Below are 72,089 nucleotides of genomic sequence, written 5' to 3'. Positions count from 1 at the left end.
CCAAGGCTGAGAGCTGCGCCTGCATCAGCATTGTCTGTTGTGGTTTGTGCTGTGCTGTCCCCTTTCCGCCGTCGCTGCAGCTGGCCTGAAATGATAGAGGTGCTGGCTATGAGACAGTCTAGGTACGCTTTCATCTCATCTTCCAGAACCTCCCTAGTTGACTGGGCATCACATCTAGCTCTGTCTCAGGGGGTAAGAGGGGTCCTCATCCTTCTCCCAGTGACTATTTTGTGCGGCGTAATATGATGGTCGGAGCCTGGTTGGTTCCGAAGCGCATACAATGCCAGTGGTAGGCAGTGCATCCATCCCTTTCTTAATGTGAGTTTCAACTTGGCTATCCTTTCCTTAAGCAAGCCGTTGATTCGTTCACATATCCCATTTCTCTCTGGGTGATACGCTGACGAAGACCTATGCTTTATACCCAGCAACAAGCTAATCTGTTCGAACACTGCGTTCACAAAATGAGGCCCATTGTCTGATCTCATAACCTCACACACCCCCATCTAGGAAGACCTCCCTCACCAAGAATTTGGCAGCACAGGCAGCATCGGGGTGTGTACAGGGACCTGCTTCTATCCATCTGGAGAAGGGACACACCACCACAAGTAAATACCTGTACCCATAACACACTTGGATCATATCGACATAATCAATATGTAGGTGCTGGAAAGGTCCATTTGGTCTGGGGATGACTCCTCTCACTACTTTCAATGTGTGCCCAGAAGTGAATTGCTGGCAGATAATACAGTTTACCATAAAGAATGCAACATGCTCTGCTAAATTCGGTGTAAACTAGTCTTCAGCAAGTGTTGCGGCAAGATTTTCCTTAGTCATATGCATTGGGTAATGGAGCTGTTCTAGAGCTATTTTTAGGAGGGCGACAGGCATTACTGGTTTACCAGTGCTGTCTTGCCTCCACAATCCGTCTGAGGGGTTTAAGGAACACCCTCGACGCTTCCATAGATTTTTCTCCTCCTGAGGTGCCTCCCCCTGGAGCTCCATTAATTGACACTGCCCCATATATTGCTGTAGGCTGCTGGTGTGGCTCGCGCTACCATCATACGGTCATGGGTACGTGCCACACCCACGTCCATGATTGTTTCAGTTTTGGATGCCACGCGCTTGGCTTCCGTGTCCGCTTCATGATTTCTACGTGACACGAAATCTGTCCCTTTGGTATCAGCGGCACATTTCACGACCGCTGTGCCCACTGGGAGCTATTGTGCTTTTATCAGCCTGTCCAATAAGTCTGCGTGTTGCACTGGCGTGCCGTCTGCTCAGGGGTAGCCCCTCCTTTTCCAGCACGCTAATCCTGCGTGCACTGTTGACGTCACATAGGCGGAGTTGCTGTAGACTGTTGCTTCCTGGTCAGTATGATTCTCAATGGCAAGTATCAGCGCCACTAGCTCTGCAGCCTGTGCCGAATAATTAGATGTTATTCGTGCACTGACAAGTACTCGGAACTCTCCACTCGCTATGTGTTTGATCACGGCCACGCCTGTATATCTTTGTCCATCTTCTTGGTCGATTCTAGAAGACCCGTCAATAAAGACGATCTCCCCACCTGCCAGAGCATTTTCCTTTACCCTGGGGATTTCATCATAAAATTCCTCATAGTTCGCACAGTCATGCACAGGTTCTCCCTCTGTGACTGGCTCAGCTACAAACATGGCAGGGTTCACAGTTTTGCATCGCACTATTTCGATCGATGGATTAGAGATAATCACCTCGTAGGCTGATGCTCTCTGAGAAGTCAGCGTGCCCTTTGGCTTTTCCAGTATGGCAAATAGCGAGTGCTCAACATATAATGTCATGGAGCACCCCATCACAATGGATGACGCCTTCTCAACGGCGAATACGGCAGCAGCTAGGTTTTGCTTGCATGGGAAGTGGCCCTTCACTACCGGGTCCAAACTCCCGCTGTAATATGCTAGGGGTTTATATCCCAATGAGGTTCGCTGCGCGAGCACTGCCGTTATAAAGTTGTCATCAGTATGAGAAAACAAATAGAATTCCTCAGCATAATCAGGAATCCTGAGAACTGGGGCCTTACAAATTGCCCCCTTGAGTTTGGTAAACCCCTTCTCCATATCTTCATTCCATTCAATTTCTTCCCTCGTCGCCTGGGCCTTTTTAAGGGCCTGCAACAAGAGCTTGGTATATGAGCTGTAGTCGAGGACCCATGCTCTGACATAGTTGCACAGGCCAAAGAAGCTTTGCATTTGTTTTATTGTGCGCGGCTTGGCTGTGTTCATGATAGCCTCGGCCCTTTCTGGGGTTACCTTTTTCCCCTCATGTGAGATCAGTTGCCTTATGTACAACACCTCCCGTTGGCAGTACCGCAACTTGTCCTTGTCCACTTTGTATCCCTCCTCAGCCAGTATAGTTAATAGCTGGACTGAGTCATGTCGGCATTGCTCTTCAGTGATGCTGCAGATTAGAATGTCATCTACATACTGCAAAACAACACTGTCCACCGCAATATTGCTTAGGTCCATTTGTACGACTCTGTTGAAAATAGATGGAGACTCGCAATAACCCTGTGGCAGCGTGGTACTTTTCAGGCGCATTTGTCTGAAAGTAAATGACGTCAGGTCTTGTGAGTCACGGTGCAATGCAATCGAGAAGAATGCATTTTTCAAATCGATCACCGTGAAGCATTTTCCCTCAGTGGGTATGTTGCACAAAACTGTGGATGGATTCGGGACTAAAGGGAACTCGGCTTCGACTATATCATTTAGGACTCGTAAATCCTGGATTAAACACCAGGACCCTCCCTTTGATTTCTTGACAGGATAAATCACTGTGTTGCAGGGTGATTCCAATGTCACTAGAATGCCCTGCTCCATCATGGCGGAGATTGTCTTTGCAATCCCTTCATCCGCTTCTCTGGACATGGGATATTGTCATGCCCGTGGCAGAATTGCTCCTGGTTTCAATATAATTTTTACTTCGCCGGCTCCCTTCAGGAGACCTATCTCATAGGGCCCTGTAGTCTATACTTTGGCCGGCACTAGGGCCATGTCGTTATCAAAGTACTCTGGGCATACTAACGCTAACATCATCCTCTGTTGTACCTCTCGCCTGATCATTTTGACCCAAAATATGAGACTCACTTGCACCCGTGTCTCTTCTAGGTCAGGGTGTTCTTCGAACAGATCATCATCGGTGACGTCAGTCACTCAATACCCTTCTTCGATGGCGACAATCGAACAACAAGGTCTACCCTCGTCGCCACATCCTTCGACCAATACTACCTTTCCTCGCACCGCGGCAGATCGTATCATTAAGGGAAACACCTGTCCCTCCTCTTCATGCATGGGTATTCTTGGCCTGAATAGAAACTCATCAGGGGTTCTCATAGTCTTGTCTGCGGGGCTTGGCAATCCTGCCATGAGCACTCGTACTCCATATGCGAAACCTTCTGGTTCCAACGGTACAGCTCTCATGGCTGCAGGTCTAGAGTATGCTCTGATCATTTCGCATACGTTTGAATAATGCATTCCTGGGGTGGAGCACACTATGCCATCCTCAGTGAACGAGATGGTCATATTCGACTTCGTCATCAAATCCCGACCCATGATATTCACCGGGGACTGACGCGAATACAATAAAGGTACATTCATGTCGCACTCTCGCACTGAGACTGGGAGTGCATCAGTAAAGGGAACTCTGCTATGAGCTCCAGTAAAACTCTGGGTGTCTATTGCCTCGCCGGACAAGGAGAACTTGCCTTCTCGTATGCACAAGCGTGTTGCACCCGTGTCAACTAAGAAGGAATATTCTTTCCCCCCCATGGTGACATTTACCCTAGGTTCCCTGTTAGGGTCTGGTGTCACTGATAGGATAGAACACATCAGAGATCCCTGTGAGCCGTCCTATTTCATGTATAGGTTCGGTCCACTGTATACCTGTGGGTTTCCCCCACTAGTGTTAGTGCTCTGAGCCACTTGCGACAGTGTCTGCTGGGGTTGTCCCTGTGGTACATTCCCCATGTTCAGTGGTTGGATCACTTGCTGTGCACCTTGCTGCAAGCCAGCTGCCTGCTGCTGCACGGTATAGTTTTGGGCATTGCCTTGTTGTAGGGTGGCAGGTTGATTCACCGTGCCTGCCCCAATCCCTTGATTGTTCTGCCACATGCCTTGGCTTCTGCATATGCGTGCCACATGTCCTGTCACTCCACACAGCCAACACACTGGCGGTGGTCGGGCCATCTGTCCATCTGGCATAGCTGGACTGCCCATTGGTGCGCTCTGGATACTACCTTGAACATTTTGAAAACCTCCTTGGTTACCTCTAAAGCCTCCCTGATTACCCTTCCATCCTCTTCCTCCAAATCCCTTTCCTCTCGGATAATATCCCCCGTTACCCTGATTGTTTTGCGGCAGGTTAGTGGCACATTGCGCACTCGAATCAGCTGGGCTTGTTAGCATGGCTCCCTCGAGCGCATACTTCGAGAGCTTCCTTTGCACTAGCTTCACCTCTTCTCCCTTTCTTTCAATTCTTTTCTTGCAACAGCCTACAATAATGGGCAATTGTCAACTGGATTTCGGCCCATGGTTTAGCTTCTATTCCTACCAATTTTTTTAGTTGTTTTTGCACCGGTTCTGGTAACCCTTGGCACAGTATATGATAGAATACAGGGATAGATTTCATCCAAGACTCATGCGTTTCAAGCACCCACGCGTCTTGAAAATACTGGATATAAAGCAACGGATCCTCCGACTCCTTCATTTTTCAAGTCATTATAGCTCCCATATCAGATGTGTCTGGATATAGCGTATGTAGCACTTTCCATACTGCTGCTCTACAGTTATTAAATGGTGCTCCGTCATGAGAGGTGTTAGTTATGGTTACCCTAGGGTAGCCTGCCCTTTTCCACACATCTTCTGCTCTTTCTCTGAGTATAGAAATTAGGAGACTCTTGAAAGTCCCCCATGGCTAGGGTGACTCCCCCCGTCATTTTTTCTAGCTCATGTATCCACTTCCCGGCTCCCGATGTCAACATTGGAAGCTTATTTTTGAGATTATCTCGGTCCATGTGTGGCCATGGAATATATTGCGGTCTTGCTCACCCTTTTTCTAGCAGTGGGAATCGGAATGCGCAATCCTCCTTTTCCTTTTCTTTACCTCCTCGGTCTCTTGCTGGGGTGGTGTTCCCGCCTTGCTTTCTACCTGGCAGTGCCCTTAACCTATCTGTATAGGCAGGTGCCGATGCCCCCCTCTGACCGTGGGGTGTTTCTTCATGTCGGCTGGACTGTCCAGCGGACTTCGGTGTCCTATTTATGGACCCGCTTGCGTCTTACCATTGTACCTCTCGGTTCCCTGGGAGCCGCTTTTTACATCATCTCCCTTCATCATACATCACTTCCTCCGCTTCCCCATCCGAGTCAGACTCTGAATACTCCCAGTTTGCACAGCTTCTCGCATCATCTTCATTCTGCCCAACTTCTGGTCTATCTAGGGAACGTCCCCTACTCTCACTACTTCGGGTGACATCCTCAGTACCGTATAACTGAGTGCTCTCTAAGCGCTCATCTTCCCTTCCTTCTTGGGAGATTCGTTCCTGTCCCATCTCATCATATATTTTATCAATCGCTTCCCCGATGCTTCCGGTGTCGAAGTCATCATCAATAATTGTCCCGCTTGTACCTGGTACTGCATCATTTGCTGGAAAGAACTCTTCTATGTCTTCCCAGTCTACAACAGGATTGGGTTTTTTCACTTCCCGCTGCAAACATTCTAAATCTCGCGCCCTTTGCCTGCGCTTACGCTCTGCTTCCTCATCCATTTCTCTTAGCTTCTTCGCCTCCTCTCTAGCCTCGTTTCTACGTTCTTTTGCCCTTCTACTTTCCTCATCTTCTCTCTTCTTCACTTTCCTTTTGTGCACCCTCCTTTCTTCCTCCAACTTTAGCATGTTCTGCCTGCACCTTTCATAGGCTGCATATTGCGTGCGACTAAGCGGTTTACCCTGCTCTTCGCAATATAGTTGGTCTCGCCTCAACCTATCCTTTTTTCTTGCCCTCTCGTCTCTCATAGCCATTTCTTTCTTCTTTTCCTTACTTTGCACTTCAACAGACCGTTCACTCGGCCTTGCGTCATCACTTCCTTTTCCATCTAATTTCAATAGTATCTGCCCTCCCATCCATTCGTCCTTTGCAAATGTTACCTCATTGGTTCCTTTCCACTTCTTTCCCTCTCTCTCTCTATCGAGAGGTGCACTCATTTGTGTCTGGCCCTTTCTTTCTTCATCTCGCTTCTCTTTGTCCCACGGGATCGTGGAGGCCGAGTCAATTTCCTGTTCCTTCTCTTTCATCTCGTCACTGCTACACGCAGGTGACTCATATGCAGGGTTGCTATAACCTGTGGCTGCCTTACGTTCTCGTAGTGGGTAAAGGCCTTCCGACTTACTTCCCTCAACAACTGGTTCGGGCGGGGCAAGTGGCGCGGTAGGCGTCTCACCCCCCTCCAAACATGCATTTAATATCCAGTCTGCGGGAGGTTCTTCTTCCTTTACTTGTTCAAACATTTTCCAAAGCTCGAGAACGGCAAGGCGTTTCTCGAGTTTCTTCCCGCTATATGTGGCATGTAGGAACGTGGTCATGTGCTGTAAGACAGCCTTAGACAATGACCCATTCTGGGGCCACGTCATAAACATTTTATTTGCGGTACCCACTCCTGGCTGTATTTCTTCAGCTTTGCTGCATGTTTTGGCAATTGCTTGCACAAGTGTGCAAGTGGGGTAACTTCTTCCATTCTTAATTTTGTCACCAACAATGATCACACAGTGTTTCAACTTTACACTATTATGAGCGAGCACCACATACGCAAGCTCCAATCCAACTTTTCCGCAAAGTTTTTACACCAACAGTTTTACTCGAAACACATCAATTCAGTGACAATTCCCTCTCATTTACAGAATCGCGAAAACCAAAATGCATTGCCATCATTTAATATCACAATAATTCCACATTCAGCATACACAGAACATGTAGGACAGACGCTTGACAGACTAGACGGACACCAGCTGGTCAACGTATACCTGCCTTCTAATTATCACCCCGTCATGGGATTTGAACTAACCCCTTTATGACGTCTTTAAACGTCATCGTAGCCTAAAGTCCCCCCTCTGTGGGCTCTGGGTTCAAGTTCCTTCTGACCACTCTTTAAAGTGCAGGAACAAGGTGAATTTACAGTTTTCTCTCGGGTGCCCCCCCCCCCGGTATTCCTTACAGTTTTTAATCTCGGGTGCCCCCCGGTATTCCTTACAGTTTTTAATCTTGGGTGCCCCCCAGGTATTCCTTACAGTTTTTAGTCTCGGGTGCCCCCTCAGTATTCCTTACCCCAGTTCCTTCAGGTGACCAGGTCTTTTACTCCCTACATATATAAAGTCTTTTCTGCTTCTAGCTGTATTATTTTTTCTCCGCCACCCACCGTTAGGCCTATAAGACCTTTTCCAGGTTAACGAGTTTCGTTGTTTCACTCACCAATCGACTCTTTTCCTCTCTGGAACTTCAGGATCACCGCCCCTTCCTCTTCCTACTTTTAAGGTTTTTCGTCTGATCCGCTGCCCGTGGGAATGAGAAGGGTTATGCTTGGAAAGGCGGGTTCCTTCAGACCCACTGCAGATTTTTTGGGAATGATTACACTATCATTGTCTACGGGGAGCTTCTCAGCCTACTCAGCCGGAATGGCGAAAGGACTGGTGATGTATCCGAAGGCCCAGAGTTACTTTGTGCCGTCGGTTTAAAGGTGTTTTATAACTATATGAATCGATTATCAATAATCGATGGCCGTAACCATCCTCACGCTTCCAAGTGTTGACGAGGAGAGGTAATTACTGACGGGCCCATTGGTCAGCACTCACCCTCGAAAACTAGTAATACAAGATAGCTGCACCATGCGAGGACAGAGTGCAGGATTCACATACTCCGGCAAAGGATCAATAATCAGGACTCAGTAAATTGGCAAAGGGAAGTCCGTTTAATGATACATACATCAGCTTCTGGAAATCAGCAGCATCACGAACACCTGCCTCACCCCGACTTCCTCCAACAGCCTCTTTTATGGGCAAAATCCATCATCATTGACATCTAATTCTACAAAAAATCATCATGCAATACAATTGGTTGGGAAAGGTAACTTAAGTATAGGTGCTATAACTGTATATGGAAATAATGCAAGTGGATTGGATAACTCTTATCGGGTGGGCGTCTACGCCCTTCCCTCTACACCACACGTGATTGACGTCACTACAAGTACGACGTCTCATTGGTTACAATGTCTATAGGACCCTAGATTACATGGTCCCTTGTGATGGGGCAAGTTACACCCCTAAACATAAATCTCCATTTTAATTAGCAGCTTGCAGAATAGACACCCAGGTGCCTAGTGCCCCAAGGTTCACCCTGCCTCCCTTCCATCAATCAGTGGTTTAGGGCTATGTGTCAATTAGTTGGCTGGGTATGGCCTTGGATCTGTAGTCTCTTATCAGGAAAGGTTATGGCACCCTCTGGTTCTGGATGACATCAGGCGGTGGTACATCTTCGCGCCTGTCTGGTCACGTGTTGGTCCACCGTGAATCTGTTTCAGTTTCCAACCTTTTGTGCATTTAATTCTGTATGCGCTTAGCCACCTGCATGGGCCTCTCTTATCTTGACCTTCACGGGCGGGCTGGCATGCTCTGAAGTTGGAGCCTCGTGAGCTCACGCTCACCTCCCCTTCTCTGGTTGACCTCGATTTCCCCAGCATGAGCCATCCTTTGTTAAGTTTCGATCCCGCACCTTCCTCAGCTTGGGCCTGGATATGAAACTTGGCCAGTCAGGCCTTGGCCGGCTGGGAGTACTTATGTTTATGCAAAATGGAGTTGCACATGTACATTGTGCTGTATTGAGGTAGATGTATACAGTCCGCGCTTGCCGCTCTAACTTCTACTAAGCATTGCAAGCAGAATCGATTACTTAGCATCTTGCGTTTCAAGCTTATTTACACACGTTCAATAAGGCGGTTGCTTCCATCTTGTCTCATGGCACCATTCTCATAAGTTTTTCACAGTGTCTCTCCCCTTTGTCCTTTGTCAGTACTGGCATGCATGCTTTCAGTACTCCTTCAGTTCGTTCTTGGAGCTGCTCTGGTCCTTGTTTCATCTCCACTGGCCTTCCATTATGGCTTTTGGAGTCGCTTCATGGACCGTGTGTAGGCATTCCTCCTCGTTCCGTATCAACGGCTGGTATGGTTGTCTGATTGGGTATCGTGCTGCCCAGGGTTGCCTGGTTATGGGCATTTCAACAGGTATTGATCTCCTAATGTAATGCTCATTGCAGCCCTTTGTTGGTTCAGCTGCTCCTCGTGCGTCACATACCTTGGCGAGTAATTTACTGGCACCTCGAAGCAAGGGGCAGGTGTGCAGACCACGTCTGGGGTCTCCTCTACAGACCAATCGGCCATCCTGACTCTGCCATAGGCACTCCTCCGAAGCGGCTTAGAGGCAATATTGGAAAGTCTTCAAAGACCACCACCCTAAAATCCTCTCCCATTGCATTAAAGTCTCCAAATTCCTCCCAAAAGAATAATCACAGGCAGGGCATCACTCATACAACGACTACTGGCACAGACTTGCAGGGTTCAATCTCTATGTACAGCCGCTACTTGTCACAAGCACACATGAGTCTTTCATGTTTCTACAGAACGGTGCTGCCTGTCACCTTTTAACAGACACAAGCAACTACACCTCAGGAAATAGGAAGGCAGGAGGCGGGCTGGTTATGCAAATAAAAACATGCACTGTGTCCAACCCTTCAGGAGGTTCAGGCAGTGTGCTAGAGCCTTCTTGGTCACAAGAGGTTGGGCACTAGTCCGGGGGAACCTGTTTAGGCTGAAAGGACTCTGTATGGGCCAGCCTGCTCTCCATGTACTCCTGCACAGGACTCACTCTAATTTACAGGGCTACAGATTTCTACCAGCAAAGCTTATATAAAATAGCCATTCGTGGACGTTCGGGGCCGTTTTGGCAGGCAGGTGGTTGGTTGGGCAGAGGGCGAGGAGGAAGAACTGTGTTCACTCCTCTGCCTGCCTTTTTACCTCTCGCTTCCCCCCACTCACTCCTCCATCTGCCTCCCACTATGTCACACTAACTTTCCTCCTGACCTCCATTTCAAATAGGTCACTTCATTCCAACTAGGCCCAGTGAAAAGGATAAGACTTTGTCACACTAACTTTCCTCCTGACCTCCATTTCAAATAGGTCACTTCATTCCAACTAGGCCCAGTGAAAAGGATAAAACGGTTTTTCATTTAAGCACAAGCATTCCAGGACGAACTGCAGATCTAGCTGGAGGACGGGAGTGTGTGGAGCAAGCTCCAATTCATCTCCCTGTTCCAGAAATCCTTGGCTAGCAGTTATAGGAAGCGTGGAATGCAATCATATGAAAAGTAAAAACCCATTATAGGAACGTCAGAGGTGAGATTCGAACCCACGCCTCCAGAGTTTACTACAATCTGAAGCAGCCGCCTCAGACCACTCGGCCATCCTGACTCTGCTATTCGCGGTCCTCTGAAGCAGTTTAGAGGTCATGTTGGAAAGTCTTGGACCACACATTTCCAAAAATGTCTCCACAATCATCCCAAAAGAGAACCACAGGGCATCACTCATAAAGAGTTTACTGGCACAGCCATGCAGGAATCCAAACACTGTGTATGACAGCTTCTTGTTGCAAGCACACATGAGTCTTTCATGTAGCTGCAGCATGGTGCTCCCTGCACTAACTTTTCTGTCAGGAAAATACTCTCGCCCACTGTCCTAGCCGACCACTCTCCCCACCCATTTTAAAAATGTCACTTCATTCCAACTAGGCCCAGAACAAAGGACAACACGTTGGGTTCTTCAGGCATTTTTTCCAAAGCCACAATGTCACTGTGTGCCCATTTGCACATCCACAAGGATGGTTTTTCATTTTTTCACTGGAGTTCACTTTCCCAAAAAAGAAGTGAGGAAATACAGGAAGCAATGGAAATCAACCATGAGGCATGCTCCAACTCCATCTCCATCTACCTGTTCCAGAAAGCCTTGGCCAGCAGTTATAGGACGCCTGGAATGTTACAATCAAATGAAAAGAAACATTCTTTTACAGGCATGTCAGAAGTGGAATTCAAACTCACGCCTCCCGAGGAGACTGCAACGTGAAGGTAGCACCTTAGACCACTTAGCCATCCTGACTCTGCCATTTGCACTCCTCTGAGGCGGCTTAGTGGCAATGTTGGAAAGTCTCCAAAGACCCACAACCTAAAATCCTCTACTATTGTCACAGTCTCCTCTGGAGGCGTGGGTTCGAATCCCACTTTTGACACACCTGTAATGGGTTTTTACTTTTCATATGATTACATTCCACGCTTCCTATAACTGCCCGCCAAAGATTACTCATGAACTTTTCTGCCATTCCGTTGGCTTGTGGCCAGAGTGGCGTAATCTTTCGGTGTTGAAAGCCTAGATGTTCTGCAAACATTGCAAAATCGTGGCCACTGAAAGGTGGCCCATTGTCTGATTTCACTGTTGATGGGATCCCGTAATCTGCAAATGTTTTGTCCAGTGCTGGTATCACTGCCTGAGCACTTGCTGAGCGGATGAGATGGACTTCCGGGAAGCGAGACATTTCATTGACGCCACTTCGTCCCATACTTGTAGGGGCATTTCCGAGGGTTTTAGTGGCACCGGAAATGTGTGTGGAGCGACTGCTTGACATGCAATGCACTTGCTCAATAGTGCTTCTACCTTCTCATCCATTTTGGGAAACCATACTTTGGTTCTGAGTTGTCGCTTTTGTTGATACCACCCCTCTGTGTCATGAGTGAGTGATGTCTAGGATCTGATCTTGCAGACTGGATGGTAAGACAAGCCTGTTCTCTTTCAGTAGTAATCCTTCTGGAGATGTGGATAACGTGTGTCGGATGAGCTTGAAAGTGTGTAACTGCTCTTCTTCTTTTGCTGATAGATTTTGTTTGTGGTGGAGTCTCCTGTGCCACAAGCCAGACTTAAGGCACTCTTCAACAGCTTGGAGCAGACCGTCGCTCTGTGTTGCTTCTAGTAGTTGTGTTGCAGCGATGGATTTTGGGAGCGCACTGTTTATAAGGTAGTTGATGTACTGGTTTGCCTTGACTGACTGACGTTCTTCCTGGGCAGGGAGTGGGTATCTGGACAGGAGGTCTGCTGGATTACTGTCTTTTCCCGGTCTGTGAATGATCTTGAATGAATATTCCTGTAGCCTTAAGCCCCATCTAGCTATTCGAGGTGGCATTTTGGCAGTGGGTTTTCTGTAAATGGTGGTGAGCGCCTGATGGTCAGTGACAATGGTGAATGGGTGTCTGTATAAGAACAGGTGACAGTGTTCGCATGCCCAAACAACTGCTAGACTTTCCTTTTCTGGTTGGGAATGGGCGCATTTGGTGGTCGATAGGCTGCGACTCGCATATGCCACTATGCGTCTTGGTGCATTGGGCAGTGACCCTGATTTTGATTGCACCAGGATTGCTCCTAGCCCTATGGGGCTGGCATCTACTGTTAGTTCAGTGTCGTATTTGGGGTCATAGTAGGCCATGCAGGAGGCGGATGAGATGCGTCTCTTGAATTCCTGGAAGGCAATTTCGCATTCGCTTGTCCACTGAAACTCTTGATTTTTTCTGTGAGCAGTCCAAGAGGGGTGCTTACCGATGCGAAATCTTGGATGTACAGCGTGCAGTAACTGGCCATTCCTAGGAAGGAGCGTACAGCCGATGTGGACGTAGGGGTGGGAGCTTCTACTAGTGCTTATACCTTTTCTGGGTCTGGTTGCAGGCCGTTGTTCGAAAATATGTGTCCAAAGAATTTTAGAGTGGTTTTGCTAATTTCGCATTTGTCCGGGTTGAGTGTAAGATGTGCATTTTCTAGCGCCATACATACCCTTCTGAGGGTGTCGCCGTGTGCTTCCTGAGTGGTGCAAAATATGAGGATGTCATCACTATAATTTAGGCAATTTGGAATATGTTTGATTACTTGATGGATCTCGTTTTGAAATATTTCGGCAGCGGGTGACACCCCGAAGCTAAGTCTTTTGTATCTGAATAAACCCAGATGCGTTGAGAAAGTGGTGATGTACCTTGATGATGGATGCAGTTGAACCTGATGGTAGCCTTTGGTCAGATCCAACTTGGAGAATACTTTGGCACCATGCAATAGGTGCATCATATCTGTCATTATGGGCGCGAGATGTCGCTCTCTTTCAATGGCCACATTTGGGGCCTGTATGTCTACGCAGATGCGTATGCTGGTTTTGTTGTCCTTTTTTGGCACTGGTACGATCGGTGATACTCATGGCGTCAGCCCAGATGCTGGCTTGATAATGTCTTGTAATAAGGATTGAATTTTGTCCTCTTCGTGTCTCTGGATGTTGAGAGGAATGAATCGGTAGTGTTGAGCCGTTGGTGGTATCTGTGGGTTAATATGTAGTTTAATTTGTCTGTCCTTTAGTTTGCCTAATCCCTGGAAGAGGGCTGGGATTTTTTTTTGTATCATGTCCTTCGAGTTGGTGGTGTAAGCGGACATGATTTGGTACATTATGTGAATGAGGCCCATTTGTATGGCTGTCTTGAACCTTAATATGCTTCCACCCGGGACTACTCCCTTGATGATGTACATTTTTACCTTTCGCCACTGGTCTTAATATTGGCACGTGGCAGTGAACATGCCTTGACAGTTGAGTGGTTTGTTGGAGCCGTATGGGTATATTAAAGTGTTGGCTTGTTTCCAATCTTTTTTCTTGGTGAGAGATCTGTAGACATCGTTGTTGATTACATTTACTACTGCTCCGGTATCAATTAGAAACTCTAGATTCTGTCCATTTACTTGAAGCAATAGCGGCATCAACGTAAGCTCTTTTGTGGTCCCCGCTGGATGGAGATGAGTGAGATAAACGTCTCCCTTGTGGTGATTCATCTAGATATCTAATTCTTTGACTCGGCTTTCTTCACTGAGAATCATGTCTGCTCTTGTGGCGGCCGGAGCTGTCACTCCTCTCTTCCCGTCGTCAGGAGGTGTGTGGTTGATCACCTGATGAGCTGTGAGAGCAACGCCTGCTGGGCGTAGGAAAATAATGTGCGAGGGCGCGGGCTTTCCTGCCTTGAATTACGGCCATCTTGTCTCCAGGATTCTTTGCCAGAGTCTGGTGATTGACAGAATTTGATGTTTCTGCAAACGGACTGAACATGGTTTTCACCGCCGCATTTGTCGCAGTAATGTCCTATTGCAGGACACAGCCCCACGGAAGGATTGAAGCCGCACCTGTAGCATTTCTTTTGCTCTGTCGTGTCAATCGGGATGCAAATGGGGCACACTGTGGCTGCCGTGGCCGTCTGCGTGATTGTGATGTTGCCAAGTGATTCCGTCTGCAATGCTAGTGCTGAGCCGGCTCTTGCTAGTTTGAGTATTTCTTCCTATGTTCTGCTTTTCTGGAGGAGTTTTTGGTGGAATTCTGGAGATCCACAGCCTGCAATGGCTTGCGATTTGAGTGCTTCATCGGTTGAGTATCGATCAAAGTCACAATATTTGACTCTTTTCCGATGTCTCATTATAACATTTCCATGCTTTCACACTTTTCTTGCGGGGTGGTATGGAAAATGTGTCTTTCGTAGTCAACATTTCTTAATGGTGCAAAGTAGGTATTAAATGAGTCAATTATGCCTTGAAATGAGTCTGTGTTAGCTTCAGGCATTTGGAGTTCTTTCAGCCACCTGGCCCACCTGGGTGCTAAGCTGCTGACATCTGACATCTCAAAATGAGGCACCGCTTGCAGTTGTAGAGACTCTGTGCTCCCTTCTTCCCTGGGGTTGGCATGACGTGGTGTGGAACTGGCTCGGGGGCTTTGGAGTCCGCTGTCTGAGTTGCTTTCTGACATAGTGATTGTCAATGAAAATGACTCGATTAGTTCAGGGACTGAGCAAGAATGCTGTCATCAGTGTTGTGGCACGCTTCTGATTGTGGTGCTTGAGAAAGTGACAAATACTGCTGTTTTTAATGTCATTGGAGAGGAAATAGAACGCTTGCCTTCACATGCGCCGTGTGATGCTCTGGATGTTCGTGTAAAATTTCCTCCGTGGCGTTGTCTTGTGATGAGAGGCCTGCTCCGTAGCAGCGCATAGCGTGCGATGCAAATGCTTGCGTCACTGTTTTCCTCCGTGGCGGCACCGTTGAAGTAGATGATGTCTCTGATGTTGGGAACAAGACTTGAGAAATGGAATCTTCCGTGAGTCAGCGTGGTTGCGTTGCGCTCGACTCTCAAGTGCTGCGGCCTTCACTGAATGCAGGGTCTCGGTGCCTTGCCAGCGGATGTGCGGAGAGCACGCTTCAAATGATCCTCGTCGCCATTGTTGAATTGCTAATTGTACCGCAGATACATTCCATGCAATTAGGCCAAGCATAAATAAGGCGAACCAATAAATCACGGAGAGCAATGATGATGCATCTGATACCTCTTTATTTCAGAACCTTACTAAAACATTGGCGGTAGCCCCGCCTCTATGATAACACGTGGGGCGCAGCCCACCAGAAAAAGAACAACAGAAAGGAGACTTGGCTCCTTGATGAGTGATTGATTAGTAACAACAGAAAGAGGACACAACATGGGCCTAGTTGGAATGAAGTAACCTATTTAAAATGGAGGTCAGGAGGAAAGTTTGTGAGACAGAGTGATGAGACAGATGGAGGAGTGAGTGGGGGGAAGCGAGAGGTAAAGAGGCAGGCAGAGGAGTGAACACAGTTCTCCCCCCTCTCCCTCTGCCCAACAAACCACCTGCCTGCCCAAATGGCCCGAACGGCCATTGTATATAGGCTTAGCTGGCGGAAATCTTTAGCCCTGTAAATTAGAGTGAGTCCTGTGCCAGCCCATACAGAGTCATTTCAGCCTAAACAGGCTCCACCAGACTAGTGGCTAACCTCTTGTGACCAAGAAGGCTCTAGCACACTGCCTGAACCTCCTGAGGGGTTGGACACAGTGCATGCTTTTCAACTGATTATAACATTCCATGCATCCTATAACTGCTGGCCAAGGCTTTCTGGAACTGGGAGATGGAGATGGCGATGGAGCTGGAGCACGCACTACAGGCCTCAAGGTTGATTACCAGTGCTTCCTATATTGCCTCGCTTCTTTTTTTGGAATGTAAACTCCAGTGAAAAAATAAAAAAACATCTTTGGACTAGGCCGGCCTTGTGGACGTGCAAATGGGCGTACCACACCATTTTGGCTTTGGAAAAAAGGCATAAAGAACCCAATGCATGGTCCTTTTAACTGGGCCTAGTTGGAATGAAGTGACATGTTTAAAATGGATGGGAAGGGTGGGCGGCTAAGGGGATGGGCAAGAGTATTTTCCTGGAAGACAGAAAAGTTAGTGCAGGAAGCACCATGCTGCAGCAACATGAAAGACTCATGTGTGCTTGTAACAAGAAGCACACAGTGTTTGGATCCCTGCATGGCTGTGCCAGTAAACACTTAATGAGTGATGCCATGTGGTTGACTTTTGGGATGATTGTGGAGACATTTTTTGAAATGTGTGGTCCAAGACTTACCAATATAGCTTCTAAGCTGCTTCAGAGGATTGCAAATGGCAGAGTCAGGACGGCCGAGTGGTCTAAGGCGCTGGGTTCAGGTCGCAGTCTCCTCTGGAGGCGTGGGTTCGAATCCCACTTCTGACATGCCTGTAATGGGTTTTTACTTTTCATGTGATTGCATTCCACGCTTCCTATAACTGCCGGCCATGGATTTCTGGAACAGGGAGATGGAGTTGGAGCTTGCTCCACACACTCCCGTCCTCCAGCTAGGTCTGCAGTTCGTCCTGGAATGCTTCACTGCCTCTTGGCAGGTGTACTACAGTGCATAAATGAAAAAACGTCTTAGGACTGTGCTAGCTTTGTGGACTTGCAAATGGGCGCAGGGTGGCATTTTGGCTTTGGAAAAAATGCATAAATAACCCAACGTCTTGGGGGGCTTGGCCGAGCAGCCATGGAATAAGACGTGACCCAGAGGGGCTCCTGCAGATCCTACATGATCCTCCCCTGCACGCATGTAAAAACAGATGCATTTTGGATAGAAAACGGCGCAACTGCTATGGGAACGTATGCAGGTCGTGAAGAAGGCACTGGCGTGGAGGAGTTTGCAGCGAACGCAGAGATATTAGCAAAAGAAAGGACTGAGTAACATCACAGAAGCACGAACAACATGGCGTCCGTGCCAGAACAAAGGAATTGCTCGGAGTGCCGGAGCCGAAGTTGAGGAGACTGGATCGCACAGAGCGTGTGGCTGGCTCATGACATTGCAGAATTGCGACAACAGGGAGTAAACACTCTCCAATCGAGTTGAGGTGGTTGCTGCTGTCGAGAATACCGATATACAAGCAAGACGCACCCCGAGGCAGGTGCGCACAGAGAACCAGAGCGAAGTCCCATGCTGGGAGGGGACTTTGGCCGGCTGCTGCTTGTGGCGGTCCGGAGGTGAGCCAGGTGGCTGTACTCTGTCCTGCTTGGAAGCGGGGGCGTGGACGGAGAGAGAAAAATGCAATTCAAGGCGGCACGGCGAGGGACGTACAGACAAAGGAATCCTCACAGAACGGTTAACGCTACTGGTGCTCGCAGTGAGAACGTAGCGTGGCAGCAAATAAATTAGGAAATTCGCCTGAGTAACAGGAACTGGGGTTGGACACCCTCGACCCATCTACAGTGTAACTTCTGGCGTGAACTGGGATAATCCCATGCTCCCAGTGTGACTGGTACTTTTTAAACCTGAGTTTTACGCAGCAGTAGACAAGGACTGCAGAGGAGTGCCTGAGGGTAGCTGAGAAGTGCATTATGGGGAACAAAAAGGACCATTTAAGAACCTCACACCCACCCCCTGACCAACATAGTGGACAGCCCCCAACGGTCTCTTGCACCGGGCAAACAGGCAAGTGTACATATATAAGATACTGGGCCCTGACCACTTCAGGCTGCATGGATATATTGTGATGGCAGCCAAGCAACCCAAGATAAAAGGGAAGCAATCTACATTGAAGGATTTCACAAAAACACCACAAACAACGAAGGGAGCCAGGAACAAGGAGAAGAGCTCGCAGATGGACACACCTCAGACTCGAAGCGTTCAGCAGATTCTAGAAGCTATTGCGGACTTGAAGGTGGCATGGGGAGCGAAACACGATGCAGCAATGACTACACTCAAAGAGTCACTTGAGTCCAAAATTGACGCAGTATAAGTAGATGTCAACTTATTAAGGCAAGATGTGAGGGCAATTGCGGAACGCACAGGAGAACTAGAAAAAGATGTGAAATTGAACACGGCTGTCTGCGCGGCGCACGCTTCGGAGATTCACGCGCTGAGGCAACAAGTGAGCAACCTGGAAAACAGGGCTGATGTGGCCGAAGGATGCGCACGAAGGAACAATATACGTATTGTAGGACTCTCGGGAGGAGAGGAAGGATCGAACCCCATGGACTATATTGAAACTATGTTGTTGCAAGAAATAGAAGGGGGGACACTCACCCAAGGATTTGCGGTGGAGAGAGCACATAGAGCCCTCGTGAGGAGACCCCCTCTGGGTGCCCCCCAAGGCCGATCATCGCCAAGATAAATTACAGCGGCAGAGAACGAATTCCGGAATACTTCCGTAAAGGAGGGACAATACAAAGAGCATCAGCGTCCATCAGGGCGTATCTGGACTATACACTCCAGGTACAAAGGCGATGACTAAACTTTGGGACAGTGAAGAGGAGATTGCACAACGCAAGCTGCAAGTACATGTTGATGTACCCAGCGAAGCTGAAGGTGTTTCACAGGAACAGAGCAATATTTTTAGAAACCCCTGAGGATGCGATGGAGTGGCTGGACACACAGAATTGCCCGGTGGGAGCAGCCGAGCAGAAAGAGGGCAGCACAGAGATGTGAAGCATGGTTCCCAGAAGCAGAGGTGCTGTATACACTGTGACTTTGGGACTTGATTATAGACCTGTGATGCAGGATAAGGGCGAGCAAGGCATGATGCAACAAAGAAGCAGGAGGTACAGGAACTCACACTTATACCCCATTAGTTAGATTAGTTTGGTGACCGATAGTTTGGTAACCCCCTGCTGGGATCCTAGCACCGGCGTAGCCAGGATAGGACCAAATGCGGAATTGCCTGAGATCCAGGGATGGAGCTAGGCAACAGTTGGGGTTGGGAAGGGCGGGGGGAGGGAGGGGAGTTGTGATGTTATGGGTTAGGGAATGAGTTTACACACATGTGCGTTGATGCTTGAGGTGGATGGAAGGGAGGGACAGTGGAGGGACAGTGGAAGGGACAGGATATGGCTGAAATATGGGGGACCTTAAGATAGTTACCTGGAATGTCAGGGGCCTCAACAGTTACCTGAAGAGGAACAAGATTATGATGTATTTAAGAAGGCATAAAATAGATATAGCTTTAATACAAGAAACACACCTCACGAAAGAAAAACACGAGGTGATACAGAGGAAATGGAAGGGGACCATTATAGGGGCAACGTACTCGGCTTATGCCAGAGGGGTGATCACTTGGGTAGCACCACATGTCCCTTTCCAATTGCTACAGACCACGGTGGAGGCGGACGGGAGGATGGTGGCAATAAAAGGATTGATAGAAAATAGAAAGATATGCATTATCAATACATATGGCCCGAATCAAGACACAGTGGCTTATTTCAAGACCCTATATAGCAAAATGTGTCCGTACCTGGGAGGAGCATTGATATGGGAGGCGATTTTAACTGCACGTTAGACCCACGGGCAGACAGGTCAGACAGGAAATCAGACAAACCCACCCCTTCTGCTAAAACCCTAAAGACCCTGTTGATAGACCTCTGGCTAGAGGATATGTGGAGGTTACATCACCCACACGACAGACAGTATTAGCATTACTCGGCCCCACAGGACTTATACACATGGTTAGACTATGTGTTTGCCTCACGCATAGCTCTCAACTCACCCGCCAAGCCTCCTGCACGCCCATTCATTCCAATGGGCGTCTCACCCGCCAGAAACAAAATCGGGTGATTTCACCCGCCTTTGCGAGACAAATGGTTGAGAGCTATGCTCACGGGAGATGACGGCGGAAATAGTGCGATCAGAGTACGAAGCGAGGGTCCTTTCAGACCACTCGCCATTGGTTTAACATGGCAATATCTACCTCCGAGGGCTAAGATCCGGACGTGGCGACTCAGAGCTGAAGCACTGAAAGACACAGTGTTTAGAGAGGACTTGAGAGAAGAAATAACACTGGGAGTGTTGAATCGGCTGGCACCCTGTGGGAAGCATTTAAGGTGGTGGTTAGAGGATCAGCAATAGCTAAATCCAAAGGGCTGCAGGGGGGCATACTAAGGGAATTGCAGAAAGCAGAGGCAAAACTAGAGGCGGTTCTGGGCAAAGGAGGGGACTCCAGAGAGGATGCTGAAACAATAAAATAATATCAGCAGGAATGTGCAGGGTACTGGGAGAGACTGTGCAACCTAAACTATAAGAAATACATAGAGAGACAAAACGCGGGAGGAGACAAGCTGGGGAGACTGCTAGCATGGTTGTATAAAAGCAAGACACCCAGATCAACGATCATAGCAGTAATGGGGGAGGATGGGCAAATTGTGGATACCCAAGAGGGCGTGAATCGAGAGTTCCTTGAATTCTATAGACGATTGTACAGGTATTGTATAGGAGGGGGCGAAAGTAGCAAGATAATAGAAACATTAAAGGATATTGGCCTGCCAAAAATAAGTGCTGAAGAACGTGAGGACCTAGATGCCCCAATTACATTGGAAGAATTAGAAACGGTGGTGGAGCAACTACCCACCTGCAGGACCCCGGGAGCGGATGGACTCCCCAGTGAGTTTTACAAGATGTATAGGAGAGAAGTGCTCCCCTCGCTGCTCGAGATGTTAAATGAAGCTTTCGAAACAGGGACGTTACCAGAATCCTTGAGAGAGGCAATCAGTGTCCCACTCCCCAAACCCAAGTCATGCATGGACTGTGGGTCGTATAGACCGTTGTTGATGCTGAATCAGGATAGTAAGATACCTACAGCGGTGCTGGCAAATAGAATGAGACAGGTCACAAGTAGATTAATACACCCTAATCAGACTGGATATGTCCCGTGGAGAAGCATATCAGACAACCTTAGACGACTGCACCGAGTTATAGAGCACACAGTGGGAGACACGAGTGAGATTGCAATTATATCACTAGATGCAGTCAAGGCTTTTGAGAATATGGGATGGGACCTGGGTATCTTCGGTTTTTAACTAACTATTAAAACCAACTAGCCAACCATTAACTAACCATTGCAATACCTCTGCAGGTATTTCTGATGAGCTAACAGCAAAAATTAATTTATGAGCGGCATTAAAGGGGTAATGCGGCCAGACCTCGGGCTGACAGGCACCCGCACGGTACAACCCAGCCCAAAAGCTTTCCTGCCAAATTCCTACACAGTGACGGCTCGATGACCGTGCAACCTTTTCAAATAAAATTGGCCTCGAGCCTCATGGGGGCTCGAGCGCCTGCCCCATGTTGGAAAAATACTTCTTTAATTCAATACATTAAATGTACCTTTTGGAACACTCAGGTTGCAGACTGCCTTTGACAGCGTCCTCGGACTGCCAACTCTCTCGGGCCTCCTGCAGCTTTCCTATCACTTGGATACTGTTTACTGCAGTTTTGACTACATATCATCTTGCTAACAAAAGGCCGCCTTGCTTTTCAATGAACATGCATTGTTTCACCTCCACGTTGGCTGCCTATCACATGATGATATATAGCTAGTAACCCCATTCTTGCATTCCGTTATCTCTCCATTATAATCAACGCAACCCAAAGGTGCCTCAGTGGTGTTCCCAGCTGTAGGTAAGGGGTACCCCCAAACATTGTTTTGAAATACAGCACCATGACCCCCAACATATCTTCAGCCAACCCGTTCCTACATAGGACTGATTTTGTCAGGTGCGGCATGAGAGCATGGGTCATTTTTATCTGTGTGGACTTGATGTCATCCTTATACATTACATGAATGTGGCAACTTGCTCAAAGGGGGTACTGCTCCATTATGGGGAAATAGTCTTCTGTTTGAAGTACGGCATTTAGAGATCAGGAAGGCAAAACGTTTTCATAAAGAACAAAGCTAAATAAAGAGTCAAACACACTTGAATCGAGCCAGGCTTGTGCTTTGATTGGGTCGGCCCTCCTTCTGCAGATGGCTCCCACAGTACGTGCCGAAATGGATTTGTGTAAAGCACTATCTGGTAGGGTCAAATCTAGTGTTTGGTTCCACACAATATGTGTTCAAGGTTTACAATGGTACTGTGGGACCGCTGTGGATAACATGGATTGAGTTGCGATGAGTTTGGAGAAAGCAATGTGTTACTTAACTCACAACCCCATTATCTGAACTGCTGGACCAGACTATCTGATTAAATTTACTGTCAGACAATAACAATCATTTCTGTGGCTTGCTATGAGATCTTCTTGTACCCAGTAGATGTTGGACCCTTCCACTCCTACTCGCCGTACTTCAGTGTTACACATGGTTGTAAGAGACTTTCCTGTAGCATTCCAGTGCACATTACAAGCAGATGTGTGCACCTTAGAGACGGGTCACCACAAGAGCCTGTTCTGCAGGAGAGCTTTTCTAATTGCAGACTTCAGCTCCTTGTTTCTGAAGCTGTAAATGATGGGGTTTAACATTGGAGCGATGATGGAGTAGAAAACAGCACCCACCTTCTGCTGCAAAGATTGCTTTGTAGATGGCTGGAAGTACACAAAGCTGCCAGTGAAATAGAACAAACCCACAGCCATGAGGTGTGGGACACAGGTGGAGAAAGTCTTCTGTTTTCCCTCTGTAGAAGACATTTTTATCACTGACCTAATCACATAGATATAAGACATAATAATAAGCAGGAAGCAACCTAGCATGTGCATACTGCCTATGACAAACACAACCACCTCATTAGCTTGAATATCTGTGCAGGAGAGCTTTAGCAGGGCTGGGATATCACAGAAGTAATGGTCAATGATATTCGATGAACAGAAATCTAAGCGAAATGTGTTTGTTGTGTGGATGGCTGAATACATCACCCCTACAATCCACGAAGTAGCTGCTAACTTGATGCAAACTGCCCTGTTCATGATGGTTGAGTACCGCAAAGGAATGCAGATGGCCACATAGCGGTCATACGCCATTGTGGCAAGAAGAGCAGACTCACTGGCGGCCATTGAAAGAAAAAAAAAGAGCTGAGCCACACAGCCTGAGAAGGAGATGGCTTTTCTTGTGGCAAGGAAGTTGGCCAACATTTTAGGGACGGTGGTGGAGATGTATAACATGTCTAGGAAAGATAGGTTCCCAATAAAGAAGTACATAGGTGTCTGGAGACGTGGGTCAATGCTTGTTAATGTGACGATGATCAGGTTAGCCAGCACTGCAATGAGGTAGATGCTCAGAAAGAGCATGAAGTAAAGGGCCTGCAGCTCTGGCACATCCGAAAACCCTCGCAGAATGAACTCGTGGACTGAGCTTCCATTAGCCTTGATGGTGCCCCATCTGTACTCTTTGGCTGTGTGAGCAAGAGAAAAGAGAGATGAAACATGCAGAATGTGCCGATGAATGAATGATTGGTCATTTATAATTTGCCTATATACAAGTGTTTCAAGGCACAACCATGCAGGGAGGAGAGACAAGTGAAGACAAAGACAAAATGATCTTACTAGGCATAGTACATTCAGATCGTGCAAGTGCGCGACCATGAAGGGAGGGGAGGCAAGGCAGCACAAAGACAGAACGATCTTACAAGGCATAGTACATTCGGATCGTGCAAGTTGCAGACAAGTGCAGGGGAAGGGTGTGGTGGGGACCAGTGCGCCCAGTCAGAGCTGGGGTAAGTGCCGAGAGGTTTCACTCTCATGGGTAATTGACCAAGTGCAGTAACGATGAGGCAAGTGCAAGCTGTGTGGAAAGGGAGACGAGAGCCGGATAGAGCAGAGAGAGAGAGAGGTTGGCAGGGTAGAGTGAGAGAGAAGGCAGAGGAGAAGAGGAATGTTGTTAGGGAGAATTCTCCAGAATGGCTAATTTCCCTTACCTACTGAGTGCCTCAGCAGCTTTGCTGGATTTCTAGGATTTATTTTTTTCACCTGGTATCAGTGTGAGCCTTTTTCCCACTCTTACATGTGTTCATAGACTGTGGAGCCTCACCTACTCCATAGGCATCATCTTTTTACTGTGTGTCACACCGCACCTTTAGTGCAGTGACACAGGGTTGTCTTTTAGACTTCCCAAATCAGACTCCATTTTCTGGAACTGACTACTGTCTCCCAGAACAAGTAAACTTGCCTTTGACTTTATTAGTCTCTTTAAAAATCCACAGACCCAGTGCAAACCATTTTACATGGAGTACTGGAAAGGGTTAATACTTATCCCTTTTTGTCTGTTTCTCTTGGAGCACTTTTTCGCTCCCTTTTCATCAAGACTTGGCTGGTGGCAGTGGTAACGACCCTATTTTTCCTACCGTGGTTATTTTAAATAACCTTGGTATTGTTTTAGGCTATCTTGGTAGCCTCGAACTTAAACCCGCTGGACCATATACGTTTTTATACGGTTCCGGCTGGGTTTATTCACCATTTCTTTTTAAAAACTTAGATGGTTGGGTTAGGGGTTACAGAGTAAACACTTATGAAAGTATGAGAAATCTTGTTATGTTGGAGTCAATTTATGATGCTGGCTCTCCTGAGCTAAGACAGCACTTGGCTGATTCAAAGGAGATAGATCCAAAGAAGTTAGCTAAGGCTGCTGACTTGTAGGTTGCCAACAGGGCTACTCACAAGGATTCTGGGGCAACTTAGAAAGCAGCCACAGAAGGATGACAAGGAGAATTCTAATACCTCCAATCCAAAAGAGGGCCACAAACAGCAACATAAGGGGAAACCACAAGGGAAACCAAATCAGGCTAGTGCACCATCTGGACCCAAACCAGACGGAGGTCAGAACAAACCCCCATTCATCAAGACATTTGGGAAATGTTATATTTGTGGGTCAACTGACCATGTGAAAAGGGATCCTAGATGTAAGGGTAAACCTTCAGGGGTCCACACTGTCTCCTTAGCCTTCTCCCCAGAGGAAGAAGTACCTATGGCAAGTGGAAACATTCGCCTACTGGCTGATGAACCCAGGAGAGTCTCAGATAGTGTTTCTTTAGTGTCCCTGGGCTTGTGGGAACAACACAATTTAGATGTCTATAATTCCATCCCAGATAATACTAAATAATGTTATAAAGATAGTGTTCTTGTGAATGGCCAGGAGACTCCTGCCATCAGAGACACTGGAGCCAGCATAACTGTGGTAGATTAATCATTTTTCAAGGTGGGGGATGTTGCTAAGGCATCCAAACGCCTCACCAAGTTAGCTGGAGGCCCTGTGCAAATGCTTCCCCAGTTACCAGCTCTCATCCAGTGTAATGATATGACTGTCAAAATACCTGTTAGTGCGCAGAGTGAAGTGCCTGGGAGAGTCATTTTGGGTAATGACCTGAAAACTCTTGGAGATGTGTCCAGCACCCACAGGACTCCCTCCCAGTAAGAGGAGACAGGAGACAGGAGCTCACTAGGCCTGCAAGGGAGAGGACCTTAAGAAGCCCCTTTGATAGAGGAAACTATCACTCCCACTCCACAGGAGTTGCTCACTGCTATTTCTGGAAAGAAAGAGGCAAAGGGGAAACCCAAGACCTCAAGGACAAAGTCAGACACCACCCCTGTGCTACCAACAAGGACATCCCCAAGATTGTCCAAGAACACACCTGTGATCCCTCCACCTGCTGAGGCAGAGAGAGAGGTACAACCTTGTGTGGTTGAGCCAATTTCTGAAGAGTCAGATCTGGAAGAAGACACTGTTTTGGTTGGAGATCTTGACCCTGTTGACCATAATGAGCTGCAGTCTTAACTGGCAGAAGGTGGACCCAACAGGCCAGACTTCAGCAGAGGACAAAGAGAGTGTCCTACTCTCGAAGGTCTTCGACAACAGGCTGCTAACCAACTTGATGGGCAAGAAGTTGGAAAGCATAGGTTAAGCTGGGAAGATGGTCTCTTCTACAGTGAACCAACAGAGTCTATCCCCGGGGACTGCAAAAGAATTGTAGTGCCCCTTGCCAACAGGCTCCAGTGCCTACAGTTGGCCCTTTGAGATACCTTTGGCTGGTTATTTGAGTTCCAAAAAGATTAAGGAAAGGCTCTCCTTATACTTCTACTGGCCTAAGATGGGTTCAGAAGTTGACAAATTCTGTAGGAGCTGTTACACTTGCCAAACCTCTCGCAAGAATGGAGCAAAGTATGTGGCACCCCTGGTGCCCCTCCCAGTGGTGGGAGTTCCTTTTGAGAGGGTGGGCATCGACATTGTTGGTCCCCTTGACCCTCCCACATCTTCAGGGAACAGATTTATCCTGGTTGTAGTAGACCATGCTACAAGATACCCAGAAGCCATACCTATGAGCACTGTTATGGCTCAGGCTGTGGCTAAGGCTCTACTTAGTATTTTTACCAGAGTAGGGTTTCCTAAGGAAGTGATATCCGACAGGGGATCCAATTTTATATCCCACTATATGCAAGCCATGTCGAAAAACTGTGGTGTCACTTACAAGTTCTCTACAGCCTACCATCCACAAACAAATGGACCGGTAGAGAGGTTTAATCGTACTATGAAGAGCATGATAGGTGCTTTAGAGGAACCCCTTAAAAGAAAAAAGGGGGACCTTCTACTGCCATGCCTTCTCTTTGCTTATAGAGAGGTCCCTCAGGAGGGAGTTGGTTACAGAGCCTTTGAGCTTCTTTATGGCCATCAAGTCAGAGGTCCATTGGCCCTGCTTAAGGAGTGGTTGGAGAGTGCCCCTTCCCCCAAGCCAGTCAGAGTGACTGATTATGTGATAGGTATCCAGAGAAGAATGTCACACATGATGGCAGAAGCTAGTGATAACTTAAAAGCAGGTCAGGCTCTGGTCAAACATTGGCATGACCAGAAGGCCAGCATGGTTGAGTTTCATCAAGACCAGCTTGTATTAGTTATGGTGCCAACAAGGCAGAGGGCCTTGCATGACAAATGAATAGGACCCTTCAAGGTTGTGGGCAAACTTGGAGAGGTGAACCATTTGGTGGACTTAGGCAGACCTAAGAAGGCCCCCAGAGTCTTTCACACCAACCGTTTGAAGGCACATGTCTTGAGACCAGAAGTGGGAGCTTTGCTTCTAGCTTCAGCTCAAGAGGAAGAGGAGCGTGAACCTCTACCTGACCTCCTCAGAGGCCAACCTTTGGATGAGTAAATAGAAGAAGTCAATCTCTCTTCTCAACTGACATCTGAACAACAGGAGGAGTGCAAAGTTCTGTTAAATCAGTTTGCCTCCCTGTTTTCACTTTCACCAGGCTTGACCCCTTGGGGCCAGCATAATATCCTCACTGGTGACTGTTTACCTGTAAAAAGCAGAGGTTACAGAATGTCAGAACATGTGAGATCCCACATCAAAGGAGAGGTCAACAAGATGCTTGATCTCAGGGTTACAGACCCCTCTAAAAGACCATGGTCTAGTTCAGCTGTTCTAGTGCCAAAGGCAGGAACTTTGGTACTACTCTAAATGCAGTCACTTAGACTGATGCCCATCCTTTACCAATGACAGATGAGCTGGTGGATAGACTTGGTTCAGCCAAGTACCTCAGTACATTTGATCTGACGTCAGGCTATTGGCAAATAGCCCTGACAGACCATGCCAAGGAGAAAACTGCATTCTCAACCCCAGCAGGCCTCTACCAGTTTAAGGTACTGGTAAAAACAATGCAACTGCTACATTCCAAAGTATGGTCAATCAAGTTCTGAATGGGATGGTGAAGTTCTGCATGGCATACTTGGTTGACATTGCAGTGTTCAGCCCTACATGGAAAGAACATATTGATCACTTAGGATATGTTTTGCAGGCTCTTGAGCAGGCCCATCCGACCATAAAGGCAAGAAAATGCCAAATTGTTCAGAGCAAAGTGGTCTATCTTGGTTTTGAGGTAGGAGGGGGTGAAATAAGGCCATTGCCTAGCAAAGTACAAGCTGTACAAAACTGGGCCACCCCTACTACTCAAACCCCAAGTAAGAGCTTTCCTAGGTCTCACTGGGTACTACAGGAATTTCATAGAGAACTATGGGACCATAGCTTCTCCCTTGAATCTGATCTCCTCTCCAAAATTACCTTAAAAGGTTTGATGGAATGAGGAGTGCACTCAAGCCTTTGAAAACCTGAAGAAAGCCCTTTGTCAAGCTCCAGTCCTAAGAGCTCCTGATAATCACCAACCCTTCATTGTGCAGACAGATGCCTCCAATACAGGTATAGCTGCAGTCCTTAGTCAACTGGATGAGAAAGGTAGGGAGTACCCCATTTGCTTCATCAGTAGGAAACTGAAGGAACCAGAAGCAAGGTGGGCAACCATAGAGGGTGAATGTTTTGCCATTGTGTGGTCTCTGAAGAAGTTTAGACAATACTTGTAGGGATCTACTTTTGTGATTCAGACAGACCACCAACCCTTGAGATGGTTAAAGCAAATGGAAGGGGAAAACCCAAAACCTCTGAGCTGGTCAATCTGCCTGCAAGGGTTTGATCTCACCATTGAGCACAGAGCAGAATGTCACCACCAAAATGCGGATGGTCTCTCTAGGATATTTTTAACCGATTAGAGGTAGAGATTCATCCAGGAATGGATTAAATACTCCTGTCACTTAGTCTGGTGGGGTGGGGGCTGGCGAGTGTTAGGGAGAATTCTCCAGAATTGTTACTTTCCCTTACCTACTGAGTCCCGCAGCAGCTTTGCAGGATTTCTAGGACATTTTTTTTCACCTGTGTGTGTTTTAACATTCTTGTGTTCATAGACTGTGGAGCTTCACCTACTCCATAGGCATCATCTTTTTACTCTGTGTTACACAGCACCTTCAGTGCAGTGACACAAGGTTGTCTTTTAGACTTCCCAACTCAGACTCCATTTTCTGGGACTGACTACTGTCTCCCAGAACATGTAAAGTTGCCATTGACTTTATTAGTCTCTTTAAAAATCCACAGACCCAGTGCAAACCATCTTACATGGAGTACTGGAAAGGGTTAATACTTATCCCTTTTTGTCTGTTTCTCTTGGAGCACTGTTTCGCTCCATTTTCATCAAGACTTAGCTGGTGGCAGTGGTAACTACCCTATTTTTCCTACCGTGGTTATCTTAAATAACCTTCGTATTGTGTTAGGCTATCTTGGTAGCCTCGAACTTAAACCCGCTGGACCATATTTGTTTTTATACGGTTCTGGCTGGGTTTATTCACCATTTCTTTTTAAAAACTTAGATGGTTGGGTTAAGGGTTACAGAGTAAACACTTATGAAGGTATGAAAAATCTTGTTATGTTGGAGTCAATTTATGATGCTGGCTCTCCTGAGCTCAGACAGCACTTGGCTGATTCTAAGGAGATATATCCAAAGACGTTAGCTAAGGCTGCTGACTTGTAGGTTGCCAACAGGGTTACTCACAAGGATTCTGGGGCAATTTAGAAAGCAGCCACAGAAGGATAACAAGGAGAATTCTAATACCTCCAATCCAAAAGAGGGCCACAAACAGCAACATAAGGGTAAACCACAAGGGAAACCAAATCAGGCTAGTGCACCTTCTGGACCCAAACCAGATGGAGGTCAGAACCCACCCCCATTCATCAAGTCATTTGGGAAATGTTATGTTTGTGGGTCAACTGACCATGTGAAAGGGGATCCTAGATGTAAGGGTAAACCTTCAGGGGTCAACACTGTCTCCTTAGCCTTCTCCCCAGAGGAAGATGTACCTATGGCAAGTGGAAACCTTCACCTACTGGCTGATGAACCCAGGAGAGTCTCAGTAGTGTTTCTTTAGTGTCCCTGGGCTTGTGGGAACAACAGAATTTAGATGTCTTTAATTCCATCCCAGATAATACTAAAGAGTATTATAAAGATAGTGTTCTTGTGAATGGCCAGGAAACACCTGCCATCAGAGACACTGCAGCCAGCATAACTGTGGTAGATTAATCATTTTTCAAGGTGGAGGATGTTGCTAAGGCACCCAAACGCCTCTCCAAGTTAGCTGGAGGACCTGTGCAAATGCTTCCCCTGTTACCAGCTCTCATCCAGTGTAATGATATGACTGTCAAAATACCTGTTAGTGTGCAGAGTGAAGTGCCTGGGAGATCCTGTTGGGTAATGACCTGAAAACTCTTGGAGATGTGTCCAGCACCCCCAGGACTCCCTCCCAGTAAGAGGAGACAGGAGACAGGAGCTCACTAGGCATGCATGGGAGAGGACTTTAAGAGGCCCCTTTAATAGAGGAAACTATCACTCCCACTCCACAGGAGTTGCTCACTGCTATTTCTGGAAAGAAAGGGGCAAAGGGGAAACCCAAGACCTCAAGGACAAAGTCAGACAGCACCCCTATGCTACCAACAAGGACATCCCCAAGATTGTCCAAGATCACACCCGTGATCCCTCCACCTGCTGAGGCAGAGAGAGAGGTACAACCTTGTGTGGTTGAGCCAATTTCTGAAGAGTCAGATCTGGAAGAAGACACTGTTTTGGTTGGAGATCTTGACCCTGTTGACCATCCTGAGCTGCAGTCTTTACTGGCAGAAGGTGGACCCAACAAGCCAGACTTCAGCAGAGGACAAAGAGAGTGTGGTACTCTCGAAGGTCTTCGACAACAGGCTGCTAACCAACTTGATGGGCAAGAAGTTGGAAAGCAAAGGTTAAGCTGGGAAGATGGCCTCTTCTACAGTGAACCAACAGAGTCTATCCCCGGGGACTGCAAAAGAATTGTAGTGCCCCTTGCCAACAGGCTCCAGTTCCTACAGTTGGCCCATGAGATACCTTTGGCTGGTTATTTGAGTTTCAAAAAGACCAAGGAAAGGCTCTCCTTATACATCTACTGGCCTAAAATGGGTTCAGAAGTTGACAAATTCTGTAAGAGCTGTCACACTTGCCAAACCTCTCGCAAGAATGGAGCCAAGAATGTGGCACCCCTGGTGCCTCTCCCAGTGGTGGGAGTTCCTTTTAAGAGGGTGGGCATCGACATTGTTGGTCCCCTTGACCCTCCCACATCTTCAGGGAACAGGATTATCCTGGTTGTAGTAGACCATGCTACAAGATACCCAGAAGCCATACCTATGAGCACTGTTATGGCTCAGGCTGTGGCTAAGGCTCTACTTAGTATTTTTACCAGAGTGGCGTTTCCTAAGGAAGTGATATCCGACAGGGGATCCAGTTTTATGTCCCACTATATGCAAGCCATGTGGAAAAACTGTGGTGTCACTTACAAGTTCTCTACAGCCTACCATCCACAAACAAATGGGCCGGTAGAGAGGTTTAATCGTACTATGAAGAGCATGATAGGTGCTTTAGAGGAACCCCTTAAAAGAAAAAAGGGGGACCTTCTACTGCCATGCCTTCTCTTTGCTTATAGAGAGGTCCCTCAGGAGGGAGTTGGTTACAGTCCCTTTGAGCTTCTTTATGGCCATCGAGTCAGAGGTCCATTGGCCCTGATTAAGGAGTGGTTGGAGAGTGCTCCTTCCGCCAAGCCAGTCAGAGTGACTAACTATGTGATAGGTCTCCAGAGAAGAATGTCACACATGATGGCAGAAGCTAGTGATAACTTAAAAGCAGGTCAGGCTCTGGTCAAACATTGGCATGACCAGAAGGCCAGCATGGTTGAGTTTATTCAAGACCAGCTTGTATTAGTTATGGTGCCAACAAGGCAGAGGGCCTTGCAGGACAAATGGATAGGACCCTTCAAGGTTGTGGGCAAACTTGGAGAGGTGAACCATTTGGTGGACTTAGGCAGACCTAAGAAGGCTCCCAGAGTCTTTCACACCAACCGTTTGAAGGCACATGTCTTGAGACCAGAAGTGGGAGCTTTGCTTCTAGCTTCAGCTCAAGAGGAAGAGGAGCGTGAACCTCTACCTGACCTCCTCAGAGGCCAACCTTTGGATGAGAAAATAGAACCAGTCAATCTCTCTTCTCAACTGACATCTGAACAACAGGAGGAGTGCAAGGTTCTGTTAAATCAGTTTGCCTCCCTGTTTTCACTTTCACCAGGCTTGACCCCTTGGGGCCAGCATAATATCCTCACTGGTGACTGTTTACCTGTAAAAAGCAGAGGTTACAGAATGTCAGAACATGTGAGATCTCACATCAAAGGAGAGGTCAACAAGATGCTTGATCTCAGGGTTACAGACCCCTCTACAAGACCTTGGTCTAGTCCAGCTGTTCTAGTACCAAAGGCAGGAACTTTGGTACTACTGTAAATGCAGTCACTAAGACTGATGCCCATCTTTGCCAAGGACAGATGAGCTGGTGGATAGACTGGGTTCAGCCAAGTACCTCAGTACATTTGATCTAACGTCAGGCTATTGGCAAATAGCCCTGACAGACCATGCCAAGGAGAAAACTGCATTCTCAACCCCAGCAGGCCTCTACCAGTTTAAGGCTATGCCTTTTGGACTAAAGAATGCAACTGCCACATTCCAAAGTATGGTCAATCAAGTTCTGAATGGGATGGTGAAGTTCTGCATGGCATACTTGGTTGACATTGCAGTGTTCAGCCCTACATGGAAAGAACATATTGATAACTTAGGATATGTTTTGCAGGCTCTTGAGCAGGCCCATCCGACCATAAAGGCAAGCAAATGTCAAATTGGTCAGAGCAAAGTGGTCTATCTTGGTTATGAGGTAAGAGGGGGTGAAATAAGGCCATTGCCTAGCAAAGTACAAGCTGTACAAAACTGGGCCATCCCTACTACTCAAACCCCAAGTGAGAGTTTTCCTAGGTCTCACTGGGTACTACAGGAATTGCATAGAGAACTATGGGACCATAGCTTCTCCCTTGAATGTGATCTCCTCTCCAACATTACCTTAAAAGGTTTGATGGAATGAGGAGTGCACTCAAGCCTTTGAAAACCTGAAAAAAGCCCTTTGTCAAGCTCCAGTCCTAAGAGCTCCTGATAATCACCAACCCTTCATTGTGCAGACAGATGCCTTTAATACAGGTATAGCTGCAGTCCTTAGACAACTGGATGAGAAAGGTAGGGAGAACCCCATTTGCTTCATCAGTAGGAAACTGAAGGAACCAGAAGCAAGGTGGGCAACCATAGAGTGTGAATGCTTTGCCATTGTGTGGTCTCTGAAGAAGTTTAGACAATACTTGTAGGGATCTACTTTTGTGATTCAGACAGACCACCAACCCTTGAGATGGTTAAAGCAAATGAAAGGGGAAAACCCAAAACCTCTGAGCTGGTCAATCTGCCTGCAAGGGTTTGATCTCACCATTGAGCACAGAGCAGAATGTCACCACCAAAATGCTGATGGTCTCTCTAGGATATTTTTAACCGATTAGAGGTAGAGATTCATCCAGGAATGGATTAAATACTCCTGTCCCTTAGTCTGGTGGGGTGGGGGCTGGCGAGTTTTAGGGAGAATTCTCCAGAATGATACTTTCCCTTACCTACTGAGTCCCGCAGCAGCTTTGCAGGATTTCTAGGAATTATTTTTCACGTGATAAGAGGGTGAGCCTTTTTTCCCACTGTGTGTGTTTTAACATTCTTGTGTTCGTAGATTGTGGAGCCTCACCTACTCTATAGGCTTCATCTTTTTACTGTGTGTTACACAGCACCTTCAGTGCAGTGAAACAGGGTTGTCTTTTAGACTTCCCAACTCAGACTCCATTTTCTGGGACTGACTACTGTCTCCCAGAACATGTAAAGTTGCCATTGACTTTATTAGTCTCTTTAAAAATCCACAGACCCAGTGCAAACCATCTTATATGGAGTACTGGAAAGGGTTAATACTTATCCCTTTTTGTCTGTTTCTCCTGGAGCACTGTTTCGCTCCCTTTTCATCAAGACTTGGCTGGTGGCAGTGGTAACTACCCTATTTTTCCTACCGTGGTTATCTTAAATAACCTTCGTATTGTTTTAGGCTATCTTGGTAGCCTCGAACTTAAACCCACTGGACCATAGACGTTTTTATACGGTTCCGGCTGGGTTTATTCCCCATTTCTTTTTTAAAACTTAGATGGTTGGGTTAAGGGTTACAGAGTAAACACTTATGAAGGTATGAGAAATCTTGTTATGTTGGAGACAATTTATGATGCTGGCTCTCCTGAGCTCAGACAGCACTTGGCTGATTCTAAGGAGATAGATCCAAAGAAGTTAGCTAAGGCTGCTGACTTGTGGGTTGCCAACAGGGCTGCTCACAAGGATTCTGGGGCAACTTAGAAAGCATCCACAGAAGGATAACAAGGAGAATTCTAATACCTCCAATCCAAAAGAGGGCCACAAACAGCAACATAAGGGTAAACCATAAGGGAAACCAAATCAGGCTAGTGCACCATCTGGACCCAAACCAGATGGAGGTCAGAACAAACCCTCATTCATCAAGACATTTGGGAAATGTTATGTTTGTGGGTCAACTGACCATGTGAAAGGGGATCCTAGATGTAAGGGTAAACCTTCAGGGGTCCACACTGTCTCCTTAGCCTTCTTCCCAGAGGAAGAACAAACTATGGCAAGTGGAAACATTCACCTACTGGCTGATGAACCCAGGAGAGTCTCAGATAGTGTTTCTTTAGTGTCCCTGGGCTTGTGGGAACAACAGGATTTAGATGTCTATAATTCCATCCCAGATAATACTAAAGAGTATTATAAAGATAGTGTTCTTGTGAATGGCCAGGAGACTCCTGCCATCAGAGACACTGGAGCCAGCATAACTGTGGTAGATTAATCATTTTTCAAGATGGAGGATTTTGCTAAGGCACCCAAACGCCTCACCAAGTTAGCTGGAGACCCTGTGCAAATGCTTCCCCAGTTACCAGCTATCATCCAGTGTAATGATATGACTGTCAAAATGCCTGTTAGTGTGCAGAGTGAAGTGCCTGGGAGAGTCCTGTTGGGTAATGACCTGAAAACTCTTGGAGATGTGTCCAGCACCCCCAGGACTCCCTCCCAGTAAGAGGAGACAGGAGCTCACTAGGCCTGCATGGGGGAGGATCTTAAGAGGCCCCTTTGATAGAGGAAACTATCACTCCCACTCCACAGGAGTTGCTCACTGCTATTTCTGGAAAGAAAGGGGCAAAGGGGAAACCCAAGACCTCAAGGACAAAGTCAGACAGCACCCCTGTGCTACCAACAAGGACATCCCCAAGATTGTCCAAGATCACACCCGTGATCCCTCCACCTGCTGAGGCAGAGAGAGAGGTAGAACCTTGTGTGGTTGAGCCAATTTCTGAAGAGTCAGATCTGGAAGAAGACACTGTTTTGGTTGGAGATCTTGACCCTGTTGACCATCCTGAGCTGCAGTCTTTACTGGCAGAAGGTGGACCCAACAAGCCAGACTTCAGCAGAGGACAAAGAGAGTGTGGTACTCTCGAAGGTCTTCGACAACAGGCTGCTAACCAACTTGATGGGCAAGAAGTTGGAAAGCAAAGGTTAAGCTGGGAAGATGGCCTCTTCTACAGTGAACCAACAGAGTCTATCCCCGGGGACTGCAAAAGAATTGTAGTGCCCCTTGCCAACAGGCTCCAGTTCCTACAGTTGGCCCATGAGATACCTTTGGCTGGTTATTTGAGTTTCAAAAAGACCAAGGAAAGGCTCTCCTTATACATCTACTGGCCTAAAATGGGTTCAGAAGTTGACAAATTCTGTAAGAGCTGTCACACTTGCCAAACCTCTCGCAAGAATGGAGCCAAGAATGTGGCACCCCTGGTGCCTCTCCCAGTGGTGGGAGTTCCTTTTAAGAGGGTGGGCATCAACATTGTTGGTCCCCTTGACCCTCCCACATCTTCAGGGAACAGGTTTATCCTGGTTGTAGTAGACCATGCTACAAGATACCCAGAAGCCATACCTATGAGCACTGTTATGGCTCAGGCTGTGGCTAAGGCTCTACTTAGTATTTTTACCAGAGTAGGGTTTCCTAAGGAAGTGATATCCGACAGGGGATCCAATTTTATGTCCCACTATATGCAAGCCATGTGGAAAAACTGTGGTGTCACTTACAAGTTCTCTACAGCCTACCATCCACAGACAAATGGACCGGTAGAGAGGTTTAATCGTACTATGAAGAGCATGATAGGTGCTTTAGAGGAACCCCTTAAAAGAAAAAAGGGGGACCTTCTACTGCCATGCCTTCTCTTTGCTTATAGAGAGGTCCCTCAGGAGGGAGTTGGTTACAGTCCCTTTGAGCTTCTTTATGGCCATCGAGTCAGAGGTCCATTGGCCCTGATTAAGGAGTGGTTGGAGAGTGCTCCTTCCGCCAAGCCAGTCAGAGTGACTAACTATGTGATAGGTCTCCAGAGAAGAATGTCACACATGATGGCAGAAGCTAGTGATAACTTAAAAGCAGGTCAGGCTCTGGTCAAACATTGGTATGACCAGAAGGCCAGCATGGTTGAGTTTATTCAAGACCAGCTTGTATTAGTTATGGTGCCAACAAGGCAGAGGGCCTTGCAGGACAAATGGATAGGACCCTTCAAGGTTGTGGGCAAACTTGGAGAGGTGAACCATTTGGTGGACTTAGGCAGACCTAAGAAGGCTCCCAGAGTCTTTCACACCAACCGTTTGAAGGCACATGTCTTGAGACCAGAAGTGGGAGCTTTGCTTCTAGCTTCAGCTCAAGAGGAAGAGGAGCGTGAACCTCTACCTGACCTCCTCAGAGGCCAACCTTTGGATGAGAAAATAGAAGGAGTCAATCTCTCTTCTCAACTGACATCTGAACAACAGGAGGAGTGCAAAGTTCTGTTAAATCAGTTTGCCTCCCTGTTTTCACTTTCACCAGGCTTGACCCCTTGGGGCCAGCATAATATCCTCACTGGTGACTGTTTACCTGTAAAAAGCAGAGGTTACAGAATGTCAGAACATGTGAGATCTCACATCAAAGGAGAGGTCAACAAGATGCTTGATCTCAGGGTTACAGACCCCTCTACAAGACCTTGGTCTAGTCCAGCTGTTCTAGTACCAAAGGCAGGAACTTTGGTACTACTCTAAATGCAGTCACTAAGACTGATGCCCATCTTTGCCAAGGACAGATGAGCTGGTGGATAGACTTGGTTCAGCCAAGTACCTCAGTACATTTGATCTAACGTCAGGCTATTGGCAAATAGCCCTGACAGACCATGCCAAGGAGAAAACTGCATTCTCAACCCCAGCAAGCCTCTACCAGTTTAAGGCTATGCCTTTTGGACTAAAGAATGCAACTGCCACATTCCAAAGTATGGTCAATCAAGTTCTGAATGGGATGGTGAAGTTCTGCATGGCATACTTGGTTGACATTGCAGTGTTCAGCCCTACATGGAAAGAACATATTGATAACTTAGGATATGTTTTGCAGGCTCTTGAGCAGGCCCATCCGACCATAAAGGCAAGCAAATGTCAAATTGGTCAGAGCAAAGTGGTCTATCTTGGTTATGAGGTAAGAGGGGGTGAAATAAGGCCATTGCCTAGCAAAGTACAAGCTGTACAAAACTGGGCCATCCCTACTACTCAAACCCCAAGTGAGAGCTTTCCTAGGTCTCACTGGGTACTACAGGAATTGCATAGAGAACTATGGGACCATAGCTTCTCCCTTGAATGTGATCTCCTCTCCAACATTACCTTAAAAGGTTTGATGGAATGAGGAGTGCACTCAAGCCTTTGAAAACCTGAAAAAAGCCCTTTGTCAAGCTCCAGTCCTAAGAGCTCCTGATAATCACCAACCCTTCATTGTGCAGACAGATGCCTTTAATACAGGTATAGCTGCAGTCCTTAGACAACTGGATGAGAAAGGTAGGGAGCACCCCATTTGCTTCATCAGTAGGAAACTGAAGGAACCAGAAGCAAGGTGGGCAACCATAGAGTGTGAATGCTTTGCCATTGTGTGGTCTCTGAAGAAGTTTAGACAATACTTGTAGGGATCTACTTTTGCGATTCAGAAAGACCACCAACCCTTGAGATGGTTAAAGCAAATGAAAGGGGAAAGCCCAAAACCTCTGAGCTGGTCAATCTGCCTGCAAGGGTTTGATCTCACCATTGAGCACAGAGCAGAATATCACCACCAAAATGCTGATGGTCTCTCTAGGATATTTTTAACCGATTAGAGGTAGAGATTCATCCAGGAATGGATTAAATACTCCTGTCCCTTAGTCTGGTGGGGTGGGGGCTGGCGAGTTTTAGGGAGAATTCTCCAGAATGATACTTTCCCTTACCTACTGAGTCCCGCAGCAGCTTTGCAGGATTTCTAGGAATTATTTTTCACGTGATAAGAGGGTGAGCCTTTTTTCCCACTGTGTGTGTTTTAACATTCTTGTGTTCGTAGATTGTGGAGCCTCACCTACTCTATAGGCTTCATCTTTTTACTGTGTGTTACACAGCACCTTCAGTGCAGTGAAACAGGGTTGTCTTTTAGACTTCCCAACTCAGACTCCATTTTCTGGGACTGACTACTGTCTCCCAGAACATGTAAAGTTGCCATTGACTTTATTAGTCTCTTTAAAAATCCACAGACCCAGTGCAAACCATCTTATATGGAGTACTGGAAAGGGTTAATACTTATCCCTTTTTGTCTGTTTCTCCTGGAGCACTGTTTCGCTCCCTTTTCATCAAGACTTGGCTGGTGGCAGTGGTAACTACCCTATTTTTCCTACCGTGGTTATCTTAAATAACCTTCGTATTGTTTTAGGCTATCTTGGTAGCCTCGAACTTAAACCCGCTGGACCATAGACGTTTTTATACGGTTCCGGCTGGGTTTATTCCCCATTTCTTTTTTAAAACTTAGATGGTTGGGTTAAGGGTTACAGAGTAAACACTTATGAAGGTATGAGAAATCTTGTTATGTTGGAGACAATTTATGATGCTGGCTCTCCTGAGCTCAGACAGCACTTGGCTGATTCTAAGGAGATAGATCCAAAGAAGTTAGCTAAGGCTGCTGACTTGTGGGTTGCCAACAGGGCTGCTCACAAGGATTCTGGGGCAACTTAGAAAGCATCCACAGAAGGATAACAAGGAGAATTCTAATACCTCCAATCCAAAAGAGGGCCACAAACAGCAACATAAGGGTAAACCATAAGGGAAACCAAATCAGGCTAGTGCACCATCTGGACCCAAACCAGATGGAGGTCAGAACAAACCCTCATTCATCAAGACATTTGGGAAATGTTATGTTTGTGGGTCAACCGACCATGTGAAAGGGGATCCTAGATGTAAGGGTAAACCTTCAGGGGTCCACACTGTCTCCTTAGCCTTCTTCCCAGAGGAAGAACAAACTATGGCAAGTGGAAACATTCACCTACTGGCTGATGAACCCAGGAGAGTCTCAGATAGTGTTTCTTTAGTGTCCCTGGGCTTGTGGGAACAACAGGATTTAGATGTCTATAATTCCATCCCAGATAATACTAAAGAGTATTATAAAGATAGTGTTCTTGTGAATGGCCAGGAGACTCCTGCCATCAGAGACACTGGAGCCAGCATAACTGTGGTAGATTAATCATTTTTCAAGATGGAGGATTTTGCTAAGGCACCCAAACGCCTCACCAAGTTAGCTGGAGACCCTGTGCAAATGCTTCCCCAGTTACCAGCTATCATCCAGTGTAATGATATGACTGTCAAAATGCCTGTTAGTGTGCAGAGTGAAGTGCCTGGGAGAGTCCTGTTGGGTAATGACCTGAAAACTCTTGGAGATGTGTCCAGCACCCCCAGGACTCCCTCCCAGTAAGAGGAGACAGGAGCTCACTAGGCCTGCATGGGGGAGGATCTTAAGAGGCCCCTTTGATAGAGGAAATATCACTCCCACTCCACAGGAGTTGCTCACTGCTATTTCTGGAAAGAAAGGGGCAAAGGGGAAACCCAAGACCTCAAGGACAAAGTCAGACAGCACCCCTGTGCTACCAACAAGGACATCCCCAAGATTGTCCAAGATCACACCCGTGATCCCTCCACCTGCTGAGGCAGAGAGAGAGGTAGAACCTTGTGTGGTTGAGCCAATTTCTGAAGAGTCAGATCTGGAAGAAGACACTGTTTTGGTTGGAGATCTTGACCCTGTTGACCATCCTGAGCTGCAGTCTTTACTGGCAGAAGGTGGACCCAACAAGCCAGACTTCAGCAGAGGACAAAGAGAGTGTGGTACTCTCGAAGGTCTTCGACAACAGGCTGCTAACCAACTTGATGGGCAAGAAGTTGGAAAGCATAGGTTAAGCTGGGAAGATGGCCTCTTCTACAGTGAACCAACAGAGTCTATCCCCGGGGACTGCAAAAGAATTGTAGTGCCCCTTGCCAACAGGCTCCAGTTCCTACAGTTGGCCCATGAGATACCTTTGGCTGGTTATTTGAGTTTCAAAAAGACCAAGGAAAGGCTCTCCTTATACATCTACTGGCCTAAAATGGGTTCAGAAGTTGACAAATTCTGTAAGAGCTGTCACACTTGCCAAACCTCTCGCAAGAATGGAGCCAAGAATGTGGCACCCCTGGTGCCTCTCCCAGTGGTGGGAGTTCCTTTTAAGAGGGTGGGCATCGACATTGTTGGTCCCCTTGACCCTCCCACATCTTCAGGGAACAGGTTTATCCTGGTTGTAGTAGACCATGCTACAAGATACCCAGAAGCCATACCTATGAGCACTGTTATGGCTCAGGCTGTGGCTAAGGCTCTACTTAGTATTTTTACCAGAGTAGGGTTTCCTAAGGAAGTGATATCCGACAGGGGATCCAATTTTATGTCCCACTATATGCAAGCCATGTGGAAAAACTGTGGTGTCACTTACAAGTTCTCTACAGCCTACCATCCACAAACAAATGGACCGGTAGAGAGGTTTAATCGTACTATGAAGAGCATGATAGGTGCTTTAGAGGAACCCCTTAAAAGAAAAAAGGGGGACCTTCTACTGCCATGCCTTCTCTTTGCTTATAGAGAGGTCCCTCAGGAGGGAGTTGGTTACAGTCCCTTTGAGCTTCTTTATGGCCATCGAGTCAGAGGTCCATTGGCCCTGATTAAGGAGTGGTTGGAGAGTGCCCCTTCCCCCAAGCCAGTCAGAGTGACTAACTATGTGATAGGTCTCCAGAGAAGAATGTCACACATGATGGCAGAAGCTAATGATAACTTAAAAGCAGGTCAGGCTCTGGTCAAACATTGGCATGACCAAAAGGCCAGCATGGTTGAGTTTATTCAAGACCAGCTTGCATTAGTTATGGTGCCAACAAGGCAGAGGGCCTTGCAGGACAAATGGATAGGACCCTTCAAGGTTGTGGGCAAACTTGGAGAGGTGAACCATTTGGTGGACTTAGGCAGACCTAAGAAGGCTCCCAGAGTCTTTCACACCAACCGTTTGAAGGCACATGTCTTGAGACCAGAAGTGGGAGCTTTGCTTCTAGCTTCAGCTCAAGAGGAAGAGGAGCGTGAACCTCTACCTGACCTCCTCAGAGGCCAACCTTTGGATGAGAAAATAGAACCAGTCAATCTCTCTTCTCAACTGACATCTGAACAACAGGAGGAGTGCAAAGTTCTGTTAAATCAGTTTGCCTCCCTGTTTTCACTTTCACCAGGCTTGACCCCTTGGGGCCAGCATAATATCCTCACTGGTGACTGTTTACCTGTAAAAAGCAGAGGTTACAGAATGTCAGAACATGTGAGATCTCACATCAAAGGAGAGGTCAACAAGATGCTTGATCTCAGGGTTACAGACCCCTCTACAAGACCTTGGTCTAGTCCAGCTGTTCTAGTACCAAAGGCAGGAACTTTGGTACTACTCTAAATGCAGTCACTAAGACTGATGCCCATCTTTGCCAAGGACAGATGAGCTGGTGGATAGACTTGGTTCAGCCAAGTACCTCAGTACATTTGATCTAACGTCAGGCTATTGGCAAATAGCCCTGACAGACCATGCCAAGGAGAAAACTGCATTATCAACCCCAGCAGGCCTCTACCAGTTTAAGGCTATGCCTTTTGGACTAAAGAATGCAACTGCCACATTCCAAAGTATGGTCAATCAAGTTCTGAATGGGATGGTGAAGTTCTACATGGCATACTTGGTTGACATTGCAGTGTTCAGCCCTACATGGAAAGAACATATTGATCACTTAGGATATGTTTTGCAGGCTCTTGAGCAGGCCCATCCGACCATAAAGGCAGGCAAATGTCAAATTGGTCAGAGCAAAGTGGTCTATCTTGGCTATGAGGTAAGAGGGGGTGAAATAAGGCCATTGCCTAGCAAAGTACAAGCTGTACAAAACTGGGCCATCCCTACTACTCAAACCCCAAGTGAGAGCTTTCCTAGGTCTCACTGGGTACTACAGGAATTGCATAGAGAACTATGGGACCATAGCTTCTCCCTTGAATGTGATCTCCTCTCCAACATTACCTTAAAAGGTTTGATGGAATGAGGAGTGCACTCAAGCCTTTGAAAACCTGAAGAAAGCCCTTTGTCAAGCTCCAGTTCTAAGAGCTCCTGATAATCACCAACCCTTCATTGTGCAGACAGATGCCTCTAATACAGGTATAGCTGCAGTCCTTAGACAACTGGATGAGAAAGGTAGGGAGCACCCCATTTGCTTCATCAGTAGGAAACTGAAGGAACCAGAAGCAAGATGGGCAACCATAGAGTGTGAATGCTTTGCCATTGTGTGGTCTCTGAAGAAGTTTAGACAATACTTGTAGGGATCTACTTTTGTGATTCAGACAGACCACCAACCCTTGAGATGGTTAAAGCAAATGAAAGGGGAAAACCCAAAACCTCTGAGCTGGTCAATCTGCCTGCAAGGGTTTTATCTCACCATTGAGCACAGAGCAGAATGTCACCACCAAAATGCTGATGGTCTCTCTAGGATATTTTTAACCGATTAGAGGTAGAGATTCATCCAGGAATGGATTAAATACTCCTGTCCCTTAGTCTGGTGGGGTGGGGGCTGGCGAGTTTTAGGGAGAATTCTCCAGAATTGTTACTTTCCCTTACCTACTGAGTCCCGCAGCAGCTTTGCAGGATTTCTAGGACATTTTTTTTCACCTGTGTGTGTTTTAACATTCTTGTGTTCATAGACTGTGGAGCTTCACCTACTCCATAGGCATCATCTTTTTACTCTGTGTTACACAGCACCTTCAGTGCAGTGACACAAGGTTGTCTTTTAGACTTCCCAACTCAGACTCCATTTTCTGGGACTGACTACTGTCTCCCAGAACATGTAAAGTTGCCATTGACTTTATTAGTCTCTTTAAAAATCCACAGACCCAGTGCAAACCATCTTACATGGAGTACTTGAAAGGGTTAATACTTATCCCTTTTTGTCTGTTTCTCTTGGAGCACTGTTTCGCTCCATTTTCGTCAAGACTTAGCTGGTGGCAGTGGTAACTACCCTATTTTTCCTACCGTGGTTATCTTAAATAACCTTCGTATTGTTTTAGGCTATCTTGGTAGCCTCGAACTTAAACCCGCTGGACCATATTTGTTTTTATACGGTTCTGGCTGGGTTTATTCACCATTTCTTTTTAAAAACTTAGATGGTTGGGTTAAGGGTTACAGAGTAAACACTTATGAAGGTATGAAAAATCTTGTTATGTTGGAGTCAATTTATGATGCTGGCTCTCCTGAGCTCAGACAGCACTTGGCTGATTCTAAGGAGATAGATCCAAAGAAGTTAGCTAAGGCTGCTGACTCGTGGGTTGCCAACAGGGCTACTCACAAGGATTCTGGGGCAACTTAGAAAGCAGCCACAGAAGGATAACAAGGAGAATTCTAATATCTCCAATCCAAAAGAGGGCCACAAACAGCAACATAAGGGTAAACCACAAGGGAAACCAAATCAGGCTAGTGCACCATCTGGACCCAAACCAGATGGAGGTCAGAACAAACCCCCATTCATCAAGACATTTGGGAAATGGTATGTTTGTGGGACCAACTGACCATGTGAAAGGGGATCCTAGATGTAAGGGTAAACCTTCAGGGGTCCACACTGTCTCCTTAGCCTTCTCCCCAGGCAAGAGGAAACTTTCACCTACTGGCTGATGAATCCAGGAGAGTCTCAGATAGTGTTTCTTTAGTGTCCCTGGGCTTGTGGGAACAACAGAATTTAGATGTCTATAATTCCATCCCAGATAATACTAAAGAGTGTTATAAAGATAGTGTTCTTGTGAATGGCCAGGAGACTCCTGCCATCAGAGGCACTGCAGCCAGCATAACTGTGGTAGATTAATCATTTTTCAAGGTGGAGGATGTTGCTAAGGCACCCAAACGCCTCACCAAGTTAGCTGGAGGCCCTGTGCAAATGCTTCCCCAGTTACCAGCTCTCATCCAGTGTAATGATATGACCGTCAAAATACCTGTTAGTATGCAGAATGAAGTGCCTGGGAGAGTCCTGTTGGGTAATGACCTGAAAACTCTTGGAGATGTGTCCAGCACCCCCAGGACTCCCTCCCAGTAAGAGGAGACAGGTGACAGGAGCTCACTAGGCCTGCAAGGGAAAGGACCTTAAGAGGGCCCTTTAATAGAGGAAACTATCACTCCCACTCCACAGGAGTTGCTCACTGCTATTTCTGGAAAGAAAGAGGCAAAGGGGAAACCCAAGACCTCAAGGACAAAGTCAGACAGCACCCCTGTGCTACCAACAAGGACATCCCCAAGATTGTCCAAGATCACACCTGTGATCCCTCCACCTGCTGAGGCAGAGAGAGAGATACAACCTTGTGTGGTTGAGCCAATTTCTGAAGAGTCAGATCTGGAAGAAGACACTGTTTTGGTTGGAGATCTTGACCCTGTTGACCATCCTGAGCTGCAGTCTTTACTGGCAGAAGGTGGACCCAACAGGCCAGACTTCAGCAGAGGACAAAGAGAGTGTCCTACTCTCGAAGGTTTTCGACAACAGGCTGCTAACCAACTTGATGGGCAAGACGTTGGAAAGCATAGGTTAAGCTGGGAAGATGGCCTCTTCTACAGTGAACCAACAGAGTCTATCCCTGGGGACTGTAAAAGAATTGTTTTGCCCCTTGCCAACAGGCTCCAGTTCCTACAGTTGGCCCATGAGATACCTTTGGCTGGTTATTTGAGTTTCAAAAAGACCAAGGAAAGCCTCTCCTTATACTTCTACTGGCCTAAGATGGGTTCAGAAGTTGACAAATTCTGTAGGAGCTGTCACACTTGCCAAACCTCTCGCAAGAATGGAGCCAAGAATGTGGCACCCCTGGTGCCTCTCCCAGTGGTGGGAGTTCCTTTTGAGAGGGTGGGCATCGACATTGTTGGTCCCCTTGACCCTCCCACATCTTCAGGGAACAGGTGTATCCTGGTTGCAGTAGACCATGCTACAAGATACCCAGAAGCCATACCTATGAGCACTGTTATGGCTCAGGCTGTGGCTAAGGCTCTACTTAGTATTTTTACCAGAGTAGGGTTTCCTAAGGAAGTGATATCCAACAGGGGATCCAATTTTATGTCCCACTATATGCAAGCCATGTAGAAAAACTGTGGTGTCACTTACAAGTTCTCTACAGCCTACCATCCACAAACAAATGGACTGGTAGAGAGGTTTAATCGTACTATGAAGAGCATGATATGTGCTTTAGAGGAACCCCTTAAAAGAAAGTGGGACCTTCTACTGCCATGCCTTCTCTTTGCTTATAGAGAGGTCCCTCAGGAGGGAGTTGGTTACAGTCCCTTTGAGCTTCTTTATGGCCATCCAGTCAGAGGTCCATTGGCCCTGATTAAGGAGGGGTTAGGGAGTGCTCCTTCCCCCAAGCCAGTCAGAGTGACTGACTATGTGATAGGTCTCCAGAGAAGAATGTCACACATGATGGCAGAAGCTAATGATAACTTAAAAGCAGGTCAGGCTCTGATCAAACATTGGCATGACCAGAAGGCCAGCATGGTTGAGTTTACCCAAGACCAGCTTGTATTAGTTATGGTGCCAACAAGGCAGAGGGCCTTGCAGGACAAATGGATAGGACCCTTCAAGGTTAATAGCAAACTTGGAGAGGTGAACCATTTGGTGGACTTAGGCAGACCTAAGAAGGCTCCCAGAGTCTTTCACACCAACCGTTTGAAGGCACATGTCTTGAGACCAGAAGTGGGAGCTTTGCTTCTAGCTTCAGCTCAAGAGGAAGAGGAGTGTGAACCTCTACCTGACCTCCTCAGAGGCCAACCTTTGGATGAGTAAATAGAAGAAGGCAATCTCTCTTCTCAACTGACATCTGAACAACAGGAGGAGTGCAAAGTTCTGTTAAATCAGTTTGCCTCCCTGTTTTCACTTTCACCAGGCTTGACCACTTGGGGCCAGAATAATATCCTCACTGGTGACTGTTTACCTGTACAAAGCAGAGGTTACAGAATGTCAGAACATGTGAGATCCCACATCAAAGGAGAGGTCAACAAGATGCTTGATCTCGGGGTTATAGACCCTTCTACAAGTCCATGGTGTAGTCCAGCTGTTCTAGTACCAAAGGCAGGAACTTTGGTACTACTCTAAATGCAGTCACTAAGACTGATACCCATCCTTTGCCAAGGACATATGAGCGGGTGGGTAGACTTGGTTCAGCCAAGTACCTCAGTACATTTGATCTGACGTCAGGCTATTGGCAAATAGCCCTGACAGACCATTCCAAGGAGAAAACTGCATTCTCAACCCCAGCAGGCCTCTACCAGTTTAAGGTTATGCCTTTTGGACTAAAGAATGCACCTGCTACATTCCAAAGTATGGTCAATCAAGTTCAGAATGGGATGGTGAAGTTCTGCATGGCATACTTGGTTGACATTGCAGTGTTCAGCCCTACATGGAAAGAACATATTGATCACTTAGGATATGTTTTGCAGGCTCTTGAGCAGGCCCATCCGACCATAAAGGCAAGCAAATGTCAAATTGGTCAGAGCAAAGTGGTCTATCTTGGTCATGAGGTAGGAGGAGGTGAAATAAGGCCATTGCCTAGCAAGGTACAAGCTGTACAAAACTGGGCCACCCCTACTACTCAAACCCCAAGTGAGAGCTTTCCTAGGTCTCACTGAGTTCTACAGGAAATTCATAGAGAACTATGGGAGCATAGCTTCTCCCTTGAATGTGATCTCCTCCCCAAAATTACCTTAAACGGTTTGATGGAATGAGGAGTGCACTCAAGCCTTTGAAAACCTGAAGAAAGCCCTTTGTCAAGCTCCAGTCCTAAGAGCTCCTGATAATCACCAACCCTTCATTGTGCAGACAGATGCCTCCAATGCAGGTATAGCTGTAGTCCTTAGTCAACTGGATGAGAAAGGTAGGGAGCACCCCATTTGCTTCATTAGTAGGAAACTGAAGGAACCAGAAACAAGGTGGGCAACCATAGAGTGTGAATGCTTTGCCATTGTGTGGTCTCTGAAGAAGTTTATACAATACTTGTAGGGATTTACTTTTGTGATTCAGACAGACCACCAACCCTTGAGATGGTTAAAGCAAATGAAAGGGGAAAACCCAAAACCTCTGAGCTGGTCAATCTGCCTGCAAGGATTTGATCTCACCATTGAGCACAGAGCAGAATGTCACCACCAAAATGCTGATGGTCTCTCTAGGATATTTTTAACCGATTAGAGGTAGAGATTCATCCAGAAATGGATTAAATACTCCTGTCCCTTAGTCTGGTGGGGTGGGGGCTGGCGAGTGATAGGGAGAATTCTCCAGAATGGTTACTTTCCCTTACCTACTGAGTCCCGCAGCAGCTTTGCAGGATTTCTATGAATTTTTTTTTCAGCTGGTAAGAGGGTGAGCCTTTTTTGCCACTGTGTGTGTTTTAACATTCTTGTGTTCATAGACTGCGGAGCCTCACCTACTCCATAGGCATCATCTTTTTACTGTGTGTTACACAGCACCTTCAGTGCAGTGACACAGGGTTGTCTTTAAGACTTCCCAACTCAGACTCCATTTTCTGGGACTGACTACAGTCTCCCAGAACATGTAAAGTTGCCATTGACTTTATTAGTCTCTTTAAAAATCCACAGAGCCAGTGCAAACCATCTTACCTGGAGTACTGGAAAGGGTTAATACGTATCCCTTTTTGTCTGTTTCTCTTGGAGCACTGTTTCGCTCCCTTTTCATCAAGACTTGGCTGGTGGCAGTGGTAACTACCCTATTTTTCCTACCGCTGTTATCTTAAATAACCTTGGTATTGTTTTAGACTATCTTAGTAGCCTCGAACTTAAACCCGCTGCACCATATACGTTTTTATACTGTTCTGGATGGGTTTGTTCGCAATTTCTTTTTGAGAATGTCTTTCTCGTGTTTTAGTCTGCGCGCCAAACCAGGTTTGGTTCCTTTGTTCACCGTCTTTTCGCGGGCTTCTCCGCAGAAGCTCTCCTTAGGCGCCTGAAAGTCTGGGTAGGCAGGATGTGAGGGAGGGGTTTTAGGACCCCTGCCATGGGTTCCATTGGTAACCGAAGTCACACTCCTGTTTCATTGGCTAGGTGGCTGTCCCGACAGGATAGCCACCCTGCTGTGTGATTGACAGCCAGGCTGTGTGAATGGGGGAAAACTGCATAAAAAGCAGGTCTCTGGGATTGGAAAGGCAGAGTCGCCACTGGAACGAAAGAACCAATGAGGAGTAGACAGAAAAGGACCCCTACAACGACTGAACCGCCCGCTGAAGCCCTGCTGCAGGTTGGAATCTTCAGACTCCAGCAACAGAGAAGATCCTCCAGGAATCTTCTTCCCCTTAGCTGGTGGGACCAACTAGCTCGCCCAAACTGCAAGCCAGGACTCCCTCCTCTGGTCGAATTTGCTGTTCAGAGCTAAAGTGGGCCAGATAGCCTGGACGGTCAGACCCTGCTTGGGTTTTAAGGAGCGCACCTTTTATTTGTTGCTTTGCTCTGCTGCTGGTTTCTTCCCTGGGCAGTGCAGGACCCTCCAGTATTCCTACTTCATGTCAGTCCAACAGTCGCTTCAGGAACTGTGAGCCTGCAGGAACTGCCAGGAATGGCCGCCTCAGCTACAGCTTCTTCTCCATTTAAAGGTACTGTGCAAATCCGGTTGTTCGTTTCGTTCAGCCGCGGGAAGGTGTGAGAAACCTTTCGCCACTCCGAGGGCTTGTCCTTCTCTACTCTTTAAACTAACTTTTCTACCGAACAACTTCGTCCGGAACTCTTGGCAAAGACTTAACTGCGAACTACCCTGAACTGCGTGATCTTGAGCAAAAGACATTTGTCCTATTGACTTTGGCCCTAAGCCTTTTTGATTTGATTCCATCACTGTAGTTCCTCTTTCTATATTGCCCTGCTTACTTACCTGTTGGTGCTGATCAATTTATATCTAACTTTGTCTTTCCCTCCCTTTTTAAATTGTTGGAGTGCCATTTTGCTCACACTTCATTTTGAGCTTAACTTGTCCAGAAGCTATTGGGAGTGGTGTGGTGTATTAGAGTGTGATTTTTGAACTGCTTTACTTTAGTGAGATGTTATACAACTGATGTGTAAATAAATGTATATTCTTTTACTCAGAAACCTTGAGTCAGTGTTTGTTTGAATCATAGTAATTGCTGTCCTTTGTGTAACTATTGATACTGCTCAATTGCTCTTGAGATATGTCTGGCTGCTCAGCCATCGCTACCACTTTACTGTGTAGTACGGGCTTGTACCAAAGGTGAATTTGTACTATCACTTGTAGTCCTAATTGTGTGTGGTGTCCCCAAAGGGTACTGCATATAATTCTGCCTAACAAATGTCTTAAGGAGTTTCCTGAACTTAAGGAGATCCAGCTCAAGATGTACAGTGGCAGGGAGGCTGTTCCAGAGGGAGGCCCCTGCAGAGGATAGAGATCTCCCTCCAAATCTCTTCTTGGAAAACCGGCTAACTCGCAGAAGTTTGAAGGTAGTTGAGCGGAGGGCACGGGAAGGACAGTAGTTAGGTAGACATCATTGCAGATTGGTAGGTCCCCGGCCCCAGAAAGCCTTGTGGACAATGCAGATGTTCTTGAACTTGATCCTTGCAGCCACAGGGAGCCAGTGGAGGGATTTCAGTGCCAGAGAGATGCGGTCCCTGGGCTTGAGGCCAAGGAAAAGTCTTGCGGTTTTGTTCTGGATAAGTTGCAGAGGGTGCAGAGTAGAAGCAGGGAGGTTGAGAAAGAAGCTGCAGCAGTAGTCCAGCCCTGAGAGAATCAGGGCTCTGGAGACAGGGTGCCTCTGGGGAAAAGTGAGGAAAGGTAGAATACTTCTGAGGAGGTGCAGCTGATAGTTGGACTTTTTAGAGATGTCCGAAATGTGAGAGGAAAAGGAAAGAATGGTGTCGAAGATGACCCCAAGGTTTTTTGCCTCACAGTTGGGTGCGGGCGCAGGGCCAAGGGAGGCCGGCCAAAGTGAAAGTGGGAAAGTGGGAGCAGGGGTCCCAAATGCAAACAATCTCTGTCTTGTTGGCGTGGAGGCAAGTAATTTGCAGCACACCATGACTGAATTGCAGACAGACAGTTAGATATGAGTGAGGAAGAGGAGGAGACTGAAGGTAGTCTGAAAGAAAGTTGTGTGTCATCTGCATAACACTAAGAAGCTAGAGATGAAAGTGACAATCACCCATGCCAGGGCAGCCATGTAGACGTTGAATAACCAGGGGGATGGGTCAGATTCCTGGGGAACGCCACAGGTAGAAAGAGTGATAGTAGAGAGAAAGGACCCAAGTTCCACCTGGGATGGCAGCCAGAACCAATGTGAGGGGAAGGAGGAGAATGGAAGCGTACGCTGGAAACCAAGGCAGGGGTGTTGTTTGGGTGAGGTCAAGAGAGGAGACGTCAGAACCAATGTGAGGGGAAGGAGGAGAATAAAAGTGTACACTGGGAACCAAGACAGGTTGGTTGTTTGGTTGAAGTCAAGAGAGGAGAAGGCAGACTGTGAGACCAGGTGGAGGAAGGACGGGGCAGTGGAGCATGGAGGAGGATTACAGAGATCATGTGCAAGGTGAGGTATTGATTGGTGGGAGATAGTGGTACTTGGGTGTGAGAGTGTGTGTATGGTGAATGTGTGAGCGAGTCAGAATGTAGGGGAGTAAGTGGGAATACATGAAGAAGGTAACGGCGATAGTGAAAGAAGGGTGACTCTGGGAGAACAAGGGGTGAGAGGAGAATAGTAGAGAGGGGAGTTGACAGTAGTAGAGTGGGCAGCATAGTGTGATGAGAGTGGAGAGTAGTAGAGAGGGAAGTGGTGAGTAATAAAGAGGGGAATGGAGGATAGCAGAGAGTGAGGGAGATTAGCAGTAAATAGAGGAACATGGGAAAGACATAGGAAGAGAAATTAAGAGAAAGAGGAGAGTAGAAGGAAGTGACCGGATGAAAAGAACATCGGGGCAAGGAATATGAGAGCATGAGAGATAAAAAACGTTGTTTGACCTGGATGATTTGAAGACACCACTTACCAAGCTCCTTCTCACGGGATCCCAAGTTGGGCCCCACCTAGCAATTCCTGGAGGGAGTAAGAGAGATAAGGCCGTGCATTTCGGCCCTTGTCACTAGCCAGCCAGTTCCTAGATAGTAGAGATTAGCAATATCTAGTGACCGCCTTAGGAATTAGGCACTCCTGGATTAGGAGAGAGAGAGGGGTGGCCCTCAATGAGACCCTGCTCAAACATCTTAATAAAAACCCTTCAATGGTCATATTGCAAAGTTGAGAGATAGGGCGAGGGACAAGCATGCTTATCCCCTGTCTCTGTTGTTTTTTGCTATAGAGTTTATGGCCAATATGCAGAGGGAACTTCTGTGAATGTGAGGAATTGTTATATGGAGCATGGAACAAATAGTTTGCTATATGCAGATGATTTACATCTACTTTGAGGGGCCCAGGAAGCAGTGTTTTCATAATGCTTTATACTCTAGAACGGAGCATACTTTTCACAGGACTCAAGAAAAATTGGTCCAAGTCCTGTATCTTCCCCTTGGGAGTTTATAGAGGCAGGCATTGACATATCCCCTTGATCACCTCTGCCCCGGTCATGGCTTACATCCATGTATTTGTGGATTTGGTTTTACCATATGGTACAAGACTAGTAACACATAATGTGAATATAGTGCTGGCCAGATTAACATGGTCTATAGTGATCTGCATTAAGCTACACCTGTCATTGTTTGCACGGGTGGCACTAAGTAATATACTAATGCTCCAGAGATTGTTTTATGTCTTCTCTGGGGCTTCAGTGCATCTACTGGTTTCATCATTCAGGGAGATACACAGTTTATTGATACCGTCACTTTGGGTTGAGCAATGCAAAGGGGTGCACTGAAAACACTATGTAGAAAGTATGAGGATGGAGGTAGAGGAGTTTCTGGTTTTGAGAAGTACTATCTTGCTCCTCAATTATAATTCAGAGTGAGATGGTTTGATTCTCATTAAAATAATGAAAATAAACTACTTGGGTGCTTTACGTCACCACTCTTTTGGGGTCAAAGACCCCCAAAGGTGAATTGACATATCTTGCAGAAGTGAGGGGAAAAGGTTGGATGAGATCCCATAAGATAACGTAAAAACCTGCAACAATTCCCTCATGGAGAACTAAATCTTGTGAGAATGCTATTGGCAGTTAGGGGAAAAGGAGTTCGCCCAGATTTAGAGCTATGGAGAAAGCAGGCTGAAATACACTGGGTGATCTTTTTAGGGCAGACAGATGCCTCACATTTGCTGAGATGAGGGAACACAATGATTCACAGGTCTGGGAACTTTTTGCAGTTTGCCTGGTTAACTAAAAAGATTAGTGTTGAGTGGGGAGGGATATTCAGGGAACCTAAAATCCCTAATTTCTTTTCTGTAAAGGTGAAATCGGTAAAGGCAATATTCTCTCACCAATGTAGGGCACAATTAGCAAATAGAGACTTGTGGGGGGCAGATATCAGGAGGGAATTTACTCATTCAGAATGACAGAGGACAGCTTTACATGTTTATCTTCCTTCGTAGTTACATTATCCCAATATAAAACACAAAACTGATGGATCTTTCAAATCTAACTGCCCGAAATGTAGCAATAGAATGTAATTGCCAAGTGGGCCTTGGAACCAATCCCTACTGAAGTGTAGACATTGTTGAAAGACATTTTCGATCCTGACAGTCTGCACCTTTCTAGGTCCCTTCTCCACCAGTTGTACCTAAGGCAGGTTGTACAAGCCTCAAGAAAAGGATGTACATCTTAAGGTAGAGGGTGAGTGTTGCAGACCTGGCCTAGTGGGGAAAACATCTGCTACATCAGAAGAGGAACCAGTGATGCTGCCTTTAATAGCACATCAGAACATTAGCGTGGGATGGATGGCTCCTGGACATCCTGTTAGGACAAGCTATGGGATATATCTGGGCCTTTAGCAAAGATCATGGGCCTAGCCAAGAATGCTAGGAACATGAGGGGATCAGTTGATCTAACACTTCTGGCTGGAGGGGTTCATAGAGTAGTGAATAGTGTGTCTCTTGGGAAGCCACATAAAAGCCTTTGAAAGCCCTCAAAGTCTGAAGACAGGCCCCCAACCTCACAGTCCTCTCGTTGGAGACCGCTTGGTAAGATTATTAAGTACATTTGTGAGATGTAAATAAAAAGTGCTTTGAAAATGGCCAGTCCTAAATTAGTGTGACAGGAGCTATTCCTCTGGCCACTTACATAGAGAAGTAACAGAGGATTGTGTGTTCCAGCATAGACTGCTATCTTTATACAGGACTGGAGAATGGCATCATACGATGCCCTAGTTTTGCAGAGCGAGGCTTCTGCATGTAGTTTCTTGGGAAACCCTACCAAGCTAGATCTCCACCACCAGTCATATGCTCAGAAGAGAAGGTTCTGACATCGAAGGGATCAAAAAGTGTTTTGAAAACAACTTGAAGTTCTTCACTTGTCTGGTTCTTATTAGAAAAGAGATTAGTGTGTTCTGAAGCAAAAGTGACGAGATTGGAAATAGTATAACAAACGGCATGAATATAAATAATCGTTTTTCAGCAAAAGTTAAAAGCAGTTCCTGGGAATTGGGTAGCAACCAGCATGAACTACCTCTGAGTAAATAGCGTGCCGCAAATCTGTCTCCTACATAGGATGCAAACTACAACATTTGTCCATTATACAGGACCCCTTACGTACGCTTCACATGTCTTCCATAGACTTCAAATTGTTCCTTTACAAGTATTCCCAAATGCACAGAGTTAATGTCACATTAGTAGATTTGTAGATTTTTACAGCACCAGATAACAATGGGAGTCTGAAGGAGCTCCTGGTAGCAGTCTTACATCAAGCTAGTTAGCCTGTTCTAGGCTACAAGCAAGAGTTCAACAGCTCCTCAGTCTTTCCCTCTTTCCTTTACTGCAAGGCCCCCTCCCAGGTAGATCAAACAGTCACACCAGTGTCTGGAATTCTGAAGTGACTGAAGCACTTCTTTCTTTGCTCTGTGTCTTTTTTTGCTCATTCAGGGGTTGTCTGGCTGTCAAGTTGGTCCTTCTGGACCCTGCCAGAGTAGTAGAGTGTGATACTGTAACGCTCACCTGGTTCCCACAGGGGCGCTGGTCTAGTCTGGATTGCTGTGGCCTCTTCTAGCGTGATGCGCAGGACCCGGAACACCGATTGGACAGGACCTCCAAATCGTGCTTGCCTGGCTCGTAGGAATATCCTTCTGCAGATGAGAAAGGGGATTAACAGTCTGCAGAATAGTGTGCTAGCTCCCCCCTTTGCCCCTTCGTTCCTCTCTAACTTCTTCCAAACCCCGGTTTAAGCTCACCTTATGGTTTGGAAGGATGAACTCTCCATCCTGCTTCTGGTGCAGGGGCGCGTGTTCGTCCAGTTACTTCACTGGTTTTCAGAATGGCGCTGGCAAAATCCACTTGACTTTCCTGAGCGATGCGCCGTTAGTATGAAAGTTCAAAGTTCAAGTGAGGCCCCCTTTATGTTGTCTTTCTAACCTGTGATCTGTCCTTTATTTCAGGTGCAGAATGAAGGCGATGCGTCGATGGGTTAAACTGCTGAGGTGAGTAGTGATGAGGGCGATCCCTCTAAATGTCCTTATCATTCCCCAGAAATGTCTCTTGTCCTTTCCCCATAGGGCCCGGGGTACGGTACCTGCCAACGGGGCGGCGCCGACCCGAAATGTGGAAGAAAAGCCGGTAAGTATTATGGCTGTTAATCAGGCTTTCCTTCTGTGTTCCTTCTGCTCACCTTTTGTTTCTTCCTCTCTCCCCTAGGTGCAGAGATGTGGCGTCCGATGCTGACAGCCGCGATGGAGCCGGGAGATGTCTCGAGGACAGGTGAGTGAAGCGTGGCGCTGCAGCGAGCAACGGGATGCTTTTAAATGGAAGTCTTTCTTCAGGGATGCTGGCGAGAAGATTCCGGATGCAGGTAAGAAGTTTGAAATAGTCCTTGGTTTTCACCTTTCTCTTCTCTTCCTTCCTTGCAGGTCTTCCAGGTTCGAGGCGGGCGTGGCTGGAGTCCAGGAGCAGGAGCAGACACGGTGAGCGTTAAGCTGCAGGAAGCAAAACAACGCGAAGCATGAGCTGCTGTCTGGGTGTGGCTTAAATAGCCTCCAAAGAAGTCCCAGGTATGTATCCTTCCCCAACTAGGTATGTATCCTTCCCTGGCCACGCCCGAGTGAAAAAATAGTCCCTATGAAAAAATAGTCCCTTTCAGGTCTCAGGGAGGCCTGAAGCGTGCAGCATGGTCTGCATCAGGTAAGTGCACAAAACACCTCCCTTTATTTTTTTTTTAAAACTTTTGTTTATTCATTCAGCTCGGTAACACAGATACAGGTGAGTAACAATAGAGCCTTCAGAATCAAAACAGAGCAATCGGCACATTTCATACAGTACATATAAACTGGGTACATAAAGGAAATGGGATCGACATATGCACCAGGGGGACCCATAGAAGGTCGGAACGAAGGTAGATGAAAGACAGCTCAGGGACCACCTAAGGTTGGGTTAGGAGAGGGAGCTGGGGATGCGGGATCTGAGTCGGTATCAGTGGAGGACATGAATGAGCGGAACTTCAGCCAGATATCTCTAGGCCTGGAGCAGGCGGGTTGCTGAACTGCCCAGGATTCTTCGGTGTCGGAGGCCCACGTAACTGCTCTGAGCCACTGCGCGTGGGTGGGGGTGATAGGCCGTAGCCAGCAAAGTAGAATTGTACGCACCGCTAGTAGCATACAGAGGCCAGCCAGTTTTCTGGAGTCACGGTGGAGTTCGGGGAAATCATGGAATAGGCATTTCATTGGGGATGGCAAGAAGGGGGATTCGAGGATGGTCAATGTAGTGGAGCACACTGAGATCCAGAATTGGGTGAGTCGGGGACATGACCATATCATGTGGATGTAGTCGGCATCCTCATAGCTGCATCTAGGGCACCTATTGGAGGAGTCGCTCGAGATGCGATGTAGCCTGGTCGGGGTGTAGTGGTACCTGTGGAGCACCTTAAATTGGATCAATTTGAACCGGGAGTTGAAGGATACCCCATGGATCCGTGCACACATGTGGGACCAGCGCTCATCGGTTATCTCGAGGCCGAGATCTGTCTCCCAGGAGCGCCGTAGTTTGGAGAATGTAGGGGGTGTCCTGGTTTGAAGTAAGGTGTATAGTCTGGAAATTTTGCCCCTCATTGGGTCAGGTGAGGACAGTTCGGTGATTGCAGGTTCATCAGGTGGCAGTGTTGGGAAGCATGTGTACTTGTGCTTGAGTACTCTACGGAGGGATGAATACTGAAGCCAGACGGAAGGTTTCCGTCTAAGGGGGGCCGGGAGGTCAGGCCATTCTATAAAATTACCCTGTTCAAATATATCACGCAGCAATTCATAACCCGCCTCGGCCCATGTTCGAACCACGGAGGGAGGGACTTGTGGGACCCCAGTGAGGAAATTCCAAATTGGGAAGTTACCGTGAAAGGGATGGGCGGTGCCCAATATTTGCCAAGATTTGGACAAGGCCAAGGATGTGCATGTCGCTGGGTCCAGTGAGTCCGATACCGCTGGCATTGGTACGAACACCAGAGATCGGATGTCGCGATCGCTAACTGACAGCCTTTCCAGTCTAACGTGGGGTGGGGGGTCCGATATATTGAACCAGTGTGCAGTGTGTTGGAGTTGAGCCGCCAGCCAGTACTTGGGGAAGTCTGGTGCCCCAAGGCCACCAGCTTCCATTGGGGCAGAAAGGGTCTTGGCTTAAGGCGGACCGCACCGGAGTGCCAGAGGAAGGAGTTAAGGGCGCGTGTCAATGCCTGAAAAAAGTCAGCTCCCGGCCACAACGGAATATTAGTAAATCTGTACAGGAGTTGGGGAAGTACCACCATCTTCAGTACCCCTATCCTACCCGCCAGTGAGATCGGAAGTTTGTTCCAGCCCTGTATTTTTATCATAAGGTTTGTGAGGTATGACTGAAAATTATCTTCCAAGACCCGTTCAGTATGACGTGACACCACTACGCCCAGGTAAGTGAATCTAGATTGGGCCCATGTGAATCCCATGGTATCGGGAGGAGGGAGTGTGCTGGGCGTGAGCGGAAAGAGGGTTGATTTAGAGCAGTTCACCGTGAGACCAGAGATCCGTCCGAAGAGAGCAATGTCTGCCAGTATTGGGGCTAGATTAGTTTCGGGGGAGCGGATATAGAGAAGAGCATCATCAGCATATAGAGAGACTATATCTGAGGAACCGGCAGTACGTAGACCCCTATGCGCATGGTTTTGGCGAAGCATGTCCGCAAACGGCTCCATTGCCACAGCGAAGATTAAGGGCGAGAAGGGGCAGCCTTGTCTGGTGCCCCTAGCTATTTGGAATAGGGGGGAGCAGCGGTCCTCAGTACGAACTCTGGCAACGGGGTTGGAGTAAAGTAGCCTGACCCAGGATACAAAGGTGGGACCAAATTTACATTTATCAAGTACCCGCCAGAGGTAGTTCCACGAGACCGAATCAAAAGCTTTTTGCATGTCTAGGGTCGCGGCCACCGCGTGTACACCAGGGTTCACTCTACTTATAATATTGAAAAGACGTCTCAGATTTAAGGAGGTGGAGCGGCCCGGGATGAACCCCGCCTGGTCAGGGTGGATGATATGTGGCATGTATGGGACCAGTCGTAGAGCGAGTAATTTTGCGTAAATCTTAACGTAAGATTTACGTCGCAATTGATCAGTGAGAGCGGGCGGTAAGAGCCGCATTGAGTGGGGGATTTATTAGGATTTAGTAGGACTGTTATGGTGGCTTCGCGGAGTGAGGGGGGGAACTGGCCCGCCTCCACCGACTCCTCCCAGAGAGCAACCAGGCGGGGGAGTAGGAGTGATTTGAAATGTTTATAAAACTCAACAGGAATACCATCTGAACCTGGGGCCTTACCCGAGGATAGAGATTCTATAGCATCCGAGAACTCCTCAGGGGTGAATGGATTCTCGAGGGATCCGATGGTGTCGGGAGAGAGGACCGAGAGGGGGAGTCTATCAAGATAAGCATCGATCTCTGCAGCAGTAGCACTGTCAGAGTGTGCATATAGGGATTGGTAGAAGGAAAGGAATTCCGCATTGACATATCCAGGGGAGGTGGCCAGGGATCCATCGGGTCTCTGAATTCCGGGAATGGGTGGGGAGCCAAACTCATGGCGGAGGAGTCTAGCTAGGAGACGGCCAGGGCGTTCGCCCTCACCATACCTCCTCGCACGCCCGGGATTATCGAGAAACCTCAGCTCGCGGTCCGCGAGGGCACGGAAGGTGTCCAATTCCGTGCCAATTAACGCGAGGGTTACAGGGGTTGGATCTAGGGAATACTGAGCTTCCAGTGAAGACAACATGGCCTCGCTCTCGGCGATTTCCCTACGAATAGTTTTGAGGATACCATTTTCCTTGGAGAGGGCAATGCCTCTGATGTAGACCTTAAAGGACTCCCAGAGGGTGGCCTGTGAGGGCACGGAGTTGGTATTGATCTCGAAGAACTCCTCGATCGCCGACTCCATCTCAGAGCTAAAGACCGGATCGAGGAGGGAATGTGGCTTCATTTTCCAGTATCTGGATCGATCCCGATCCGGGCACCAGCATAGAGTAACAGTCACAGGGGAGTGATCAGATAGGGTCCTGGGGAGGATTGCCATACCAGATACATTGCTTATTAGCCCATCGGACACCAGCCATCTGTCAATCCGAGAAAAGGAATCGTGAACCGTGGAGTAGAAGGAATAAGAGCGGGAATCAGGGTAGAGAAGCCTCCATGCGTCAAATAGGGCCAAGCGGGGAAGAGAGGAGAGTGTAGTGTAAGCCGCTCTGGAGAGCTGACGGGGTCTGGAGCCAGAACTGTCCAGATCCACGTCGAATATCGTGTTGAAATCGCCTCCCCAGAGAATCGGTATCAGAGGGAAGCCATCTAAGAGAGTTATAAGATCAGAGTAGAATCCGGGATCATCAATGTTGGGACCGTATATATTTAACAGGACAACTTCCTTATTCTGTAAGGTACCATGGAGTAGCACGTATCTGCCCAGGGGGTCGATAATCGTAGCAATGGGGGTGAATCTGAGGCTTCTGTGAATAAGGGTCATAACTCCGCGGCTCTGGGTAGAATAGGTGGTAAAGTACCTTTGGGGACCCCATGTTTTAGCAAATTTTTCACAGTATTCTGTGCATGCATGTGTCTCCTGAAGGAAGAGGATTTTAGTCCCATGACGCTCGGCTTGAAGTTGTAGTAGCCTCATTTTCTTGTAATTACCCAATCCCCGTACATTCCAGCTCATAAATGTCAGGGTTTCCTCACTCAACCCTCCAGGGATAGTCATAGAGAAATACGGGTGGGTGGAAATGTGCTCCCCGTGGACGGTGCCCAATGTGGACCGATCTAAATCGCCGACGGGGCCATGATGCTTCGGACTCTGCCCTTTCTGTGAATACCAAGCTGTTTTTAACATATAACCCCGATCCCCCCTCCCCCTCCCACATCCCTCCCCCAAACGAAGGGATGAGCAACCCACACCCAAACAACCAGAACAAACACAATGGCATCAACGCCTGGGGGGCCTGCGTACCGGCCTGGCGGCGATGCTCCGAACCATAAGGCAATTTTAGGATAAACATAATGCCCACTAAAATTACCCGTTCCCACCCAGGGGAGGGCCCATGGGTGACGGGGGGCATGGTCAGTAGGTGGTGAACCAAGAGAACAGGAGTGAAAATGTATATATCCGATCCACTGGACCGAGAAGCGTATTAGCTCAACTACAGGAACTGAGAAAGAATCCTAAAGAGAGGTGAACAAGGGGGAGAAAAGCATTTGACGGGCATCCAGAGCCCACCAAGAAGAAGGGGGGCGGGCCGAGCAAGAGATTGCCCAGCAACCCGGCCATATTGTGATAGGTCAGTGAATCTGGAGGCAACAATCACAGTGAGAAAAAACAGCAATGATAATAACATTTTTGTCAAAAGTGCGAATGAGGCATTACATAGGAACCTTATCAGGTAGTAACGGAGTGACGAAAGTCCAGACAAGATCTAAGGCAGGATTAGGCGGCGTCCATTCAACAATTAGAGCAACCTGTGGCGAGCCAGTGTCCGTGACTGTTACGAGTACATTTCAGCCGGGAAAGTGTTCATCTATGAACCTGGATGCCTCCTCAGGCAGCCTGAAGAAGTAAACCCGGTTTGTATGCTCGATACGCAGTTTAGCGGGGTATAATATGGCATATTTAACCTGGAGGTCGCGTAGTCTCTTCTTCACTGCCAGGAAGGTTTTTCGCTCACGTTGAACTGACACCGAGAAATCTGGATATAGGTGGATCCTGGCTGCGCCTAGGAGAAGGTCCCCCTTGGCCCTTGCCGCCCTAAGGAGTGCATCGCGGTCGCAAAAGTTCAAGACCCTGGCTATGATCGGGCGTGGGGGTGCTCCAGGTTTGGGTTTCGCCGTGAGTGAGCGGTGGGCCCTCTCGATCGCGAACTGCGGGGAGACTTTAGGGGAGTCAAGGAGTTGGAGTAGCATGCCCTCCACGTAATCTTCCATGGGTTCATGTATACCATCCTCTGGCACCCCGATTATGCGGAGGTTGTTGCGCCTCGAGCGGGATTCGAGGTCCTCATTCTTCTTCTCTACCTCCGTAACGCGGGCGGATAGCGTGGAGACCTCCGCACGGAGGGAACCCAGACCGTCCTCGGCAGTGCTCACTCGTGTCTCGATCTCGGCAACACGACCATCAGTCCTCTCCATATGTGCTTTAATGGAGGAAATCGTGCCGTTCATGTCATCAAGTTTACTATGAATTGTGGTGAACCCCTCTCGGATAAACTCCATCATTTTCTGGGAGTCGGATGGTTCCAGCACCGGTGAGGGGGAAGGTTCCAGTGATGACGCCTCAGCTCCGGGGGCCCCCGAGGGTTTAGTGAAAATATTGATCGAGGATTGTTTCTTGCCGGTTCGTGTCGACATGTTGCCGGTGGGGGGGGGAAACTTAAGTACAGAAGAGAGAGGGTAGGGCCACAAGGGGAGACACCAGGATCGACAAGGAGGCGTATGAACGGGGGGCTCGGGCAGAGCACCAGGAAGGAAGGGGTATGGCGTCTCCGATGGGGGGCCCCACGGCCCAGCCAGACCACGAAGGAGCCGGTGAACGCCGAGCGGACCCGAGCAATTCACCGGAAGGTCTGTAGGGGTGGTCAGGGCTCGAGTGGTAGTGACCAGTAGTAGAGGCAGTAGTAGCCGGGGTCGTAGGTGTTAATATGGTGTAGGAGACCACCACCATATGAGGCAGTGAGACGGGTGGCTCACGGTGCAGATCGCTGAAGGCAAGTGGAAGGACCCCAGAGCAACCTTGGAGATAGGTGCACCAGTCGGGAGGATCGGTAGGAGACAGTTGAGGCTGTCTCCGTGTAGATAGACGTGCTGACTACCACATCCAGAAGGCTTGAGGGGGAGTTGGTGGCTGGGGGAGAGACCAGTGAAGAGAAATATCCCTGTAAGAGGCAGTAAAGCGGTCAGTGGAAGGAGGGCGTCAAGGACAACTGGGGCCCAGGAGCAGTGGCACGTGGAACGTTGGTGGTCGGTAACCACAGCGCACTCAGGTGCGGGAGGAGAGCCAGTCGAAAGGTGGCTTGGCAAGGCTAGGCTCCCCAGAGTGTCCCAGAGTCAATTTGTCAGGCCAGCGAGACCCCCAACCGCAGGCCAAGGATCCGGGGATAAACGTTTGTGGTGCAGTAAAGTTGGCATGAGGAGGACCCGAAGGGGGGGGGGCCCCGGGCCGGCACACAATTAGGGCAAGGGTCCAGTTCAGGTGGCGGGGCGCACCAGCACTCACCGCGTGTCAGGAGGCCCGAGAGAATCCTGCGGCCTCAGGGATATAAGAGGCGTAGGGCCGGGGGACAGGGGCAAGGGGCAACTCACCGCCCGGAGCCGGAGCAATGGAGGTTCAATGGTGTGCAGCACGCCGCCCAGGATGGGGCAGCGGAGCGGAGCGCTCTGGAGTCCGGTGCAGGGGCCGTCTGGATGCAAAGGGTGAGGCCAGCAGCTTTCGTATCAAGCGGGGGAGGGCGATCACACAGAGCGAGTAGAGTGCCCCTCCCCCACAGTAGGCCGCAAGCCGCGGGGGCCGGGGAAGCACTCGCTCCCGCCCAGCCCGCGATGGTAGCTCAGTGGTGCGCAGCACGCCGCCCAGGATGGGGGCAGCGGAGCGGAGCGCTCTGGAGTCCGGTGCAGGTGTCGACAGGGTTCGAAGAACGAGGCCAGCCGCCCTCGTATCAAGCGGGGGAGGGCGAACGCGCAAGCGAGTGAAGCGCCCCTCCCCCACAGTAGGCCACAAGCCGCGGGACTCCGGCGCGATCCCACGGATCCAAGTGCGGGGCCGGGGAGGCACTCGCTCCCGCCCAGCCCGTGGCGGGTTGTAGCTCCGCAGCAGGAGCGGCACCGTGGGTGGCGCTTGGACAGCAGGTGCCCGGTCTCATCAGCAGCCCCTCTGGTGTGTCGGGTGGTCGTGGCGTAGGGGCAAACAGGAGAATTCCAACAAAACGGTGCCTCACAGATCGGAGCCGAAGATCAGGCGGCCATCTTCACTGAGCGCAACAGCGCCCCCCCCAAAACACCTCCCTTTATGAGCCTGGCGCCTATGGCGCCAGGACTGATGTCCAACATGAGCCTGGCGCCAAAGGCGCCAGGACTGAGTCCAAAGAGCCCCTATAAGGGGCCGCTGGGCTTTTACCCGAGGGCATGATGCCTGCTTTCGGGGGTGCTGGGCCTGGCCTGGTGCTCCGGGGGTAGGCATCATGACAGATACCTTTCATCAGTTGACAGGTGGCCCGCCCCTTTAGCATGCCCCTGAACCCCCATAAATTTGATTGAACCCCAATAAATGTAATGCCCCCAAAAAAATATTTAGATACATTTTACATAAACTCGATAAGTGCCCTGCTGTATGTATATACCATTTGAAATAGATGTATCTGAATCCCTATACATTTGGCTGTGCCCCAATAAATTTGATTACCCCAAAAATTATATATAAATTGTATATGAATTTTAAATAAATTTGATGACCCAATACATTGTATATACATTCAATATAAATTTGATAAGAACCCCAAGAAATGTGATGACTGCCCAATACCTTTTATATAAATTCAATATACATTTGATGAGAGCCCAAATACATTTGATGATCCCATAAAAGTTATATAAATTCGATATAAATTTCATAGAACCCATATAAATGTAATGACCCCCCAAAATATACATTCGATATAAATTTGATAAGAACCCCAATTAATTTGATTACCCCACATTTGTTAATATAAATTCGATATACATTTGTTAATGACCCCAATACATTTGATATAAAAATACCACATTAAGAGCGACCCTATCATTTTGATATTGAACTATAACATACTATTGCTTGCATCTGACACATTTCACAATAATATTTAGTTATTTGGTCAACACCCAGCATGTTTAGAATGTTACACATATGTACGCAGACTTGATAGAACAGCTCACATTTCATAACAGAAAATACTCTTTAGTGCGATAAATACATTTTATAACTGTTTTTATATATGAGATAGAGGTTAAAAAATGAGTGTCTCTAGTGGTATTTAGAGTATAACAACATTGGTTGTAGGCTTGTGTAATAAATGTATTTTAAATGTTACTGTAAACAACAGAATATGCAGTCTATGTTTTACAGGTTGGGTCCACATAAAAAAAACAGCTCAAGCTATGGCGGAGTGTCATGGTCGTATGATACAGCACAATTGCTACCCCTTGTATGGCATGTGGGCACAATCTGATCATCCTTAACAGGGCATTAACATATCCTTTAAAAGATAAGTTGGGATTGTGGGTGGCACACTGAGACAGCAGTTGAACTGATCCATGGTGATAATGATCAGCTGGGCCCTTTGAAGAGTAATTTCATGCCACAACCCTGTGCTGGAGATAAAACACAATTGGCAGCCCATCTACAGGACAGCCCTGCAAGACTCAACTGGTGCATGACCCAGGGTCAAACTTAGGGTCAAACCCTCCTTTGAGAATAGGTAAAACAATGATCCTATGAAATAACCAGAGGCCAGGTTGTGCTTTATTCATCTATAGTTATTTTAAACCGCTGAAGACAGTTGATCTATAGACATGTTAAAAATCCAAACATTTCTTTTTCTCTATAGGCCTACGGGTTGGGTCTGTGTAGATAATTTTCTCTTTAGCCATTGCTATTGCCATACAGAGATAGTAGCTGGGTTGGGTCTGTGCAGATAACAAGTCTTCAGAGCATTTGACCACTGTGCACGATGCAGCCTTGGCGCATGTATACAGACAAGGCTTGCAAGCTACCCACTGTTACTAGACATCTTTGCAAGGCACAAGCACTACATTTCTACTGGACACCACTATTATAAGCAAGGGTAAGAGAATGGGGCTCATTATAAATTGGCTGGTGAGGTAATGACGTGCCGCTGGTAATGTATACCGGCATGTTACCGCACCAGCCAACTACAAGTTTGCTGGTGAGGAGCCTGATTTACCTCCAGCTAAAAGCTGGAGGTAAGTCAGGCCCCTTACTGGCAGAAATCACTGTTATTACCGGCACCAGTAGTACCAGTGGCAGTAGTAACAGCAAATCCCCCCATGGAGTCCAATGGGACTCGATGGAATGGGGATTTACAACCGCTGCGGCACTCGTAATCTAGCGGTAATACTGATGAACCGAGTGCCGGTAACGGTATTACCATTTGCCTGTATCCTGGCAGATTTACCGCCAGGATACCAGCAAAGTCATAATGAGGCCCAGTATTCCTTAAAATTGCGAGAGGCTATGCCTTATCAGTCTATAGTTATTTCAAGCTTTAAACACAATTTATAGACATGTTGAGTGCGTGTTGAGTGCGTGTTTCAAACCCAAATTCTCTTGTGCTCGCTATAAAGTTAGAATGGATTTCATACGCAGGGCTGCACGGCCATATAATAGCCAGAGGTAATTCCTTAGGTTATTAGTGTATAGCTATTTTAAACTTTTAAAGACAACTGTTTTATTAACATGTTTTTGTGTTTTAAATCCAAATTCTCTTGTAATCCCTTTAAAGTTACAATGGATTCCATTCTATTCATTGAGCTGTACGGCTATCAGTGGGGGATCCATGGACAGGGGCTAACAACATGAAACAGAGCCTACCCATCAACAGCAATCCTACATCCGTTAAAAGAAGTCACAGAGTACATCTGATGCTTCTTGGTTACAGCTACAGTGTGGAGAATGCTAAAGCAGATCAGAATTACTTTTTTGATACACCAAGAGCCCCTGGAGCCGGAGCCCCTACAACAGATTGGAGGCCCTTTTGCATGGGGGCTGATCTGCATATTGGGGGTGCCACAGGTTGCAATCATATTTCACCAAGGGTCTCTGGAGCTGGGGCCCCTAGAACAGATCAGCGTGCCTTTTCCATGAGAGATGATCTGCATTGTGGGTGGTGATTCAGGTCGCAATCTTAGTTTACCAAGGGTCGCTGGGGCCCCGACAACAGATCAGAGTGCATTTTCCATGGGGTCTGATCTGCATCTGTCAAGTAGTCTGAAGCAACTCAGCACTTTTAAAACAGCGTTAGCAATATTGCATTACGGCAGTCCTGAAGCAATATTATCAGTATTAAGTTTGTTATGCTTTATCATGCCTTGAAACATGTATGCGACAGTAATATGAGAAAAGTGCTGTCAAGAAAGCGTACGTTTGTTCAGCTTCGCACAGCTTGGCTTTTTGCTATTAAGCAGTTCCAAATATGGAAATCCGATTCCGGACACAAAATGTCGGATTCATGATAACTAATACTAATAACTAATAACTCCTCTTCTCAGCGCTAGACGACATGGGTGTCATCTACACCAACTTTGCAGATGACACCCAGATCCTTATCCCTTTATCGGGAGACTACACTCAAGACACCGACACTATCAACAAAATATATGCCATAATCCAAAATTGGATGGCACTAAATAGCCTCTGTCTCAATGATGAGAAGACTGAGGTTCTCATTGTGGGCTCCCAATCCAAAATAGAAGCATTACATCCTGATTACTCATCCATCAACATTGATGGCACAAACATATCAGTGCTCAAACAAGTAAAAACACTAGGTGTCTACCTAGATGCCAACCTCACCATGACCAAGCACATTAACGCCCTCTCTTCCTCTACCTCCTACACCGCAAAACGTATTGCTCTCAGTCGCCAATTCTTGACACCCACCAATTGTATCACGCTGGCAAGAGCTTTAATCTTATCCAGGCTCGACTACTGCAACGTACTCTACCTGGGTACCTCAAAAGCCAATCTAAACAAACTACAGCTTATTCAAAATAAAGCCCTTCGGGCGGCCCTTGGAATAAGGAAGTCAGATCACATCTCAAATATTAGAAGAAACCATCACTGGCTCCCCATCAAAGCCAGGGTCACATTCAAAGCCCTGTGCGTCACATTCAAATGCATCCACTCATGTGTCCCCATCTACCTCAACCACGCCATCACCAAAAAAGTATCAAAGAGGCCCCTCAGATCTAACAGTCAACTACTCCTAGCTATCCCCCGCTACAAGACAACCAAGGCAGGAGGCAGTAGTTTCCAATACCTCGCACCCACATATTGGAACACTCTTCCCCTCCCCATCAAAAATGAGCAAACGTTCTCAGGCTTCAAGAAATCCCTGAAAACGTGGCTATTTAACCAAGACTAAAATCCCCTTCCATGCTTCAGGAAATATCACTGTACTGAAGCCCTGCATTTAATGTCTTCGTGTATGATTATTTTGTATTCACATGCACTGCGCCCGATTGGCAATTTCCAAGAAATGTTTTAACCAAGCTGTCTGTAACATCGCCGTGGTACCCAAGGGTTTGGGCGAGTAATAAATGCAATAAATAAATAAATAAATAAATAATATGGGCAGGTGTTCCGGCGTTTAGACTGGCTACTTAAAATGGCATCTTAAGCATCCGGATAGCCATATATGGTTAGAATCATATATGGACAACTGACATTTCCTATACTTGTCTGTACAAAGGTTACTGGCGGGCACTGCCGTACAAAGGTAACTCTAGTGCACCTTGATTTAACACGAGGAATGAGAAGGGGTTATTCGAGAGCATTTCTGTGGAGCTGGTTGGATAGCGGCCAGGACACAAAGTGTTGGCTTGAACCCAGCCAGGACAAATTGGCTGCCGCCCCAGCAAGTGAGTCATCTAGCAATCTCTGCGGAGACTATAAATCAACCGCAAGCGCGGAGACAGGAGGACAGCTGCAGGTCGCAATCTTATTTCACCAAGAGTTCCTGAAGCTGGGCCCCTACAACCTATCAAAGTGCCTTTTCCATAGGGGCTGATCTGCATCAAGGGGGTGGTGTAGCACACAGCATTATTTCACCAAGGGTCCCTGGAGCCGGGGCTCCTACAACAGATTGCAGTGCCCTTTGTGTGGGAGCAAATCTGCATGATGGGGGTGCTAGCGGTCACAGCCTTGTCTCACCAAGGGGCCCTGGAACCAGGACCACTACAATGGCACAGGATGTCTTTATGTCAAGCACTGATCGGTGTCCTAAGATCAAAATACCCAATCGTTGTAAATTGATAGTTCTTTTACATGTGCAACCCGCTACTGGATGTGTAGGAATGGGGTTGGGACAGCTTGCAAGTCCTGTGCCATCATGCAGCACAGTAGATCGTTTGGGCTTAAAACAACCCTTCGAGAGCATTCCACAGAGCATTCCACAGACTCAGGTGATAACTGAACTTAAGAAAGAGCTGGGGTGTGTAGATACAAAGCAGTTTTAACTGCTCACTCTCACAAAAGACAAAAGCCTCATTCCCCAGTCGAGAACAATATTACAAATGAACATGTTGTTGAAGAAGGGGCAAGGTCTAAAGGGACATGCTTGAGCGGCAAAAGAAGTAAACATGCACCTAGCAGTGGGACGGGGGTGCCACGCTGCCAAACAGCATTTCTATTGACTGTACCGGTGTTCCTGGCCTTCAGGCTATAGCAACAACAGTCGACTGTGGTAGCCAGGTGAAACAAACACAAATGCCGAACTGTGGTAATCATCAACAATGACGCTGCTATGATAGCATGCAACACCTTGATTGGCAAAAAACACAGTCTACACTGTTAACTAATGGGCAAAGTGTAACAGGTATTAGTTGTGAATTAGAACATAATATGGGTAGCTGTAAATATCAAATTATTGCAAATACTCTTGTCAATGCCCCAGTGAACCCATCCAATAACACCACCTGACCCCAGTGCGATCATTCGCTAGCACATATAGGATCTTTTTGTCTGTAAGAGCCTGATCTCACTCCAGGTGAAAACATAAGCCCATGGGAGGATAGGGATGTATTTGAGGGGGCATGTGATAGCCTGTTAATGAGGGTGTGCCGTTTGATTGTATAGATTCAGCACTGGGTTCTCTGAGGGCTGATGAGTTACAACCCTGTATTAATATGTCCACTCAGGAGATTTGTAAAATGGCTTACAATCTCTTCTAAACGACCCCTGAAACATTTGTCGATGACCCGAGTGTAAGCAACAAACAGACAAGCACGCATCATGTTCACGATGTCCAAACTCAAAAGAACTGTGTCAATGATTTAGATTATGTGTGTGATAAACACCCACATTGTTCCCCATGATATTCAAGATAGTGGTGCCGTCAGTATCACCATTATAAATGACACAAACGCATAAATTGATCATAACACTGAAACTCAGAAGAGCAGTGTTAATGTCACGGAGGGGGAGTGTGACAATCGCCAGGGGGGCCTGCTAACATTCAACTATGCCACTGACACCCACTGAAAATTATGGTATAGGGATATCTAGCCCTAGTACAGTTGCTACTCCACCAGTACCTGCCTAAGGGGTATGCTTCCACCATATTGATTTTCTTTGTCCCTCTCTCTCTCATTCCTGTCCCCTTCACATCCTCTGGAGCAAAGCACTTTGGTTGTGACATCAGAAGGGCAATGTCCACTCCGTTCAAGAGCAGGGATTGGACCACTAAGGCAGACTAGCTTTAGTCTAATCACCTGAGGACTTGTGCCTTTAAAAGAAGGTGTCTTCCACCCTTTCGTCAGATTCACTCACATACTCTTGGATCTTAAATCTGCAGATTTGGTCTGAAGATCTCACTGGACTTCCTTTGGGAGAGAGGCACTCTGCAAAGCCCTCAGCCTGAGGTGCAGAATGAATCATCAAAGTCTTAAGGAAGATCTGTCCCCTACCACTCCCAGGGAACATCAGGAGTAACCTCTGCTGTGGATCAGGACCTACCACTCTACACAAGAATCTATGGAGCTGGGAGAGCAGACCCTGAACAGGACCATCCTATCCTCGAGTCCCCTTGAGATGGCCTCAAAGCAACCGGAGGACCAGACCAGCTGAAGCTCCCTGTTCTACCATGGCGAACTGGTCGCTACGTGTTCACCACACTTGGAACGAGAGGGAAGTCGCTGACGCTGGTTGCTGTGCTCCTCCACCACATTGAACATTACTTACTCTTCTGACCTGTTCGACACTGCTCAAAGCTACTTCTCAATGCTGGGACCAAACTGAATCACTGGAGAGTCACACACCGACTCTAACTAGGGGTTACAACTGCAGCTCAACCCAGTTAGCTCCTGAACTGCTGCCTCATCGATCGCACAGCAATGCACCCAAGATCCCCACTTCGATGACCGTCCCCCACCGACTCGAACTGCATTAGTGGCACTCATCTACCCCTTCCGGGGAATAAAACCCAACTCGGCCTGGCCAACTGCGAAGCGTTCCTGGGCGCGCCTGACACGCATCCCTGAGAGCAACCCTTCTACTGCAAATAGCACCCGGCTTCATCCCCACTCGACGCACTCTTGCCACTGAAGCCTGCACGATCCTCATGTCCGAACTGAGCCTGATCCTCTTGCATCTATGTCGACATCCGATTTGACTCCATCAGCCCACCGAGAACTTAATCTAGAGACTGTGGACTCTGAACTGCCCCCTCAGTACACTTGGACCCTAGAGACTGGTTAGGTCACAATCACTCCAATTTACAACTAAAATATCCTTTCTGTGGTTATCACTTTACCTACCATCCCTGGTGGGTTTTTGTACAGTGTTTTCATGTGCTCTATCTGAAGATGATGCGTTTTATTAAAGTGTATATATTTTTATAGAACCTTGATTTGACATTCCCTTTAGTTTGGACGGTAATACTGTGTTATTTGGATCACTAATGGCTCACCTTCACACCAACCTTAAGAGCATAGATTTCGCTCGCCCACGTTATCACAAAAGGCAAAAGAGGTATATCTCTTAACAGTCCGTTTTACCTTTATGATTGCTTTGTGTTTTGGTTGGTAGAAGTGTGAGGACTGAGTGGGCCATTTTACCCCTACTCATCCTTGCACTCCTGAGACGCAGAACCCAATTCATCACAGAACCTGCACTGGATTGTATACAGGGATAACCAGTGGGCTCACCTCTCCAGTTCAGCAATGGCTTACTCACTAAACTCGGTAAAAGCCATCAGCACCAACCTGTAGAACTCCTCCCGCCTGCTGTTGAAGGACAGGGAAACGGGGTACATGGTGCAACCTGGCCCAAAATAGCTTAGGTTCCCTCAGGGTCCTACAAAGTATTGAATTCTCCCATGAGCTGTAAAGTCAGTGTTCATAAGGGAATAATCAAATTAACCAGCACAAAATGGAGCATGCCCGTGGTTCTGTGTCAGAGCAGTTATAGGTGATTGTAACGCAGGAAAAACACATTTTCATTTAAATAACGAAATGTGGTCTCTGGAGGATAGCAACGTGCTCGCCTTGGAAGCAAGACGACACGGAGCAACACAAGATCTCGCCCACAAAAACATTGATTAATCTTTTTTAAACAGTTTCATTTATTTCCTTTGCTGTCTTGTCTCGGAGTGCCATCTAGTGCATCTTTGTAGAGTTGTAATACAGATTTTAAAAAAAGGTTTTATGTTTGGTAAATAATCTGTTTCGCTAATAGGTTATAAATTATATCTCTACTAACTAGCAAATACCTTTTTGTGCGGGTAAACTTCTCCTTGCTTCCTTTCCTGCCTATGATGTAACCCGCAACCAGGCCCTCCCGATTATCTAGGTATTTCCCTTACCTTTGAAATCATGTTTCCAAGACGAAATGCAAGAAAATCATTATTTTCACATGATATGATATGGCATTTATAACGCGCCTATACACAAGTGTTTCAAGGAGGCAAGGGAGGGGGAACAGAGGGAAGACAGACAACGATCATACTAGGCCAGGTGTCATTCAGATCACGCAAGTACATGGGGAGGGGGAAGGAGGAAAGAAGTGCAGGAGGGGTTTGGGGGGGCAGTGGTACATGAGATAATAGAATAAGTAACAATAGATAAAGTACAGCCAACAGGTGGCAAATGCAAGGGTAATTGCAGATCAGGTGTCAAGGGCTGGTAGTAGGAGTGTAGGGGTACAGAAACAGTCCCCAAGTGCGTGGGTTGCCAGGAAGGCAGTGCATGTGTGCGACTGGCGGGGGAGGGGACCTGGGCCCGAGATCAGAGGGTGGCCAGTTAACCATTGCAGTTTCAGTATCAGCCAGGAAGTCATCAGAGGAGAGGAGGAG

The 72,089-nt window shown here is 47.4% G+C and overlaps 1 protein-coding gene and 1 non-coding gene across 2 annotated transcripts; one reads left to right on the top strand and one right to left on the bottom strand.

Moving 5' to 3' along the window:
* Positions 1 to 16,630: 16,630 nt before the first annotated feature.
* Positions 16,631 to 16,713, top strand: TRNAL-CAG (transfer RNA leucine (anticodon CAG)). The gene has a single exon. It is a non-coding gene; the product is annotated as a tRNA-Leu (tRNA).
* A 5,947-nt stretch (positions 16,714 to 22,660) lies between these two features.
* Positions 22,661 to 61,380, bottom strand: LOC138505115 (olfactory receptor 5I1-like). The gene is made up of 2 exons (XM_069625415.1): positions 60,972 to 61,380; positions 22,661 to 23,616 (listed from the first exon to the last, which is right to left on the bottom strand). The coding sequence occupies exons 1-2, from the start codon at positions 61,378 to 61,380 to the stop codon at positions 22,661 to 22,663; spliced, it is 1,365 nt and encodes a 454-aa protein (XP_069481516.1).
* Positions 61,381 to 72,089: the final 10,709 nt, after the last annotated feature.

This window comes from Ambystoma mexicanum, chromosome 11 (assembly GCF_040938575.1).
Source record: "Ambystoma mexicanum isolate Mex_15411 chromosome 11, UKY_AmexF1_1, whole genome shotgun sequence".
Classification (NCBI taxonomy): domain Eukaryota; kingdom Metazoa; phylum Chordata; class Amphibia; order Caudata; family Ambystomatidae; genus Ambystoma; species Ambystoma mexicanum.
This window is presented reverse-complemented; position numbering and strand designations above follow the sequence as displayed.

Bases quoted from the DNA above. Each gene is read 5' to 3' on its own strand.
- LOC138505115 (XM_069625415.1), bottom strand. From the start codon at position 61,380: ATGTCGACACGAACCGGCAAGAAACAATCCTCGATCAATATTTTCACT. The intron at 23,617-60,971 runs GTATACATGAAC...TTGCTCACACAG, and splicing joins AATCGGGGTGCCAGAGGATG to CCAAAGAGTACAGATGGGGC.